Genomic DNA, 70,579 nt, shown 5'->3' with positions numbered 1-70,579 from the left:
GACACACACACACACACACAGAGACACACACACACACACAGAGACACACACACACACACACACACACACAAAGACAGTGACACACACACACACACAGAGAGACACACACACACACACACAGAGACACACACACACACAGAGACACACACACACACAGAGACACACACACACACAGAGACACACACACACAGAGACAGAGATGCACAAAGACAGAAACACACACACACACACACACACAGAGACACACACACACACAGAGACACACACACACACAGAGCCACACACACACACACACAGAGACACACACACACACAGAGACACACACACACACAGAGACACACACACAGAGACACACACACACACAGAGCCACACACACACACAGAGACACACACACACACAGAGCCACACACACACACACAGAGACACACACACAGAGACACACACACACACAGAGCCACACACACACACAGAGACACACACACACACAGAGCCACACACACACACACAGTGACACACACACACACAGTGACACACACACACACAGAGACACACACACACACACAGTGACACACACACACACAGAGACACACACACACACAGTGACAGTGCAGACTGAGCGTTTGTGGTGACAGTGATCACAGCTGACAGGTTCAGATGTGACGGCCTGTTTCTAAATTTATCCCGCTGCTTTTTACACACACACACACACACACACACACATATCTGCAGTATGTGTGTGTGTGTGTGTGTGTGTGTGTGTGGTCCTGACATGACCAGAGTTTGTCAGACAAACATTTTCATGTTATTTTTAAACCACAGTGAGATGATGGTCTGAGGCGGTGGCGCCCCCTGCTGGACTGAAGGTCCTGTTGGCGTTGGCGTTTTTATTATTATTTTATTACTTAATATAATCTTTTATTTTATTATGCATTATATTATTTACTATATTATTTAATTATGAATATTTTATTATCCATTATTTTATTTGATTAATTATTATATTATTTATATAGTTTTAAAGGTCGTTCTCTGTGAAGTCGACCACAGAAACATGTCGAGTCACGAGTTCAAAATAAACGAGTGTTGCTCTAAAATCTGTGAAAACAACAAAATTAAAATCTGAATCAAAGTTATTTATTTTAAAGGTTGAATTAATTATAAATTTATAAACCTCAGCTACGTATTTGTGTTCTGACTTCACCTCAAATATTTATCACACAAATCCCAACTTTTGGAGTCGTAACGGGACGCGTGTTGTCGGTGAGCCTCCATGTTTTTTTGTTGCCGTGGAAACACCGGCTGTCACGTCAAAGAAGACCCGCCCCCCCGCCCCCCTTTAGAGAAAGTCCAAGTCCCAGTGAGGCCAGGACAGAGCGTTAAATGAAACCCTGCAGACTGTCATAGGGAGGAGCGACCAGCAGGGGGCAGCACATCCTCACTCATCCATCCTTCATTTCCCCGCCTGTCACAGGTTCAGGGTCACAGCGGGGCCGTGATGAGAGAGGCGGGGTCATGCCCTGGACCAATCACAGAGACTCACACCTTTAGAGTCAAGCAGGTAATCTGCATGTTTTTACCTCTTGCTGTCGCAGAGATGGCGTCTGACTTTACCGTTAGTTTGTTGATCATTTGATTTGTAAATCTTTATTTAAAAAAATGTAAAAAACAACAGACTGAATTACACACGCAGCTCGCTCTCTCTCTACCTGACTGATGCACCCGTGTTGTTAGGAGACTGAACGTGTGTGTGTGTGTGTGTGTGTGTGAGAGCGTGTGTGTGTGTGTGTGTGTGTGTGTGTGTGTGTGTGTGTGTGTGTGTTCGGCCTGCCTCTGTGTATTTTTGTCCCAAAACGCGGTCTGGCAGGGACGTGTTGTCTCTGCGTCGCCCCAGATGGCGAGGCGTCGCCCTGCTGTGTGTGTGTGTGTGTGTGTGTGTGTGTGTGTGTGTGTGTGTGTGTGTGTGTGTGTGTGTGTGTGTAGGGGGGGAATCAGAGCCTTTTAGTTTTGGCCTCCTTTCTGTATCTGTAGCCTCTCTCTCTCTTCCTACCCACAATCCTTTGTGGTGAGAGGGGAAAAAAACGACCTTCTGTCCACACAGACGCTAATTTCACATTCTGCAGAAAAACACAATATTACTATTCTACGTTGTGTTTGGTCCTCTGGAGGTTAATTAAGTCTTTCTGATTGTGTTGCCATGGTGACGATCAATCAGGCGCTGAGAGTTCAGAGGACGAGCTGACCCGAGAGCGTTTAAGGAGGAAGTGTCTCAGCGAGGGAAGTCACTCAGGACGCCAACGACTTCCTGCCCCGATGATGACCTCACACACACACACACACACACACACACACACACACACACAGAGTCACCTGAGGACAGGAGGATAAGAGGAAGCTGCCGAGGGGACAGCAGGTGGAGGAGAATCATGACCCCTCCCCCTCTCTTTCCTTCTTCTTCTCCCCCTCTTCATTATTTCCTCACTGCTTCCTATTTTACCTTCTTCTCGCCCTCTCTCTCTCTCTCTCGCCCTCTCTCTCTCTCTCTCTATTATTCAGCTGCTGCAGATCTGACAGTTCAGTTTAACAGAAACACAGAGATTCTCCATCAGCATGATGGGGGGGGGGGCCTGAACGATCACACGCCGTTTCCCTCCCCACGTACAAACATGACTACTTCCTGTTACGTCTAAAGTGCCTGCCCACGCCATTCCCAGCATCCTCTCTGTTTGTCCTCTCTAACCTCTCCTTCTGTTCTCCTCACCTCCCTGCAGAGTGAGTGAGTGTGTGTGTGTGTGTGTGTGTGTGTGTGTGTGTGTGTGTGTGTGTGTGTGTGTGTGTTATACATGCATGGGTGCTCCTCTTGGCTTGTGTCTTCCTGCAGGGCATTGGCTTCTTACAACACACACACACACACACACACACACACACACACACACACACCTGAATATGCTAGTAAGGAAAATAATGAACGGGATATAAACGTATGACTTCTCCGGCCCGGCTTCAGCTTTAACCACACGGGCCAGATGTCAACAAAAACAATCGGCAGCTACGGCAACTTTTAAGGGACAAATCAGAAAGCACAACAAACACAAGTGTCTGCTACACCTGCGACATGTCAGTCAAGAACAGTGACCGAAACAGGCAGTCTCACATCATTAGCTAGCCATGTTAGCACACGTCGTTAGCTAGCCCTGTTAGCACACGTCGTTGGCTAGCCATGTTAGCACACGTCGTTGGCTAGCCCTGTTAGCACACGTCGTTGGCTAGCCCTGCTAGCACACGTCGTTGGCTAGCCCTGTTAGCACACGTCGTTGGCTAGCCCTGTTAGCACACGTCATTAGCTAGCCATGTTAGCACACATCATTAGCTAGCCATGTTAGCACACGTCGTTGGCTAGCCCTGTTAGCACACGTCGTTGGCTAGCCCTGTTAGCACACGTCGTTGGCTAGCCCTGTTAGCACACGTCGTTGGCTAGCCCTGTTAGCACACGTCATTAGCTAGCCATGTTAGCACACGTCATTAGCTAGCCCTGTTAGCACACGTCGTTAGCTAGCGCTGTTAGCACACTTCGTTAGCCTGCTAATAACAAAAACAGTAACTGTTGATGTACATTAAGTTTTATAGAAGGAGCTTCGTTTGTCGAGCCGGAGTCCAAGCGACCATCACGGAGAACAACGGGTACGAGGACGCTCTTTCAGAGTTCAGCAACACTCGTTCATCAGGTAATTCGAGTACAGCGGTGACAGTAAATTGCCATCCCTACCACACACACACACACACACACACACTTTGTGGATAATAAAGGTGGGGATTGGCTGAGAGCGGCACACATGAAGGTGAGTGAGAATAAAAACAGATCGAGTTTCTTTCGAGGTGCTGATGATATCGTAACGTGCGATCCGTCACTCGCCACTTTAGAGGATGCTTCTGTTTACACGCCGTGATCTCCAGAGCGAGCCCGAGGCGCCCTCACACTCTGCTACCCTTCAAACACACACATCTGACCCGGCGGGCCGACGCCAAACACAAGTCAGCACGCACGGGCTACGTAGAAACTGCTGAGATGTTCGGACGCGATCTGAATTTTAAAAAAAGCACAACAACACAATGTTTGACTCTTTCCACTGAAGTCAGCAGCTCCCGTCTGAGCCGAGGTCAGAGGTCACAGCTGCATCTGACATATTTACCCAGAGAGGAGGCTGCAGAGAGTCGACTTCATCAGCAATGTTTCATTCTCATTAGGATGTTGAAGACGGCGCTCAGCTGCTGCTCAACTAAATCCATCATATTTCTCAGGTGAACTCGTCTTAATATTCCAGGATGAGCACGATGTGTGGGAGAATAATTTACATCTTTTTTTTTTTTAAAGGCAGGTATGCCAAACTTTTTATGCAAAAAGCTTTTTCCTTGAGTGCTTTAAAATGCCTGAATCATTCACCGCGTGGACGATGATGATGATGATGATGCAGAGCCGAGGCACGAGGTCACCAGGTCAGGACGCCCACACATGGCCTGAAATAATGTGCAAGCAGGTAAAACATAACAACACTGCCACACAAAAGCTTTAAAACAAGAGCGGGAGGATTAAATGTTGATAAGGTGGATGCTGAGCTTTCAACGGTCTCTTTTAAACAACACCAAGAAGCTCTGCACACACACACCTGCAGGAACGTCCCTCCAGCACAGGTGTTTTATACAGTACAGTTAGGATGAAGATCCCCATCAGGAATCAATATAAACTGCAAACTGCAATCAATATCAGTCAACAGTGAAAGCAAACACTTAAAGCTTCTTTTTAACTTTTACGTTTTAACGTTTATTTTATGGTGAAAAAACGTTAAAAAAAAGATGCCTGCGCTCACAGGGGGCTCCACCAAACCCCATTAAGAAACACGTCACTTTAACAAAAACACACTCAAATAAGTTAATCACATCACTTTAATAACACCACTGAGTGTGTAATAATGTGTTGATAATATTTACTTTAATTCGGCGTTTGTATAATCCACAAAACTACACTGTAATGCTTCACAGAGGATAAATTCCAGCCTCCGTTAAACGGCGTCGCGATTTTAAAGGGTGACGGACCGTTAGATTGAGAGGAGAACCGTTTAAAAAAAGTGTTTTTCATATTAAATACGCGCCGTTTGCTGATCAAAAGTACGCCGAATTAAACACGGACTGCTGATTGATCCGTTTCGCCGGTTCTCGTGTTTGTGTAGAGGAGTTATAAAGACATTTATGAAGAGTTACCTTAGTGGTGACAATACAGATGCAGTCCATCGTTCGGAGCCGGGAGTAAAGCCCGGGAACATCTCAGCTCGCGCTCCCTCTGCACGAGCTCCGAGCCGGCCGTTAGCTCAGCTTTTCATGAAGACCGTGATCACACACACTCTCACGCACTCTCACACACACACACACACAGACTAACAACCGGCCAGAGAGTGTGAGCTCACCGGTGAGCCACCTCCGCCCTCCCCCGGTCCTCCTCCATCCCGGTATCAGGAGCTCATCAGCGGACGCGAGACTCACTGAACCCCGCTCCCACATTCAGAGGGTGCGTTTAAGCGCCGTGGGAAATCTCAAAGCTCAGAAACATTTTTGACGTCTTCCAGGGGAAGAGGATGAGGACCGGACAAAAAAAAGAATAGTGATGAGAAAGAATTTATGCAAGAATGCATTTAAAGAAAAATAATGTTAAAATGTTAAATGTAAAAGGTTGAAAAAAATGTTTTAACAATTAAGTTAAAATTTCTCTTTTTTTTTTTATCTACTTCATTCTTTCCTCCTTATTTCGACTTTTATTCAGAAACTGTTTTACAACTATTTTCAACATCTGAATTGTTTTCTTTAACTTTTGAATTTTGTTCTTCTCGACTGTATTTAAGGAGTTTCACCTTTTTTTTCTTGACATTAATGAATTCATCTGTATTTATATTTCATCAATCATATCAATAACTGACAAATTATTCCCACTGTGAATTAAAGTTTGTCCGTGTCCAACTTTACATCAGACCCTGAACTCACCATGAATGCACAGAAGCAATATGTCACCCTCAGAGAGAATCACACGTTTGTTCTACATGCAACAACTTCCAAACACACGGGCTGCTTGTTATTACATGTATGACTCAACGCCAACATGTCCGAGGAGGACGAGGAGGACGAGGAGGAGGAGGACGAGGAGGAGGAGGAGGAGGAGAGTGCGTATTTCATCAGCAGGAGATGAATTAGAGTGGGCAGGTGGGAATCATGAAGCATGAATGTTCCTTGAATGCACCATGTGGCTGAGTCCACCACTCACATGTGTCATCATGCCGTGTCACACCTCGTCATACAAAACATATCCACAGGAAGTGATGTCATTCATATTTAAATATCTGGACATCTCTTAATATTAATAAAAATATTAGAAATATGAAGTTACATACTGCTCCTTTAATTTTTTTAAATTAGATTAACATGCCTCTTCGTGGTGATGCTCGCTCACCTTGTTTCTGAAATAAAACAAACAACCCATCGGAGGAACAAAGACTTGAAAACTTCCCACAGATCGTCTCCCCCAAACATTCACTTATATACAACTTTAACAATCACGGACAGATGTGATGAACGGGCATCTTTTGAACATGAAATCACAGAACAGGAACCTAAAGACTCAAAAAACCTGCACAAAGAGCAGAACTGAAATCCACGAGCCACCACCACCTCGGTCCTGAACGTCAGTACAGCGCCCGTCTTCACAAAAGAAGCCGAAAAACTTCAGCTGAAGCAGAGCGAGCGAGGAGTTCACATACAACACGTGTACGGTTGCTGCCAGAATAGAAAACATTAAAATAAAGTTAGATTCAAATTAGGGAGGCTGGTAAATTAATCTTCAAACATTATTCAGATTTTTATGGAGATTAGTTATGTGACAAATTCTGGTTTTCAATTTGTTCGGTTCAATAACCGCTCATAAATTGTGTTTTTTACACTTTAGCGTACGAAGCTTCTCTCCGTTTGTGCGAACCCGTGAGTTTACGTGCCGGGAAAGAAACCCTCCTCACTGAGTTAATATCCTATCACAATGCGCTAAAGATGACAAGGAATAGAAAACGGGAAATAAAATAGGAAATGTTCTAATGTTAGCAGGCTGTCTTGTTAGCAGGTTGTCTTGTTAGCAGGTTGTTTTTATCGTTAGCAGGCTGTCTTGTTAGCAGGTTGTTTTTAACGTTAGCAGGCTGTCTTGTTAGCAGGTTGTTTTTAACGTTAGCAGGCTGTCTTGTTAGCAGGCTGTCTTGTTAGCAGGTTGTTTTTAACGTTAGCAGGCTGTCTTGTTAGCAGGTTGTTTTTAACGTTAGCAGGCTGTCTTGTTAGCAGGTTGTTTTTAACGTTAGCAGGCTGTCTTGTTAGCAGGTTGTTTTTAACGTTAGCAGGCTGTCTTGTTAGCAGGTTGTTTTTAACATTAGCAGGCTGTCTTGGTAGCAGGCTGTCTTGTTAGCAGGCTGTTTTTAACGTTAGCAGGCTGTCTTGTTAGCAGGCTGTCTTGTTAGCAGGCTGTTTTTAACGTTAGCAGGCTGTCTTGTTAGCAGGTTGTTTTTAACGTTAGCAGGCTGTCTTGTTAGCAGGTTGTTTTTAACGTTAGCAGGCTGTCTTGTTAGCAGGTTGTTTTTAACATTAGCAGGCTGTCTTGTTAGCAGGCTGTCTTGTTAGCAGGCTGTTTTTAACGTTAGCAGGCTGTCTTGTTAGCAGGCTGTCTTGTTAGCAGGTTGTTTTTAACGTTAGCAGGCTGTCTTGTTAGCAGGTTGTTTTTAACGTTAGCAGGCTGTCTTGTTAGCAGGCTGTTTTTAACGTTAGCAGGCTGTCTTGTTAGCAGGCTGTCTTGTTAGCAGGTTGTTTTTCACGTTAGCAGGCTGTCTTGTTAGCAGGTTGTTTTTAACGTTAGCAGGCTGTCTTGTTAGCAGGTTGTTTTTAACGTTAGCAGGCTGTCTTGTTAGCAGGTTGTTTTTAACGTTAGCAGGCTGTCTTGTTAGCAGGTTGTTTTTAACGTTAGCAGGCTGTCTTGTTAGCAGGTTGTTTTTAACGTTAGCAGGCTGTCTTGTTAGCAGGCTGTCTTGTTAGCAGGTTGTTTTTAACGTTAGCAGGCTGTTTTGTTAGCAGGTTGTTTTTAACGTTAGCAGGCTGTCTTGTTAGCAGGTTGTTTTTAACATTAGCAGGCTGTCACATTAACAGGCTGCATGAAGCAGCGTTTGAGACAAAGCTAACGTATACACTGAAACGCTGTATGACCCGTTCCTGTGTGAAAATCCACAAATATTATAACAGACTTAAAAGTGATTTCCTGTTTCTACATTTCTACGTGGCGCTACTTAAACGGCGCCATGATTTCACTGAGACTTTAATCCAGCAGGGGGAGCTCTAAAAGTTTAATCTTCCATTTCAAGGGAAAGTGTTTGCCCACTTATTGGTCCGTTTGGGATCTTTGTTCTCTCCACACGCTCGACTCGTCTGCAGCTGTGAGGACAGGAAGTGTACTGATCAGAGCCGACATGAGCCAAAATGGATGAAGCACGATGAACCATGACCCCTGACCCCAGCACAAACCACCTCAACGTGTCGCTGTGTTCCTCTCCTGCTGCAGCGGGAGCAAACTACAGCGACACCTTGAGGCCATCCGGACCCTGGACCCAGAAGCCCCGACCCCCCCCCCCCCCCCCTCCCCATACGATGGTCCCAAGCACATGTGGACTGGATGGGACATGCGGCGAGAGGTGGAGGACACCGACACCCCCTCCCACCAAACAGCAGGCGGACCAGTTACTTACTTGTCCATCAGAGCTGGGCGGGTGTTGCGCCTGCGCCAACGTATGCAGGATTTCGTTAAGGAGTGGTGAGTCCTACAAGCACGACCACGTTTGTTTAAAATCAAAGAGAGAGAGAGGGAGGAAAGAGAGAGAGGGCGTTCAATGCACACAGGAGAGAGAGAGAGAGTGGGAGGGGGGGGGGGTCATACATGCTGAGGTATGTTTATGTGCCAGACGGGCGGAGTTAGTCACAGCAGGAAAAAACGTACAGATGCAAAATCTCTGTGTTCTAAGATGATCAAATGTTCAATGTTTGGCTTTAAAGAGGAGAAAATGGATTTAATAAGACAGCTGTGTCAGAGGACAGTGAGGTCATCAAAAGATGCATGGGGGGGGGGGGGGGGGGGTTATATTAAAACAGGAAGTAAAGACAGGGTGACTGAACGTAAAGATAAACCTAATAATATAAAAAATATAAATGATCCATATTATGAGTCTGTTTTGATCCTCTTATCAATAATCAGGATTATATTATACGCAGACATGATGAGGGCGCTCAGACGCCAGATGTTTACGGTCAACTCAAATATTCACTTTAAAAAAAATCACATCTGGAGGAAAAACTGATTATATTCCATGAACTGGACCGCATGAGATTACAACAAGAGTTTATCCAATCAGAGAGCTGCTCTCTTCCTGTGTGATCAGTCAGCCAATCAGAGAGCTGCTCTCTTCCTGTGTGATCATGAAGGAAACCTGCTGTGTTGAAGCTTCTCTGACAACAAAGCAGCAGCCAGTATGTCCTCCTTCTAACTTTAGATTCTGCTCCTGAATGCTCTGGATCTGATTGGACCAGAGAAGGTAGGCGGGGCTTTGAAGGCCGTTTTGGACGCCCCTGGGTTTGCCAGATATGAGAGCAGTTATCAGGTGAACAGGTGTTGCAGCGATGGAAGCGTCAACAAGGGGCGCTAGGGGCGCTAGGGGCGCTGGGATCGCCCCCCCCCCCCCCCCCCCCCCTTTGTACGGAGACCGTGGTCGTCCAGGTGGACGGCGCACTTCCTCTCCAACGAAGGCGTTAAAAGCCAACACGATCACATGATCAGACAGGAAACCAAACACAAGAAAGAAAGTGGAAAACGGAGCGTTCATGATGAGACGGGTCACTCGCAGCTTTACGATTTAGCATGTTGACAGAAAAAAAAAAAAAAAAAGTTTCAAAATAAAACAACCTGGCCGCTCACACATGACGATGACTGACGCATCAAACACACGGCAGCTCCGTCAGTCATCGTCCTGCGTTCAGTAAACGGTGTGATCTATTTTTAAACATCGTGTATTTTTAACGTCGACATCAAACAGAGGAAGATAAATTTAGATGGAGGAGAAACTACAAAGAGTTTAAACAACCGAGACACGGTTTACTTCCTGTCAGAGAAATACTCTCCAAAATACCCTCGTCCTCACGTAGGGTCCAAGGTGACCTGGAGGTCATCAGACCACGCCCCCCCCCCCATGAGGACCTCTCATGGTAAAGATTCACTTCCCCTGCAGGTCTTTATAAACGAACCTTTGGATACGGGATGAAGCGTGCACATGAACAGTAGGGGGCAGTGACGAGACCGAGGGGACGAGTCAACGCTGTTAAAGAGGCGGAGCTTAGACGGTGCGTTTAGTCCAGCGCTCAGCGTAACTGGAAGTCTTGACCTCAGTAAATGAAGACAGTCATGTTTTCATAGAGAGAGAGGCAAACAAACAAACCAGTTCATCATCATCCTTTTACAGAAAACAGGAATAATGTAAAGAGGCGGAGACTAAAGTTAGAGGTCGGTCCTGTAGCAGCGAGGAAACGCCTCCAGAAACACAGTTTGTCTTTTATACGGCTGAGACTGATTTTACAGGAAACAATAAAAAGCAAATAAAATCGACAAATCAACTTTGATGAAAACAGCAGGATAACATTTGAGATGAATAAAATGAAAAGCGAGGGTGGAGCCTCAGGGAGCTGAGCTGTGATTGGTCCGTGAGGCGCTCTTACCTCGATGCTGGTGCTAAGGCTGGGCAGAGTATCCGAGGTCACCGTTGTGCTTTGAAGGCTGGAGAAGTCCCACAGGTTGACGGGCGTCATGGGGTCGGTCGCCTTGGAAGACTCCGTCCATCTCTGACTGTCCAATAAGGTCACTTCGTAAAATTCCTGGATATCTGAAAGGACAACAGGAAGGGGACGTGTTTATACGTTATGACAGCCTCACAGCCAGGAGGTTCCTGGTTCAACTCCCGTCCCTGCACTCCACACTTCAGTCCCTCAGAGTGAGGCCGGCGTTTATAAAAAGCCTCCGAGCCCAGCGGTCACATCCAAAATGTGTTTTTTATTTTGGGACGCAGAATCCTGAGGAGGCCTGACGGAGATCTAAAATAAGGCCGGCTCTCTTTGGCTCGGCAGCCGACACAGATGTTTTCTCACAACGCGTCGGATCAGCAGCTGCAGGAGGACGAGCTTGTTCCAACAGTCATCTCCACAGGAAGGTTGAGGGTTCAATCCCCAGCCACATGTCCCGCGTGTCCTTAGGCAAGACACTTAACCCCAAGTTGCTCCCGCTGCTTCATAGGCGGCGTGTGAATGAGTACGAGCACTTTATATAAGAACTCGACCGATATTGGATTTTTGGCGCCGATACCGATACGGAGAAAAAAACCAATACTGATCAATAAGCGAGGAGGTCTGCTGTAATCCAAACAGCGCCCTCTGCTGGTGACAGACGTGTGTGAGACAGACGTTTGACTGGAGAGTGAATCTGGATGAGCCGATACTCTCGACATGCTGATATCGGCTGATCAATCGGTCACACAGCAGCCTCGACCATCAGAACGTGTGAAAGCAATCAGAAATCTACAAGCTCTAAAACCTTCAGTATTTAATCCTTGATGTGTGTCCACTAAAAGTGTAAATGTCCTCACTGCAGGTCGAGTGAAAAATGTAGATTTGATTTGGAGCTTACAGAGGATTTAATCAAAGAATGGAAATATCAAACATAAGTGAACGACCTTAAGTGTTTTTTTTTTTCTATTTGAGATCATTGATTTCCCGATCAGACGACGTGGGGACAAAACTCCGGGGAATAATCACACGTCTGGAAAAAGAGCGCCGGTGGCTTCATCGTTTGTCCGCTGTCCCGCTCAAAGCGTCCACGCAAAGAAGAGCGGAGAGGTCATCCTGAGGGGAACATGTGACGGACACATTTCAGCCTGTTTGGGGAACAAAATCTGAATTAGTTGATTTTTTTTTTAAGAAACTCTGATTGTTGTTTGAAGAGGAGAAACTTTATTTCATCGTTTCTATTCGGAGCTATTTCCAGCCGCCAAAGGCCGTTACGTAACGACATCGACATGATCAGTGAAAATCTTTGTTTGGGTCTTTATCTTCGCTGATTTGATTCCGTCTCTTGAATGATTTCCACACAGCTGGTGCTTTTATTACAGGATGTAGTGAGAAATAATCTTCTCTGTGAAACACAGCAGATCTCAGAATGAGAGTCTGACCTTTGACCGGGTCACCTGTCGGCTGCCTGAGATTACACAGACTTGTTATTACTGAAGGCCTGTCGGGCTTTTATTGTGAAAGAGCAGAGCTGAAGGAAGTCCTCCTCACCGCCGCTCTTTTCCAGATGTTTGATATTCCACCTAGTTTTGTCTCCTACGGTTCGAGTCTTGTACCCACATCGTGGGAGCTCACACTGTTGTCATGGAGACATGACGGAGATGGGTTACGATCGATTCATGTCCGAGTGTTGTTCTATAATGAGTCTGCAGAGGGCGCTATAAACAGTTCGTCCTGTAAAGAAAGCTACACATCTCTGATATGACGCCGACTCTGTTCTCCAAACACATGGAGAGCTTCGTCTTCTTTACATCATCATGTTTAAAGAAAGTCATCCGAGGACAGTTTCCATCAGGAGCAGCTTCAGAAGGTCTACAGAGAGAAAGACTGAACCCTCGGAGTGAGGCCGGCTGAGAGGAGAACAGACGTCTGCTGACAAACAAACAGACAGATTGTTATTGTTGTTTCTGAATATAAAAAAAGTCTCAGAGCATCTGCCAGCTGAGGCGAGGAAGTGGAGGGATTAAAGGAGCTGAAGGTCGGTGAGGGTCAGCCTGAGCCGGGCCCGAGGTTCAGACTGAGAAGGCGTCTGAAAGCGAAGGCCAAGAGGAGAAATAACATCCTGATGACTGATCCTATTAAAACACAAATATGGACGCTGTGAACACAAACCTGAGCTGTTCCCACATCGATCATTTCAGGAGGACTGATCCTGATCTGTCCACACATGCACCTCACAGGAGGGGGGTGATAAAGACACGATACGGGGAGGAGCTGTGCATGAAGCTGCGTAGAGACACAATCCTCCACCCAAAGCTGAGGACGAAGGAGTCCTCGGGCACACGCCGGTTGGACTGACTTAGCTTCCAGATCAGAAGCCGTTAAGAAACTAAACTAACCGGTTTCTCCTGGCAGCTTGAAGAGGCGGTAAGAGGAGAGGACGTTTCTCTGCAGTTAGCGTGAGCGTCCTCAGGAGACGCCGTTAAACACAGCCCCGTATTGATGTCCAATAAAAAGGGACCTCTGTGGAATTGTGGGAGAGCGTTAAAGGGATCATTTTACAGTGAAACCAGCCGACTGTTTCCAGAGGGAGAGGGTCATGTTCGACAGCAGAGCCGTCTGTAGGAACTCGCCACTTCAAGGAGTCCGGAGCTCAAACAGGTTTCACGTCATCAGATGTTTCAGAAAGCAGGTCAGCGAAAGGTCAACCGTGGCTGTTGATATATTTAGAAGGCAATTGCAAACGAGTCAAAAAGACCAGAATATTAGGAAAACAAAACACGTGCTGCTGTCAGCACCTCTGTGCGTTTAGGCCTTTAGTGAGTATTTAAGTTTCTATGCTAATCAGCCTCATTGAAAAGTGATCAGTGAAAAAGTCGTGAGTTGGTGGTAACTGCGCCGCTGTGTTTATAAGAGATGTCTCGCTCAAACTGTCCAGTAAAATCAGGAAAACAATTCCACCTCTGTTTGACATGTAAAAAATAAATGATCCGTCTATAATATAAACTGTTGCCATGACAACAGGCCAACCAAGATGTAAATTATAATTCATGGCAACATCCACATCCAGAGATTTTTTTTTTTAACTAAACCTGAAGGCCGAGGTAGCAACTGGATTTCCATCGTTCATGATACAACCATGCACCTTCTTTACTCAGCAAATACAAATATCAGGGTTGAATCCACAAAGGGTTGTGCATCTGCTGTGACTGTTTAACGAGCGCAAATGAGACGAAAACATTTTTTTTTTTTTACAAAATGCTCCCCTAACTGCGCTGGAGAGCATCAGTGTTGTTTGTACGTATTAAAATGAGTCATTAAGGAAAACTGTCCCGTCTATGCAAACCAGCCTCACTTAAAAAAACATGTAATTCACAAACACTAACAGCCACAGACAGCTGGAGTGAAAAATGAGTGTCTGCTGAGAGTTGGTGGAAACTGCGCCGCTGTATTTATGAGTCGTCTCGCTCAAACCTCCCAGTGTTCAGGAGAACAATCACACCTCTGTATTATCTAAAAGTAAATAATGCTAAACGCTCTAACGCTCGCCTCACTGCGCCGTAGAGCAAACTGCGCCCGTGTGCTGAAGCTGTTTGCATGCATTGAACTGATTCCTTTTGCAGTCGTACAGTGAAAAACTTTCGATGCAAATTAACAAATGCAAAAAAAGTGTGTAATTCACAAACACTGACACTCACACAGAGTAAAAGGAAAAACTGTTTTTTTTGGCGAGTTGGCTGTAACTGCGCTGCAGCATTTATAAGACATTGCACTGGGAAACTTTTTTCAGTGGTCGGGGAAATAATTGCACCTCTGTACGACATGCCAGAACTGTGATGGGGTTTATTTTTAACCTTCAGATATGAAATGAAATTGAAGAGAGATAAAAGGAGAGTCCTTCCTGTGAGAGCAGACTGATCACATTAACGTTAGAGCGCTGCGTCTGACACAACAGCGCCTGTTGTTTAGTCTCATAAAAAAGACCACACCTATTTAAACTGCTGCTATCACAGGAGGAGCACGCATGGAAAGAAAACATTATACAACATGTGTACCACACCCAGAGTGAGTCCAGAGGGAGACAACTACAACTACTAGCTAAACAAACAGAATAACTGAGTGTTTCAGACATTCTGTTGTCTCTGTTCGACTTTAGACAAAGACAAAGTAAATCCAGTGGAGAATATTTGTTCTCCACCAATTTTTCCTGTTTGGTCGCAGCCCTGGGCTGGAGCCCGATCCCAGCTGTCATTGGGCGAGAGGCGGGGTTACACCCTGGACTGTTCACCAGCCAATCACAGAGCTGACATGTAGAGAGACAGCTAGCCTCACTCCCACCTACAGACAGTGTAGAGTCAGCAGGTAAGCTAACTAGCGTGTGATTGGACTGTGGGAGGAAGCCGGAGAGAAACCCACGGCATGCACGGGGAGACAGCACACAGAGAGGCTCCTGTCTGGCAGGGATTCGAACCAGCAACCTCCTCGCTGTGAGGCGACAGGTGTGCAGCCAGTAAAAGCAACAGACAACTGCAAGTCTAACACAATGAAACACAAATGATATTATGCTAGCTGGTGAATAAATCGAGTCATATCGGAGATAAAATGAGCCGATACCGTTAGGCACTTAATATCTGCCAATAATATCGGCTGGCAGATAAATTGGTCGAGCTGTGTACGAGGCTTTTAAAGACAGCTGATCTCGGTTTCTAAGCTAACTGGCTTCAGGTCCTGCAGCATTCAAGCTTTGTTCTGTCCCTCTTGGACAGTCGGGGTAGATCGTCTTCATGTTGGTGCTGTGGAGTTTTTTTCTCCTTATTTTGAATCCACACTGAAGTCTTCACGTGTCCAAACAGGAAGCAGCACCAGGGACGGGATGGGCGGGGTTCTTTGTACCCTGATAGAGATCTCTTTATCAACATAAATTGGTATTGACCTTTAATTTTAATAAATCCTGGCAACTTGTTGGGACACGCTGCAATTAGCAGAGTAACGTCCAAATCTTCTGGGGGCTGAAAGTTGATTTATTAAATTGCAAAAGATTTGATTGATGCCATCTGTTTGTCCGAGAGGAATCAGGCCAGAGCGAGCTGAAAGAACGAGAAGAAGAACTGAAGCTCGCCGCGCTCTCTCTCTCCCCGTCTGTGTAAATCAGCAGTGGCGTGGGGGGATTATAGACCGGGGGTAATCGTCGTGTCCACGGAGGGATTACACTGTGCTCGGCCGGCTGCAGACATCTCTTTTTGGGGGGGTTTGGCAGATTTGAAATGTATTTTTCATCAGTGACACTCGGACACTGGGACGTCAGGGCGAGCGTGGCGAGCACAGAGCGAGGGGACGGCGTCCTGAAAACGCTGTAATAATAATAATATATTAAAAATGAGCTAATTCATGAGCAACATCATTAAACGAGCACGAGTTCAGAGTGAACATACGAGAGATGAAGTCAGACTCCAGGCGAGGTTTAGACCTGTTGTTTGGTTATGTTCTCCCTAAAATGGGCGTGGCTAAGAGTCTGATGGCCTAGCGGTTAGGTCGCGCCCCACGTCTCCAAGCAGGCGGCCCAGAGGTTCAAGTCAGACCCGCCCCCCCCTTTCTCTCTCTCTCCTGCTCTATCTCACTGTCCGGTTACATTAATGGAAAAGCACCAAAACAGAAAGTGTGATGTCATAAATAACCACGGTGATCAGGGCCTACCCACTGCGAGGGCCGGGCCCCCCACGGCGAGGGCCGGGGCCCCCTGAAGTGAACGGGCCTGTGACAGTTCAACGGTGTGGGATCAGAAGCTAACACTCGATTCCTCTGCAGCTTTTGGACTTCACTGAAAAAATCGTTTGCTACTTTTGCGGTCAACACGTCATGGTCGTTTTGACCACGGAGGATTTAATGTACTGGTCTTAGATTTGTCTCACCATCCTGCAGATCCATGGATCTGTGCTCCGTGCAGGAGGAGGAAGCAGGACAGCCAGTTCACAGGAATGACTTGAACTCATCTATAAGTGATGAAGACGCCGAGAGGAGGAGGAGGATGAACGAGCGGTTTGTGGGATGAAGAGGACGTTAAGATGAACATTTCCTCCAAAGCGCACGCCATTTAACGTGACGTGAAGATTCAGATGTTTGTTTTTGAACGTGTATTTGTAGGACAGGAGGTTTGTGCTCCACATCCAGACTCCTGAATATTTCATCACTTCCCTTCATCTTATTACGCAACCAAGACTGAGGACGTCTTCTTGTTCCTGTCCTTCACATGAAATGTCCCTTCAGTCTCTCTGTAGATAGTGGTCCTCAGTGTCTCTGTATTTATTTTGTCCCTTCAGTCTCTCTGTAGATAGTGGTCCTCAGTGTCTCTCTGTATTTATTTTGTCCCTTCAGTCTCTCTGTAGATAGTGGTCCTCAGTGTGTCTCTGTATTTATTTTGTCCCTTCAGTCTCTCTGTAGATAGTGGTCCTCAGTGTGTCTCTGTATTTATTTTGTCCCTTCAGTCTCTCTGTAGATAGTGGTCCTCAGTGTGTCTCTGTATTTATTTTGTCCCTTCAGTCTCTCTGTAGATAGTGGTCCTCAGTGTGTCTCTGTATTTATTTTGTCCCTTCAGTCTCTCTGTAGATAGTGGTCCTCAGTGTGTCTCTGTATTTATTTTGTCCCTTCAGTCTCTCTGTAGATAGTGGTCCTCAGTGTCCACCTGAGGTTCCTTGTCTCATGTCTCACAGACGCTCGAGTCATTCATCCGTCAGCGTTGGGAAACTGGAACAGATCGGACCACATTCCTGAACGCTTGGCGTCCGTTAACCCTGCAGCGGCGTCTCAGATTACTGTGGTCCCGTTAGCAAGGTGAAGACACACCGCTAACATCACAAACAGGGGGGGGGGGCTTCTGATTCACGGGGGGGGGGGGGGGGGGATTAACCAACATGTTGCCCAGTCTGGGACCTCGTTAAGATCCGCTGGCCTCGTTACGCTGCGATCCATCGCACGTTCATCCATCAGCTGTTTCACAACAGGGACTGCGGCGAGCTGACGAGCCACGCCATCGAGCGGGACACTGACCACAGACGCCACATCGATCCCAGGACGCCATCAGACGCACAAAACGCTTCCCTGAACTGTTTTTATTAAACTTATGACAACGTTTAAAACATCAGAAGAGAGACACAACCGCCGCCGCCTGGCGCCCAGCATGGCGCCCCGTTACTCAAAGTGTGTGCGTCTTCCTGTTTGTGCAGGATGAAGGAGCACGCCATGCGTCCCGTCATGAGCTTTCATTTTAAACATAGTGATGTATGTTGAAGCTTCACATGTGATCGTCCAATCACAGAGAGGCTCTCTGTGATCGTCCAATCAGAGAGAGGCTCTCCGTCACGTTTATAATCTACAGAGACAAACTTGCTCCCTCACTCCGTTTGTCCTTGAATTCCTCGTCTCCAGAGCGACGAGAGAACGAAGCGAACGTGTTCATCATCGGAGAGCGGGATGTTTTTTTTGGCAGCTGATGATCAAACAGCCGAGACGGCGGGATAAACATTTTATCTCTGCACAGATTTTCAAACGCTGGCAGAGTCGGCGAGCGCCGGACGGCACTTCACACACCGACATGTGAGACGGTTTAATTAACGCCGTCGTCACTCGGTTTGTGTTACGGGGACAAAAAAGGAGCGAGACGGTGTCAGAACCCAGAGGTTACCTCCGAGCAGCTGGCTGGTGTTTGTCTGTGAGTTTTAAAGCTGGTAAATAAAGTCCAGTTTAGTCCGGTTCAGGGCGGTTCAGGGCGGTTCAGGGCGGTTTAGTCCGGTTCAGTCCGGTTCAGTCCGGTTTAGTCCGTTTCAGGACGCTACACATTTATTTACTGGCGTTTCCACTGTCAACACTTTGAAACGGTACGTCAGACGCAGCCCGACCCAGGATCACAAATATCAAACATGAGCCCGTCTTCTGACCTCAGGAACCATCAAGCAGAACTAGACCACCTTTAGACCACAGGAAGCCGGGTCTAGACTTAGTCCTGGGGTCAAAGACCTACCCCTAATCAAGACGCCATGTTTGATATTTAAGATCCCCCCCCCCCCTCCAGAGACCTACCTGTCTCTCTCTCTCTCTCTGTCTCTCTCTCTCTCTGTCTCTCCCTCTCTCTCTGTCTCTGTCTCTCTCTCTCTCTCTCCCTCCCTCTCTGTCTCTGTCTCTCTCTCTCTTTCTGTCTCTCTCTCTCTCTGATGTCTCTGCCCTCACAGAGACACACGGACTCACTTTACGACCTCTCGCCCCGCTGTGACCGCTCACACGTCACACGCCAAACTAAACAGGACGGCTGCAGCGACCACGGCCGACCCCCTCCGCCTTCTCTTTTGTCCCGTCGTGTGTTTATTCTCATCGGGCGGATTAACGAGGAGAAGCAGCAGCAACACAAAGCGACTCGTTAACTTCTCGAGACGAGCTGTGACTGAAGTTTATTTTTAAAAAAGAGTCTGATTCGGTTTATTGAATAAAAATAGATCTTTCAGAGAGACGACGAAGGTTTAAAAATATCTCTGAGAGTGTTGTGTACAAACGTCCATCTCGCCTGGAAAGCATCACGGACCGCCTCTCTGGGAAAAGGTCATCGTGTTCTCATGAACACTGGGTTTTTTTATCCCGCCAAGATTTAAAAAACACTAATTGCAGGAGTTCCAGGCCTTGAAAGCCGCCTGGTAGAGGCTCCAGGATGTTTCCAGGCTGTGTGGTGCTCGTACCTATGAGGGCCTGGAAGAGGTTACTCTGGAAGATGTCGATGACCCTCTGGATGGAGTGTCGGAGCTGCCGGTCCTCTGCGTGGTGCAGCTTGGCCCGGTACTCCTCCAGCAGCAGGAGGGCTCGCTGTGCATCTGACGCCACAGGAAGAAGAAACACAAGTTCAGTCAGGGACAAATGAAAAGTCATCTGAGACACAGCAAACAGGCTAATGTTGGCTAACCTGCTGTTATAAATCATTATTATTTGCTTATTTTTCGGTGCAGCTCGACTGATAAATCAGCCAGCAATAACATCAGCCGATATTTACATGTTACACCAGCAGTCCTCTGTCACCAGCAGAGGGCGCGCTAGCAAGCATCATGACTCCACACAGCGCCTAGCCTAGCGGTGATTCAACAGTTTACATTTTTGACCCTGCCTTTATTTTGAAATAAATTAAGATTTTCTTGGTCGATCAAATGTTAGGACACTGACTTTATTTCAAAATAAAAGCACAGTTGAAGGAAATTTAATAAATTTCGTTGAACTGGAAAGTAACTCATGTAATAGTTTGACGGTCCAAATATTTAGCGTAACAATTAGCGTTAGCGTAATCATCCAAACTTGATATCAAAGTAATGTTGAGTTTCTGAATTGAAGACAAGTTAACTTTCATTATTTTTACAGTGTATGTTTATAAATCGGACTTTATACTTTAAACTCCGAACATGTGTTGCGTGTCTTCTGCGCATGCGTGTCATTGGAGACTTGTTGCGGCCGTCACTTGTGTCCCCCCCCCCCTCACGAGTCTCCCTTCATTAAACTCTGAATATTAAACATTTGTCCCGGGTTACTGCGTCCTGAAAACACCCCTGTGTGTGTGTTATGTGCCTAGACTTTACCGGAAGTGTGTAAATGTGATATTTTTTTAAGAGTTTATTTTTAGTTGGGCTCCTCTCCAGACAAGGTGCCCCATTTACAACTTGGTTAGCAACTACAGCTAACCGGCTAACCACACTTTAACTCACTTTACCTGAGTGGCACGGCTCGGCTCGGTTCGGGAGACTGAAATAAACCGGGTGGGGAGTCATAGTGTCGAGTTATATCCGTGTGTGTGTGTGTGTGTGTGTGTGTGTGTGTGTAGCCGTGCTAGCCTCAGCTAGTTAATAATGTGAAGTGAGAGGCTTACCTTTCTTCCTCACTGGCATGGTCCGGTCCGGCTCGGCTCGGTTCGGAGCTAGTCGTGTGTTAGCCTCATGCACTGGGGAGGTTTTGTGTTGATTATTCCGCCTGTTAGAGCCCGCTGTCACCGCTCCAGGTCAGGGTTTAAGAAAATCCCTCCACGACGACACCGACACCAAGTTCCCCTCCGAGACCAACAAAGTCCCTGTCAGGGGGGAAACTGACACGTCCAGAGAAGACAACAACAACAAGTCTTCAGGGGTGGACTAGTACGAACCAGGACCAGGCAGAAGTCCCGGGTTCAACTAAGATCACCCGAGGAAGGAGCTCCAGGAGCCGCCGTCCGTTACCGACTCTCCGTGCTGTAGTTCCCCACCGGAGACGCTCCCTGCCCCGGCTTGCTGCGCGCAGGATGACCGCGGTGGCGACACACTGCTGGGTGAAGAAGAAAAAAAAAAGTGCAAATCTATCTTCCTCCAAGTGGGACCATCCGTGAGCCAAACTCCACAAAAACCATGAGTGTGGGTGCATGCATGAGCTGCCCGGCTGCAGGGAAACAACCAGCTCCGGAGCTTTGATGCTTATTCCAGAAATACAAAAAACCCAACTTCAAAGTCCAGCCTGGTGGCACACCTCAACTCGAGCCTGATTTATCCCGCACTGGCACGCGCTCTTCCTGCGTGTTATTCCCAGCACAGCCTGCGTTGTGCATTCGTGTCAAACTTCCCTCAGTGTAAATCCCTCCTCTCTTTTTCTCCTACTTCCTCCTTTTCCTCCTTTTTCTTCTTCTTCCTCTTCTTCTTCTTCTTCTTCTCCCTCCTCCTCCTCCTCCTGCACCTCCCCAGGTCTACAAATCCCAAACTTTCCTCCAAAATGGCGTCTCACAGACCAGCAAACGTGAACCATGTGATTTGTAAAAGACTACCCCTCCAACCTGCCACCCAATCATGCAGCTCACCTACAAGACCGAGGAGGAGGAGGAGGAGGAGGAGGAGGAGGAGGAGGGTCGGGCTGGTGGAGGAGGAAAAGTTTTGAATTCAGAGAAAGGGAAAGTGAGAAAGAAAGAGAGAGAGAGGAAGAGGAAGTGAGATTTTAAAAAACTCAAGGAATGCAAAAAAGCAGATGAAGAAGTGAAAAGACAGAATGTGAAGTGAGAAAATCAGGAGGAGGAAAACAGGGTTGTGAAATCTGTAGAGGAAAAGGTGAAGTAAAAAGAGAGAGAGAGAGAGAGGGGTGTCATTAAGAGAGGAAGAGTGATGGATGAAGAAGTCAAACATTAAAGGAAGAGATCCAGTCTGTGTGTGTGTGTGAGTCCTGACTGAAGCTGGAGTCCTGCTGGCTGTGTTGTTGTCAGAGCTGTGGTCACATGGACGGGACGGCCGGCTCCTCCTCGTGTATATAAGCGTAAAAGTGTGTTTTAACTGGAGTAGGGGGGAGGGGGCTGGAGGCGTGTCTCTGGAGGAGAGCGGAGGCTTAAAGTACGGAGGAGGCGTGGCCTAACAGCAGCTTGTTTTGGTTTTAGGCTGGAGCTCAAGGGCGACACCTACTGGATCAAAAAGTCGCACATTCTTCCTTTAAAGGAGGAACATCATTTTTTTATTTACAAAGTTCATGTTAGAATTATTTTTTAAAGACATAAAGAACTTGATTAAAAACGTCCAAAAGGACAGAAACACAGAATGAGGGAGAAGTTAAGTGATTGTGTCTCCTCCATATTTAAAAGGTCAAACTGTCTGCACGACGCTTATGAAACTTTACAACTGAATTTCATTCTCACTCGATTTAGTTTTAGAATCTCACTAAAATATGTTTGCATCATTTTGTGTTTGTTATAATATCTTTCTTTCTGCACATTGACCTGTTTCCATGAGTGTTTTTATTTTTCTGTAATTTTATACACACATCTTATCGATTGATTTTTGTTGTTTGTGTTGAGAACAAGAACGTTTTCCATTGATGTTTAAAACACACGCTTTAAAAAAAGGAAAGATATTCCAGGATGAAATAGAAAGCTTGATTTGTCATCATTGACGTCGTGGTGTGAAATTGTCAATAAGAAGTAAATTCCAGATATCAGAGATTTGGAGGCAGATCCGACTTCATGCAGAGAGCAGATCCATCCTGTGGTCCTTCTTTGTCTCTCTGCGTCCCTCTCGTCCTCCTCGTCCTCGTCGTCTCTCTCGTGTGCAGATGCAAACCACTCCACACTCTGGCCCAGATTAAAGAGAGAGCAGTTCTGGAGAAGGAGGAGGCCTTTATTTTTAGACGGTCATGTTTAATGAATGACCTCGCCTTCAGTCTCAGGATCGTCGTATTGAGGTGGAGGAGGAGAGGTCTGCTCTGCTCTCACACCGGCCATCACCTCCTGAGAGGGAGGACGACACGACGGGATGGATGTGATGTTTGGAAATGGACAGGAAAACGTTCTCCTGTCGATACGAGAGCTCCGCTCGTCACGCTCTGACGCTCGGTCATAGTCTGTATAAATTATGAACGTCTTGAACTCTGACGTCACCCGCTAGTTTGTGGTCTGCCTTGGAGCGTGTGATTTGGCAGTTTGCGACATTGTTGGTTTCCTGGAGCGAGAAGTGACCATATTTGGGCAAAAGGGGTGGAGCCTGAGAGGAGAGCGGCATTAGCAAGAGTTAAACTGAGAAGTCTGAGCCCATGGCTGATTTGTTAGTGTACAAAATAGACGGTTAAACAACGTCGACCATAGCTCATTTATTTATCAGACACTCTGAGAACATTCAGAACTCACTGCAGGAGACAGACTCTAGTGGACACTGGAGGAACTGCAGCTGTAAAGGTGGACATTTTAACATAGAGCTCTATGGAGACTGACTCACTGCAGGAGACAGACTCTAGTGGACACTGGAGGAACTGCAGCTGTAAAGTTGGACATTTTAACATAGAGCTCTATGGAGACTGACTCACTGCAGGAGACAGACTCTAGTGGACACTGGAGGAACTGCAGCTGTAAACATGTCTATTTTAACATAGAGCTCTATGGAGACTGACTCACTGCAGGAGACAGACTCTAGAGGACACTGGAGGAACTGCAGCTGTAAAGGTGGACATTTTAACATAGAGCTCTATGGAGGCTGACTCACTGCAGGAGACAGACTCTAGAGGACACTGGAGGAACTGCAGCTGTAAAGTTGGACATTTTAACATAGAGCTCTATGGAGACTGACTCACTGCAGGAGACAGACTCTAGTGGACACTGGAGGAACTGCAGCTGTAGAGTTGGACATTTTAACATAGAGCTCTATGGAGACTGACTCCCTGCAGGAGACAGACTCTAGTGGACACTGGAGGAACTGCAGCTGTAAAGTTGGATATTTTAACATAGAGCTCTATGGAGACTGACTCACTGCAGGAGACAGACTCTAGTGGACACTGGAGGAACTGCAGCTGTAAAGTTGGACATTTTAACATAGAGCTCTATGGAGACTGACTCACTGCAGGAGACAGACTCTAGTGGACACTGGAGGAACTGCAGCTGTAAAGTTGTACATTTTAACATAGCGCTCTATGGAGACTGAGTCACTGCAGGAGACAGACTCTAGTGGACACTGGAGGAACTGCAGCTGTAAAGTTGTACATTTTAACATAGAGCTCTATGGAGAGCACATAGAAACGATGCAGCTCCACCATCATGAGCTCTGACCACAGATGATTACTGGTGAGTTGTTCCTGTTTCAGACACCACAAGTGAATAACAACATCTGCTTCTCTCAGTTTACCCTGAAGTGACGTATAACTGGATGAGATGCAGCTAAGACTAAATTCTGAATGACCTATTTTGAAAATACGTACCCACTACTTTACTTCCTTTGGGCGAAATACATTTTCTTTTAAATACACAGAAATATATTATCTTAAAAGACATGAGTTACATCTATGTTGTGTATTTATTTTTAGCACTAAAAGGTTGTAATGTTTTCAGGTAATGTGTAGTGTTGTACAGAGAGGAGCCAGCCCGGGACTTAATGCTTATGACGAGCGTTTGAGCCGTGTGTGTGTGTGTGTGTGTGTGTGTGTGTGTGTGCGTGTGTGTGTGTGTGTGTGTGTGTGTGTGTGTGTGTGTGTGTGTGTGTATTACAACGTGTCACAGGCTCAAGCTGCCAAATTCCCGATTTATGCCAAGATTAATTATGAGCATGTTGTCCAAATGGGGATGAAAACTGACATGACATGTGCAGTAATCACATTACAGAGTCAGACAGCCGCGTCCGCACACTGCAGGTTAGGATGCAGATGGGCGGATAAATCCTGCATGTTTGACACGCAGCGTCAGATCTGCAGCGGCCGCCCTGCAGGCCTGAACGCTCAGACATGTTTACGACGAGGCGTTGAACTTCAAAACACTCACCGCCTCGATTTAAGACATGCAGAACAAACAGGAAGGAGGCACACGCTTCGTACTACTTCATGAAATAAGCAAAACATGATGTCTTTAGCCTAGCTTAGCACGAAGACTGGAAGCAGGGGGAAACTGTTAGCTTAGCATCCTGAGGTAATGTTGGATATTCCAAGAAGTCAGAACTGACATTAGAAAGGAGAGCTTTTTCGTGTAAAATGTCTTGGCTCATTTTAAACTGCAAAAGTTACCCTGAGAGTTTTTTTTATTTTAAATTCAACAAACTTGGCAGAAAAATGACTCGTTCATTTACAATACATGTTCCTGGCCAGCAGCCTGACATTACATCACACACACTGTGGCGTCAGGACACACTGTTGTACCATTGTAGTTCAGCTAAGACAATATATAGGCTTTGTTCCGTGTGTGTGTGTGTGTGTGTGTGTGTGTGTGTGTGTGTGTGTGTGTGTGTGTGCGTGTGTGTGTGTGTTAGATAGATATTTTATTGATCCAGAGAGAAATACAAACCAAGTGTTACCATATTATCTAAGTGTGGACCATGACCTGACACGTCACTGGGCCGATAGCTGGTCCCATTAGGTAAAAGCTTTAAAGAGTTCATATTGTCTCCCCCTTTTCAAACAGCGCCCCCCTGTGGTCTAAATGAAACATCTATGTTTCTGAGTTTTGGTCCAAATGTAACATGAATCAAGCAGCAGAGGATGTGACCCTGTAGAAACCAGCTCTCTCTGAACGCTCCGTTTTTGTGTGTGTGTGTCTCTTTAAATGCAATAAGCTCCGCCCCCTGAGTTTTCCTGATAGACACCACTCCTCTGTGGAGACAATAAAAACGGCGGACCTGTGCAAAATTTCAGCTCTAGGCTGGAGGTGGAGTCCATGGGAGGCGATCCCAGGAGAGGGGAGGGGCTTATTTTTATTGATTTTTTTTTTTTACCAGAATCCAACTTGTGATGTCACAAAATGAGAAAATTAGAAGCAGAGCATTTTTCTCTGCGTGGTGAGACTGAAACAGACCACAAACAAAGGAGTGGATGGATTTATTTTAAATGTTGTGGGTTGATAGACACTCAGGTTACCGCTTGGAAAGATAAGAGTGTCACCTGCATAGACACGGACAAGTTACACGATAGCTTGACAAGGCGTGTCCTACAGGAACTCGCTTTCCACATCAAAAACGTTGGGCTCTGAAATTTGCTTCAACATAAAGGCAGAAGTTTAATGGACAAAGCATCACACTTCCATTTCTCCCCTTTCAAAATAAATGCACTGGACTTCATACTGTTAACAAGTGGAAACGAGGTAAATATTAAACACATGGACTTTTGATGCTGCAGCATTCGATGCAATATTTAAGGCTCACGTGCTGTAAGTCTACAACATGTCACAAGCATTACACTGATACATCCCTCATGACTCACTGGGGTTTGTTTGCTGGCTCTACAGTAATAGAGGACCCAGACCCGAGCAGAGGAGAAAGTGTGTTCTGTTAAACAAGCGTCGCCTCTGTCAGCTGACTCGCTGTCAGTGAATCAGCGTGTTGGAGCTTAAACAACGGAGCTTTGTCGCCTCCGTCAAACCATAATCACACTGAGGTTTTCTCTCCTCTCTCGCCCTGCCTGCAGATCAGCATCGTCCCAGCGTCTGTTTATCCCATTGTCACCTGAATGTAACTAATCAGCATCACGCTGCAGCAGAGAGAAAATGAAACGATGGAGGTCAAATTAACAGATTTGTTCGAAGGTTGTCACCTGGAATCAAACAACACAGAGGATTAACATCTGTATCTCGTTTGTTATCCTCTGATTACTCTAAATGTTATCTCAGTGTGTGTGTGTGTGTGTGTGAGTTTGCATGTGGAGTCAAGGTCAACTAAATTGTCCATCAAACTGTGCCAAGAGATGAAATACTCAAAACCCTTCCCTAAAAACAAACCAATGTCTCCTTTTCAAGAACCAGTCCTCCATCCAAAATCAAGCTTGAATTCAAGCGATGTAGTGAAACCAGTAAAATGAACCTGTGCTGCTCCAACTCCCAGATGGGTAAACTGGAACAAGTATAAATCAACTAACTGATCAGAAAATATACAGTACATGAATAGGAACTAGACAATTTGCATTTCCCTGCGAAAAATGCGTGTGAATAATTCCTGCAGAAAAGTTGCGGAAACACTGCTGAATGAAGAAGAATTAGCAGAAGATGAAGAAAAAGTGGAGGAAGTTGAAGAAGAGGACATAGCAGAAGAAAAGTGGAAGAAGATAAACAGTAGTAAAAGGAGAAAGGAAAGTAGAAGAAAGTGAAAGTATCTGTACAAGAACAAGGAATAGTGATAGAATAAAATGTAGTAAAAGTAGGACTAGTATAAGTAGAACAAGAAGTAGAAGAAAGTAAAAGTGTCTGTACAAGAACAAGAAATAGTGATAGAATCAGAATGTAGTAAAAGAAGAAGTGGAAGCAGAAAAAGAACTAAAAGCAGAAGAACAAGACGTAGAAGAGGAAATAGCAGAAAAAAACAGTAGTAAAATTAGTACAAGAAGTAAAAGTGTCTGTACAAGAACAGAAATAGTGATAGAAGAAAATGTAGTAAAAGTAGGACTAGTAAATGTAGTAAAAGTAGGAATAGTAAAAGTAGAACAAGAAGTAGAAGTGAAAGTATCTGTACAAGAACAAGAAATAGTGATAGAAGAAAATGTAGTAAAAGTAGGACTAGTAAAAGTAGAACAAGAAGTAGAAGAAAGTAAAAGTATCTGTAGGAGAACAAGAAATAGTGACAGAATAAGAAAATGTAGTAAAAGAAGTGGAAGCAGAAAAAAGAAGTAAAAGCAGAAGAACAAGAAGTAGAAGAGGAAATTGCAGAAAATACACAGTAGTAAAAGTAGAACAAGAAGTAGAAGAAAGTAAAAGTATCTATACAAGAACAAGAAATAGTGAAAGAAAATGTAGTAAAAGAAGTGGAAGGAGAAAAATAAGTAAAAGCAGAAGAATAAGTAGAGGAAGAGGAAATAGCAGAAGAAAAGTGGAAGAAGAAAAACAGTAGTAAAGTAGAAGAAGAGAAAATAGCAGAAGAAAAACAGTAAAAGGATAACAAGAAGTAGAAGAAAGTGAAAGTATCTGTAGGAAAACAAGAAATAGTGAAAGAAAGAGAAAATGTAGTAAAAGAAGTGGAAGCAGAAAAATAAGTAAAAGCAGAAGAACAAGTAGAGGAAGAGGAAATAGCAGAAGAAAAGTGGAAGAAGAAAAACAGTAGTAAAGTAGAAGAGAAAATAGCAGAAGAAAAACAGTAGTAAAAGGAGAACAAGAAGTAGAAGAAAGTGAAAGTATCTGTACAAGAAATAGTGGTAGAAGAAAATGTAGTAAAAGAAGTGGAAGCAGGAAAAACAAGTAAAAGCAGAAGAACAAGAAGTAGAAGAAAGTGCAAGTATCTGTACAAGAACAAGCAATAGTGATAGAAGAAAATGTAGTAAAAGTAGGAATAGTAAAAGTAGAACAAGAAGTAGAAAGTAAAAGTGTCTGTACAAGAACAAGAAATAGTGATAGAAGAAAATGTAGTAAAAGAAGTGGAAGCAGGAAAAACAAGTAAAAGCAGAAGAACAAGTAGAAGAAGAGGAAATAGCAGAAAAACCCACAGTAGTAAAAGTAGAAAGAGAAGTAGAAGAAAGTGCAAGTATCTGTACAAGAACAAGCAATAGTGATAGAAGAAAATGTAGTAAAAGAAGTGGAAGCAGAAAAAATAAGTAAAAGCACAAGAACAAGAGGTAGAAGAGGAAATGGCAGAAAAAACAGTAGTAAAATTAGTACAAGTAAAAGTGTCTGTACAAGAACAAGAAATAGTGATAGAAGAAAATGTAGTCAAAGTAGGAATAGTAAAAGTAGAACAAGAAGTAGAAGAAAGAATCTGTACCGTTACAGGACAGATCGGACATATTGCTCGCAGGACCTGAGGATCGATCCCTCAACCTTCTGATTGAGGGGCGAAGACTCTACCAACTGAGCCACAGCCGCCAATCAAGTAGTAAATGAAAAAGTAAAGCATTTACAGTATAATCAAGAGTAACTGCAATCAGCTGGCAGCTGGGGGGAGAAAAGTCTCCCTATTCAGTGCTTATTTTAAGGGGTAAAATGAAGAGTTGGTAGCTGAATGATGATTTTATGAGCAAGAGGAGAAGTAGCTGAACACGTTGATGTAATTTTTATGTCTGGGATCCAAGAAATGTCGGATTTACAGCGATGTAAAAACTGAGAAAACCTTTTTGTCTTGAGACATGTATTGTTTCGTTTTAACATTGTCATGAATGGAGAGATTTTTGGATCACCTGCCGCTTTGAAGCTCAGTGTCCAAACCGTAGCTCCGTTTGTCCTGAAATTTTAATGTGAGCGAGAGGACAAGTTTTCCTACATTTTGAGGGTAAATTTAGTCATGTGGTGTGAAAATTGTGGTCGCTAGAGCAATTTGTTCGAGAGATTTTGAAACCATCTCAGAACTCAGCCGCACTCTAACGATGATGTCACCCACTCTAGCTGTGAGCCTCCCACCACATACACACCCATTCAAAAACGTGGAAGACAGCAAAAAACATCACAAAACATTTGGAGGTATAGTTTAAAAAGTATAAAAGATAGCAAAACAATGTAAATGTAGTAAAAGTAGTGGAAAAACATGTGAACGTTTTAAAGTAAAAATGAAGTCTCTATGTTGAACACAGCAAAAGTTATGAGGCTGAGAAAAAGGTGGAACAGTGGAAAAAAATCCCATTCATTTCAATGGGGAAAAAAATTGTGAAAATTTGTGGAAAAAGTGAAATAACGTAAAAAGTAAAAGTAGTAAAAACGTGAAAAGAGGGGTCGCCGGTAGCGCAGCGGCAGTGCGCGCGATCCCACGTATTGAGGCTCAGTCCTCGCGTGCGTCCGGCCTGTGGCCCATTTCCCGCATGTCTCTCCCCACTCTCTCCCCCTTTCCGACTCTATCCACTGTCCTCCCTCTATAATAAAAGGCATAAAACGCCAAAAATAAATCTTTAAAAAAAAAAAAAACGTGAAAAGATATAGCCATAATGAGCAGAAAAAGCTGAACAGTATGATAGTTGAACGGTGAAAGTAGCACAAACGGTGGAAAAGTAGAAGAGGGCCAAAAAACTTACGGAAGTAGAAGAATCGGTATAATAAAGAAAAGAATAAAGAAGAAAAGAAGAATAAAGAAGAATAGTGTGAATGCTTTGAAGCATTCACACTAATGACCCTGGGCTATCTCCTCCCCTAAGTAACAGTGACCTTACCAAAATCACAATGATGGCTCAGATAAATACGGCACTGTGAAAAAGCAGTCTGAAAAGTCATTGTTCACATATTAAATACTTAGTGGCACATAGATGTACAGTGGGGCAAAAAAGTATTTAGTCAGCCAGCGATTGTGCAAGTTCTTCCACTTAAAATGATGACAGAGGTCTGTATTTTTCATCATAGGTACACTTCAACTGTGAGAGACAGAATGTGGAAAAAAAATCCAGGAAATCACATTGTAGGATTTTTTAAGAATTTATTTGTTAATTATGGTAGAAAATAAGTATTTTCCAACGTAACAGAACTGATTATAATATTTGATATGCTGATGATTACAGAAAGATAAGCTGAAGTAAATCAGATTAATCTCAAATCTGAACTCTTTAGGAAAATGTTTACGGAGGGAGTCTGAAGAAGTAGGACCACGTTATCTCAGACTTCTATACAATCACACTTGTTGAACAGCTAGTTGAGTCTCCCCCTGCTGGACAGTCAAATAAATGCAGGTCCTATAAACAGTCTATAATAGTAAGGTCATGGAGTCGATGGTGAAGAAACACGCTGACTCATCAGAGGGAACCACACAACAGTTTGAACTCAATAACAATTATTAATTATTTAATGATCTTTCAGTTTGTGAGTGGGAGGATTTACTGCCCAACATCTGAATGATTAGATTCAACTTTAACTTTTAACAGCAACTCTCCTTAACTTGGATGCTAGGTGTGTATGAGGTGTGGAGTGAAAGTCAGTAGACGTTTACCGTGGTGTGAAAGGTCAACGCTGACCTCCTGAGGTCCACGCCGCCTCCTTAAGACAGGCTCAAAGCCTTTGTGGTGTGAGGGGCTTTTTACAGAAAAGTTTCCTACCTCAGTGGACAATTAACATCTATTAAAAAAATCTGTCAATTATTTAAGTTTCAAGAACATTTATTGAAAAATCAAAAAGGTAAAAATCTGACAAAGTCTTTTAAAATTCAAACACAAATCAATAAAGTAAAATATAGAAATGAAGGTAAAAATAAAAGATTAAAACTTTGAACCCGAGTTTGTGGACACTTTAGTCCCAAAAAGTGAATTTTAAGAATCAGAGTGACGTGGAGTCTTTTAGTGAGAGTAAAAAAAGCCTCCTGATCATCGTATCAAAGTCTTTTAAAACCAAACTGTCTCTTTGTCCAAAACCTTGAAAAAAACATCAACGATGCAGCTGCATCAACTTCAGAATTTGCAGAACTTATCAAATGACAGGTTTGTATCACCATCGGTTCAGGATTATATAAAAGATGCAAACATGAATAATATGTGAAAGCAATAAAAAGCAGACATGATTATACGATAAACAGATTAAATGGTAATAAATGAAACAAACTCAAATATGGTAAAAACAAATTCAAGAATTACAAATAACTTTATGATCTTTAAACACCCAAAAATAATAATTACGTTAAAATAAGAAGGAAAAATCACAAATTCAATACCAAAGTTTTCTGGGCTTAAAAAGCTGCAGACTTGTTGACACAGGTCAAATGAATCTGACTTCAGGGTCGGTTGTACCAGGATCTGGGCCTGCGTCTCAAATGTGAAGACAACCTAAGTCTTGGTGTTTTGATATGAAGCATCTTGGCCTGAACACGTCAAACTGAATCTATTCTTTTTCTTGTGATATCTGTCAGACATCGTCATGAGTCGTCTTTGAGCAGCTTTGTTGGCCATCCTTTTGCTCTGGTGTTTAAGGAGAATTCAGTTTAGTCTTTGTCTCTTGGTTGTAGTCCCAGTGCTGCATTCTCCGGTTGAGGTTGTCCTTTGTTGGTTGCTTTTGTTGCCTGTTTGACCAAGATCAGAACCAAAGTCAGTATCTAGACTTTTGTGGGGTTTCTCTCCTCTGTTTACTTTAGCCACGATCTCTGCTTGTTCTCTCATCTTCATCAGGGACTGAACTCGTTTCTGCCAGCCTGGATTGGCCTCAGATTTTTCTCCTTCAATGAGCATGTCGATGTAGTCTTGAGTGGAGAGAGGATCTGGCTTCAGTGCAATCTCTTTGAGTCTGTTTAGAGACTTTGCAGATCCAGAAATTAGATCATTCAAAGAATCCTGCACAGTTTCATATTGAATTTTCAGTTCTCCAATCAATGCCTCAACAGGTGACTTGGGCTCTTTAGCTATGTCATACTTCTTTTTCAGTTCTGCAATCGTTTGTTTTTCTTGAACTTCTTTATACTCCCATTTGTATTTCTGATTGAAATGCACACTCCAGACACATTTACCTGGACACACTTTACAGTATCCATCTGGTCCCATTGCACAACATTTAATTTTGTCTTTGTCACCTGCATAGATACAATTATCATGACAGGTGAAATGACACAGCTGACAGTTGGTGATGTGTATTCCAGTATGAGAAATAATTACCTGAAAAGGTTTCATGACAGTGATTTCAAACTCATAGTTCTTATTTCTGCTGATCTCTGCCTCGTGCTCCATCAGATGTTCCTCTGTCTCTTTTATCTGCTCGAGTTTGGCTAACCCAACTTTAATCTGCTCCTGCAACTTTTCAACTAAATTTTCGAGCTGCTGTCTTTCTCTGAGGACTTCCTTTGTCAGTGTCAAACTTTTAGTTTCTATTTGATTCAAAGCATCAAAGAAGCTTTTCATGCTTTTTGTCCCCATGTTCCAGAACATCTCATCAAAGCTTCCCTCTCCATCTTCATTGCTGTCTGCAGCTGATGATTTGTTTTCTGCAAACAAAGCTGAGTTATTGAATTTGAAGTGACTCGGCAGCCCGTCTTTTGTTTTTGGACACGGGACATCTGCAGCCTTGATCGCCTCCAGAACTGGTGGGCGCTGACCATCAGCAAACGTCACCAGAACCCTGATGTTTTCTGCGATGTCTTTGCCAAAGATTGAGAGCACAGAATCAAACACATATTTCTGTGTCGCTGTGAGTCGAGCTAAAGAGGCCTGAGCAACAAAACACACAGCATCAATCTCACTTACACCACGCTGTGAAGAGAAGAGATTCCTCAGCTGTTCTGTGATCGCCCTGTCTCTCTCTATGCCTCTTGTATCTCCAAACCCTGGAGTGTCAACGATGGTCACTGAGTAATCTATTTTAAAGCCTTCCTGGTGGTTGATTTTGTACACAGTGACTTCAGAGGTCTGGCTTTCTGCTTGTGATCTGGACTCATCCTCTTCAATTAATTTAAACCTGAAATCATCGTCCCAGTTCACTCCAACAATGTAGTTGATCATTCCATTGATCAGAGTGGACTTTCCTGATCCAGTTGCTCCCATAAGCATTATTGTTCGGTTCAGTTTCCTGCTTTCTCTTCCAAAGTTAAACCTCCGACATCCATCTATGTTCATGTCTTCTTTTTCCAGACTCAGTTTGTAAACTGAGGGTGAGGCATGGTTTATTCTTTTGCTTTTCTGTTTGAGTAATTCTGCAAGAGGATTGGTCTTTGTTGTGCAGACTTTCACAGTGATGCTCTCCTTGCTTCTGCCAGCTGCACCACAATCACATCTGACCCTGACAACATATTCTGTCTCTGACTGAAGTCCTGAAATGATCGTCTCCTCAGCTCTTGTTGTCATTTGTTTCCACTGCAGATCCTCCTCTTTGTCTGTTTCAGCGTACTCCACAATGTAGCTCAAAATGTGAACACCTTGTCCAAGCTCAGCAGGTTTCTTCCAGCTCACTGATATCTCACTTAAGTTGGTTTGAACTTCAGGTTCTCCAGGAGGGCTGCAGGGTAAGGTTTTAATGGAACCACTGACCTGATTGGCTGGTCCAACACCTACAGAGGTCACTGCTCTGCACCTGATCATATACTCTGTGTTTGGACTCAGATCACCCACTGTGACCTCTCCAGGTTTTGATGCTGTCTGTTGTTTCCATCCTTCCTCTCCACTGACACAGTACTCAACAGAGTAGGAGGTGACGCTCTCTGATCCAAACTTTGGTGGATCAATCTTCAGTGTCACACTGTTGTGGTTTACGTCTCTGACTGTGACTGTTTCAGGCTTTGAAGGCGGCTCAAAGTTCTCATTGTCAAGAAAGCCGTCTTTATAAAGGTAGACGCTCGAACCTTTGTGTGTCTCATTTGTTATTCCGACTGCCATGAACTTAATGTTCTTGTTCTCCTGGTTGGCCTCTGCAAAGTTACTGAAGAGCTTTGCTTTTTCCCTCATTGTTTTGACTACTTCTCTGGAAGCAAACCATTGTTCCTTCTCTACATCCTGAGTCTGTGGATCTTGAGGGTTTTCTGGTTTTTGTCTTAAGTAGTCTGACAAAGCTGAGAGGTACGGTTCATTGATTCCCAGTGAGGTGAAAACAAAACACACAGCATGCTCTGTTCTTAGACTTTCTTTGTAAAGGTCATTCTCAGATGGTACAACCATTGTGTTCTTCATCATCTCTGTTAAAGACAATGTGTCGATCTCTCTCTCTTTACAATCCATCCACTCATTCAGGTTTTCACTGTTGAATGGAGAAGAATGTATTTTCCTCAGGACATCTGCGAGCACAGCCTCCTCTTCTCCTCCTCCTCGGATCGATGGAAGTTTCTTTGCCAGAGTTTGTTGGAATTCCAGTTTGAACTCAGAGCAGCTACTTTTAAAAGTTTTAATCTTTTTGCTGATCTGTGGGAAGTGATGTGCTGTGGTGGTTCTCAGTGCATCGCTACACCTCATTTCCAGCTCACTGAGGTCCTCCAGGACACTCTGTGATTTTTGAACTAAACCTTCACTTATCTGACGTACAAGTTTAGCAGCAGTAGAATCTAACATTGTCAGAGGCAGCAGCCAGACCTTCATTGGTACTGCGTTTTCTCCATTGGCTCCCAGCAGTTTAGGCAGACTTTGGTAGACTTGTACTGCTTCTTGAAATGATGTTGGAGTTTTCTCAAGAGAAAAGTCTCCAATGAAACTGCAGGAGAACTTGTCAACACTAGCTTTGTCCTTTTCCTCCATTTTCAGTGAACCGTCACCCTCGATAGAAAGGCAAGGAATTTTATTGATCGCTAGCTTCAACTTTCCCTCAATGTGTTGTTGATCTTCTTTTTGAGAAACTTCACGGTCAAAGACAAAGAAGGCTTGTGCCCCATAAAGAATCGCTGTGACTACATGCGTCGCTAAACCTTTCTCAAAAACATTCTGGTGTTTCATATTTCCTGTTCCAAGATGATCCATCGACAGTTCCTGGACCTTTGTAGTTGCTTTGTACTTCAGTGTTACTCTGGCTTGGTTTTTGGAAGTCTTACTGTTGTTCAGGTATTTGGCTGATCCACCAACCTTTACGAGTCCCCCCAAGAAACTTGCCTTCAATGATGCTTCAACATCGAGTGCAGAGGATTTATCCTTAATAGATTCAGAGGCAACTATCTTAAATTCATTATATTTCTTTGGCCGTTCTCGAACATCCTTCATCAGGTCACCACTGTCCCACAGGGTGATTCCTGCAACAGAAGAAGCAATAATCAGTACAACATCCATGGGAATGGTATTTGATGAAGTGATTCAATGATTTTAGAGGAAAAGATTAATGAATTTAAATCTCAGTACTACAGTACCAGGCACAAGTTGGTCTTTGCGGCAGTCGTACAACATCCCAAGGCCAAAAGGTCGACCGAGAGCCGCCACCTCCATCGTCTCACCGGCTTCAGAGGCCATTCCTTGGTCTTAACTGCACAAAATGGACAACAGCACGTTAAGATTGTTTGATACATCATTTAAACCTTTAAGCGTTCCATATCATTGACGCTCAGTGTTAACCTGTTGAGATTTGTTTAAGAAAAGCATAGGAAGAAAAAAAAATCTAGATAAAGTTGTAAACATGACACCATTTTTTTTTCCCCATATCGCCCATCACTAATCCAAGGAATGACCACAGTGAGTGAGACAGTCAGTCATATTTATCTAAAAGTCTTTAATAGACCTTTAAAAATAATTTATAAGCTTTATTATTAAGTAAATGCTCCCAAGACTTAGACGATGCAGCAGATCCTCAGCCAGAACTATTGCTCGTTATGGGAAAGTTAAAGCACAAAATTAAAAAATACAAACAAATAATTGAGATCTGAAGCAGCTTCTAGGAGCAAAGCGGCTGCTTGCAATACACAATAAAGGGGGATGAATTTTAAATCACATCAGGTGTGATGGTGACGGCTGCACTTGTGATTATATCAATGCATTAATCTGCCTTTCATACTGTTGCTTTGTTTGCAAGTTTATAGGATGCAGCTCACTTAATGGCATCTAAACCAAACTAGATTTACTTTATTAACAACTATTTATTTTAAAATGAACCACACTGTTTAATGATCTCAGTTTTGTTTTTCATATACAGTGGATATAAAAAGTCTACACACCCCTGTTAAAATGCCAGGTTTTTGTGATGTAAAAATATGAGACCAAGATAAATCATTTCAGAACTTTTTCCCCCTTTAATGTGACCTATAATGTGAACAACACAATTGAAAAACAAACTGAAATCTTTTACGGGGAGGATACAAAAATAAAAAACTAAAATAATGTGGTTGCATAAGTGTGCACACCCTCTTATAACTGGATGTGGCCGTGCACAGAATAAACCAATCGCATCCAAACTCATGTTAAATAGGAGTCAGTACACACCTGCCATCATTTAAAGTGCCTCTGATTAACCCCGAATAAAGTTCAGCTGTTCTAGTAGGCTGTTCCTGACATTTTCTCAATCGCACCTTACTGCAAAAGCCATGGTCCGCAGAGAGCTTCCAAAGCAGCAGAGGGATCTCATTGTTAAAAGGTACCAGTCAGGAGAAGGGTACATTAGATGTACCATGGAACACAGTGAAGACAGTCATCATCAAGTGGAGAAAATATGGCACAACAGTGACATTACCAAGAACTGGACCTCCCTCCGAAATTGATGAAAAGACAAGAAGAAAACTGGTCAGGGAGGCTGCCAAGAGGCCGACAGCAACGATGACAACAATCTCCCGTATTCTTCATACATCTGGGCTATGGGGTCGGGTGGAGAGACGGAAGCCTTTTCTTACAAAGAAAAACATCCGAGCCCGGCTAAACTTTGCAAAAACACATTTGAAGTCTCCCAAAAGCATGTGGAAAAATGTGTTGTGGTCTGATGAAACCAAAGTTCAACTTTTTGGCCAGAATTCCAGGAGGTATGTTTGGCGCAAAAATAACACTGCACATGAACAAAAGAACACCATACCCACAGTGAAGCATGGTGGTGGCAGCATCATGCTTTGGGGCTGTTTTTCTTCAGCTGGACCCGGGGCCTTAGTCAAGGTGGAGGGAATTATGAATAGTTCCAAATACCAGTCAATATTGGCACAAAACCTTCAGGCTTCTGCGAGAAAGTTGAAGATGAAGAGGAACTTCATCTTTCAGCATGACAACGACCCAAAGCATACGTCCAAATCAACAAAAGAATGGCTTCACCAGGAGAAGATTACATTTTTGGAATGGCCAAGCCAGAGCCCAGACCTTAATCCAGTTGAAAATCTGTGGGGTGATCTAAAGAGGGCTGTGCACAGGAGATGCCATCGCAATCTGAACGATTTGGAGCATTTTTGCAAAGAAGAGTGAGCAAATATTGCCAAGTCAAGATGTGCCATGCTGATAGACTCCTACCCAAAAAGATTGAGTGCTGTAATAAAATCAAAAGGTGCTTCAACAAAGTATTAGTTAAGGGTGTGCACACTTATGCAACCACATTATTTTAGTTTTTCATTTTTGTATCCTCCCTGTAAAAGATTTCAGTTTGTTTTTCAATTGTGTTGTACACATTATAGGTCACATTAAAGGTGGAAAAAGTTCTGAAATGATTTATCTTGGTCTCATATTTTTACATCACAAAAACCTGGCATTTTAACAGGGGTGTGTAGACTTTTTATATCCACTGTATTTTTATTTAAAAAAGTATGTACAACAAGGCAAGAACATCTCCCTCTTTCTCTCCCAGCTTTCATATCTTATTACTGCTTGTCTCTATCTTTATATTCTAACCTCTCCTTTTTCTGGGAGCTCCTGAGCTCTCTTAGGTTCCTTGGGACTGTTGGTGAGGATGGCCTGCCCAAACAACCTGCTTTTGTAAAGTGTCTTGAGATAAAGCCTGTTATGAATTGACGCTATATAGATAAAGATTGATTGACTGATTGATTGATTGAAAAGGAACAACAACCTTTTTTTCCTTCGTTTTTTCTCCCTTTTACTTTTTATTGCACCTCCAACAACCCACCCCTGGAGACAGGCAGGAAAAAAACAGACAAACAAACCACAAAGAAACAAAAAGACATAGGTGCGTGTGAGATAGTATACATGTAGCTTTCAGAGATACGCAGTGACAAGTTTACATAATAAAAGGGGTATTCTTACTAACAAGAATTGCAGCCCCCCCGAGACTTGAATTGATAATTAGAGTGATAGAATTGCCCCATCCACCCTTTACGTAATCTGTTATGGTTGGAGGTCACAAGGTGGGTTTCTTGAAAGAATGCGATATTAAAATCAAGCCTTCTCAAAAAGGGATAAAACTGTGCTGTTTTATAATGTTGTTAGTGCTTAGTGTTCCAACTAAGCAAATACACTAACATAATGTAGCCATAATCAGCGACTGCCATTAACGCATTCACTAAATATCACTGACACCACCACGCATATCTATTAATACAAAACAATAAGTTAGACACACAGACAAGAAAAACATTTGAAAAATGACCCCTCCCCAAACGAGAGGTAAAATGCCCCATACACAGTGTTCTTCCAACTCGCCTCCAGACGCAGAGAAAAACAAAAACCACAACAACAAAACCACAACAACACTGCTCCTTCGAGTGTTTAATGTTTCAGTCGTCACAATTGAGGAAAAAACCAAAACTAAAAACCCTGCCTTCAGTATTCAGGTATAGACAGCATAAACATGATGAACCTATGGTGATAATGAAGGAAACTAAATACATGTACAAAAATATAATATTGCAGTCTGCTAGGAACGAGAGTAGGAGCTTGAGAGCTGCATATCAAGGTGAAAAAGACATAATGACATACCCGTTCTGTACCTCAACTAAGCCTAGGACCAGAAGCTCACAGGAAAAATAAAAAAAAATTTAAATAAAAAAAAATAATAATTAAAAAAGGGTTAGGGTTAGTAGTTTTTTTGGAGACGTATATATGTACAAGTGTCCATCCAAATACATCCCAAACCAGAGACAAAGAGAGATATTTGGATGACAATCAACAAGTTGGAGGTAACAAAACTATGGCTACATCATTACGGGCCGCAGTTCTAGTAGGAGACGAAACACATGATACCAGAACCGTATGACTACGTCTTCGGTGAAGGATGGTTCCGTCCGGCAGGGAAATCTTCCACCTCTGCGGGTTCCTTAAAGGTGTCCGAGAAGCCGTCGCAGGTGAGGCGCAGGTTAGCTGGATGCACACTAACATGCCATACTTGATGCCCGCCTGTCGGCGCTTCGCCTTAACCGGGTTAAAAGCTGCTCTGCGGCGGCTAAGCTCGGCGCTCATATCTGGGAATATATGGATCCTTACCTCCCTGAATTTTAGCTCGCCCTTGGCTCTGGATAACTGCAGAATCTTTTCCTTATCTCATTAATAGTGTAGTCGTACTATCATGGGTCTGGGGTGGTCACTGGGTTTAGGTTTTGCAGCCAAAGTTCTGTGAGCGCGGTCGAGCACCAGAGGGCACGTTATCTCCTCACCCTACAGTTCAGCAAAAAATGAGGCCATGAATGCAATGTGTTCGTGATCCCGATAATCCGCAAATTCTGGCGGCGGCTTCTGTTCTCTCAGTCATCATTCCGGTCCTTTAACTTCCCGATCTCCCGTTTAAGCTCCAAAACAACGCTCTCCATGGTGGTGATGCTGGAATCATGGCACTCAAGTGCGCCCTCCATCTCTCGAACAGTAGTTGCCGTCTCGGTTTGTGTGTGGCGCAAAGACGCCATCTCAGCTCTAAACTCAGATTTTATAGAGGCAATGTCAGCCTTACTGTCTTGTCGGAGAGCCTCGAGGTCTTGTTCGATTTTATCACAAAAAGTCACCATCTCTTGTTTGATAATATCGGCCAGTTGTCGATGAGAAAACTCCATCTCAGCTTTAAGTAGCTGAATAAGAGAGTTTTCCTCAGGTAGCTGTGGCGGAGGTGGGAGGTCCGGGTGAGGGGTGGCGGTAGTGCTAGCATTAGCCATGAGCGTTTGCTTATGTGATGGGCTAGCTAAACTTTGCGCTGCCACCTTAGTCGACTTCTTCTGGGTTTTACTTGCCACAAGTGGACCTACAATATATGCTCAGCAGGTTTATGCCACAACAAAGTTAAAACATTGTGTCCTTCTCAAAATAAAAAGTTAACATATATGGAGTGTGTCGGACCTGCGGCTACTAAGTCCTCAAATGACTTCAGTTTTAAAAAATAAAAAATAAGTCAAATTAAATATTTTTTGAGTTCTTCTCGTAATTGTTGACATTCTGAAAACGCCTGTGTAGCACGAGGGCTAAGCTAGTGGTGGGTGATAAAGACAAAATATGTCATGATTTTGGTTATTGCAGGAGCACAGTCACGAATCTATCACAATTTTTATTTATACTGATCTGAAAGACTAATCTGCAAGTTACTGACCAGTTCAACCAAACTCAATTCCCTGTTAATTGTTTTTAAATGCACAAAAACTGAGCTAATGAGTTTAGTCTATTTAATGTTGTCGGGGGTCTGGAGGTCTCCCATCAAAACAATTTTAACACCAGACATGTTTTTCCCTTCATTCTGAGGACAAAGACAATTTCTACCAAAATCTTAAAAAGTGTATCTAGAGGAAATAACCAGCCCTGCCTGTAAAGAAGAAAGTGTGACGTAAATTTAACATCAATCATCCCAAGAGGGCCTGAAGAACTACATCATTCCCCCCTCTCACTCTCTGGTGTTGTTCATACTCTGCTTGAATATTTGATGTTGAGCTCAATTACTTTTAATCATCTTTCTATGTAATTTATTTGCTGTGAAACAAGTTAATTAAATCTGATAGAGTCTAAGTCGAGGTTCAGATGTCAGAGATCGAGGCGTACTCACATTAAACTTGATCGCTGAAGAGTTTCAGATAAACTTTCCTCTGTGAGCTCTGTCACGTACGCTGACCTGTTGTTGTCTGTCAGAGTGAGAAGAAGAAGGAGGAAGAGGAGGCCTCATGTTCAGGATGTGTTACGTTAATGTGCTGAGCTCTGATTGGCTGACTGGTTGAGTCGAGTGAAAACCAGATTGTGGGAAACAATAGTTGAGGAAGTTTAAAAAAACAGTGGAATGTAGAGGAAATAACCAGCCCTGCCTTTAAAATAAGAAAGTACGACATGAATCAAACATCAATCATCCCAAGAGGGCGTAAAGAACTTCATTATTCCCCTCTCTCTCTCTCTCTCTCTCTCTCTCTCTCTCTGTCTCTCTCTCTCTCTCTCTCTGTCTCTCTGTCTCTCTCTCTCTCTCTCTCTCTCTCTCTCTCTCTCTCTCTCTCTCTCTCTAATAAAGGCATAAAAAGCTTGAAAATTCAATCCAAAAAAAGAAGCTGTTTGCACGTATTGTTGTTTCTCCTCCTCTCGTTTCAATTCAGTGTTAATTCAAAGGGCTTCATTGGGATGGAAAACAGACATTGACTTTGCTCATAAAAATACACCAAATTCAGAGATTATAGAAGATTCAATATTTAACAAAAAACTTTTTTTATATTTCTCTCTCCTCTCTGGTGTTGTTCATACTCAGTTTGAATATTTAATGTTGATCTCAAGTACTTTTATTTAATCATCTTTTTATGTAATTTATTTGCTGTGAAACAAGTTAATTAAGTCTGATAGAGTCTAAGTCGAGGTTCAGATGTCAGAGATCGAGGCGTACTCACATTAAACTTGATCGCTGAAGAGTTTCAGATAAACTTTCCTCTCTGAGCTCTGTCACGTACGCTGACCTGCTGTTGTCTGTCAGAGTGAGAGCAAGAAGAAGGAGGAAGAGGAGGAGGCCTCATATTCAGGATGTACTACATTAATGTGCTGAGCTCTGATTGGCTGACTGGTTGTTGAGGAAGTTAAAAGGTCACAGAGACGAGACTGAGTTACACGAGGTTCACAACTGTCTTTACACTCTGCTGGCTAACTTCGACCCAGTTCATATTTTATATGTACAGCCCATTTCATACTCACGAAATGTAGACTCAAATCATACAGAACAAAAAGATAAACACAATAAAAACATTTACATTTGTGAAGGAAGCTCACTTTAAATCCAAAAACATTTAAAAAGGAGCCTGCACCATCCAATACAACTGTTCCTATAGGAAACAATGTTTTCAGACCACTCTTAAAAGAACCTAGTTTCTACAGATCTCAGGTCAACGAGGAGTTTGTTCCACAGATTGTTTGTTGTTCCACAGATTCCACAGATGTTCCTCACAAGATTTTGAACTTTGGGTAAATTCAGCAGACCTGTACCTGCTGATCTCAGGGATCTGATCAGAGCATACATGAGTAGGAATGTTGAGGACAATCCAGGAAGCACACAAAAGGTTTTTGTAGCACTTGTGGGGGGGGCACCTATCATAAGCCCCATTCAGACAGTCATTTGAAGCTGTGATTATTACTGTATGTGGAACTCCCCAACACTAAATCACAGACTCCCAGACCGGGACAAGAATATGACCCTGCTCTGGAATCAATATGAAAGTACAAAGACATGATGACGGCTCAGATAAAGATGGCACCGTTTAGGAAAATGTTTACGGAGGGAGTCTGAAGAAGTAGGACCACGTTATCTCAGACTTCTATACAATCACACTTGTTGAACAGCTAGTTAAGTCTCCCCCTGCTGGACAGTCAAATAAATGCAGGTCCTATAAACAGTCTATAATAGTAAGGTCATGGAGTCAATGGTGAAGAAACATGCTGACTCATCAGAGGGAACCACACAACAGTTTGAACTCAATAACAATTATTAATTATTTAATGATCTTTCAGTTTGTGAGTGGGAGGATTTACTGCCCAACATCTGAATGATTAGATTCAACTTTAACTTTTAACAGCAACTCTCCTTAACTTGGATGCTAGGTGTGTATGAGGTGTGGAGTGAAAGTCAGTAGACGTTTACCGTGGTGTGAAAGGTCAACGCTGACCTCCTGAGGTCCACGCCGCCTCCTTAAGACAGGCTCAAAGCCTTTGTGGTGTGAGGGGCTTTTTACAGAAAAGTTGCCTACCTCAGTGGACAATTAATATCTATTAAAAAAAATCAGTCAATTATATAAGTTTTAAGAACATTTATTGAAAAATCAAAAAGGTAAAAATCTCACAAAGTCTTTTAAAATTCAAGAAAGTAAAATGTAAAAATGAAGGTAAAAATAAAAGATTAAAACTTTGAACCCAAGTTTGTGGACACTTTAGTCCCAAAAAGTGAATTTTAAGAATCAGAGTGACGTGGAGTCTTTTAGTGAGAGTAAAAAAAGCCTCCTGATCATCGTATCAAAGTCTTTTAAAACCAAACTGTCTCTTTGTCCAAAACCTTGAAAAAAACATCAACCCTGCAGCTGCATCAACTTCAGAATTTGCAGAACTTATCAAATGACAGGTTTGTATCACCATCGGTTCAGGATTATATAAAAGATGCAAACATGAATAATATGTGAAAGCAATAAAAAGCAGACATGATTATACGATAAACAGATTAAATGGTAATAAATGAAACAAATATGGTAAAAACAAATTCAACAATTACAAATAACTTTATGATCTTTAAACACAAAAAAATAATAATTACGTTAAAATAAGAAGGAAAAATCACAAATTCAATACCAAAGTTTTCTGAGCTTATAAAGCTGCAGACTTGTTGACACAGGTTTTAACGTTTTTCAGAAATGACATGATGGTTCTAGTGAAGAAAGTGGTCGGACATTTAAATTGGACTCTTGATTTCATACATATTTGTAATTGTCCTTTTTCTTGGTTATAAAGGAAATGTTAACATTCAGCTCGATTGCTCCTCTGTCCCCTGCTGGTCTGTTTTCACAAATCGTTTCCTGCCAGAGCTCGCTTGTATATCTACACTGATGATGCTCGTAGCTGGTTTAAAAAAGCAACCATGGCCTCCACTTGTAGGCAGCGTTTGTTTATGTCTCATGAGGGCAATGGTGTCCATCCTGGTACTGTGGATGTTTTTGTTGTTTCTGAGATGACAACAATGATCCTCTTCCACATCTAATGACTTCTGTTTTGATATTAAGCATCTTTGCCTGAACACGTCAAACTGAATCTATTCTTTTTCTTGTGATATCTGTCAGACATCGTCATGAGTCGTCTTTGAGCAGCTTTGTTGGCCATCCTTTTGCTCTGATGTTATCTGAAGAGCCTGTTTAGTTTTTGTCTAATGGCTGTAGTCACAGTGCTGCATTCTCCGGTTGAGGTTGTCTGTTATTGGTTGCTTTTGTTGCCTGTTTGACCCAGATTAAAACTTAAGACTTCTGTGGAGGGTCTCTACTCTGTTGACTTTAGCCATGATCTCTGCTTGTTCTCTCATCTTCATCAGGGACTGAACTCGTTTCTGCCAGCCTGGTTTGGCCTCAGATTTCTCTCCTTCAATGAGCATGTCGATGTACTCTGGAGTGGAGAGAGGATCTGGCTTCAGTGCGATCTCTTTGAGTCTGTTCAGACACTTTGCAGATCTCTGCATCAGTTCCTGTATCTCATCCTGCACAGTTTTATATTCAGTCTTCAGTTTTCTAATCAATGCCTCAACAGGAAACTTGGCCTTTTTAGCTATGTCATACTTCTTTTTCAGGTCTGTCAGCGTTTGTTTTTCAGTAACTTCTTTATACTCCCATCTGTATTTCATGCTGAAATGCACACTCCAGATACATTTACCTGGACACACTTTACAGAATCCACCTGGTCCCATTGCACCACATCTACGTTTGTCTTTGTCATCTGCATGGTCACAATTATCATGACAGGTGAAATGACACCGCTGACAGTTGGTGACGCACACTCCAGTACCAGAAATATCTACCTTAACAGCTTTTGTTACAGTGACTTCAATCTCATAGTTATTATTTCTGCTGATCTCTGCCTCGTGCTCCTTCAGATGTTCCCCTGTCTCTTTTATCTCCTCGAGTTTGGCTAACCCAACTTTAACCTGCTCCTGCAACTTTTCAACTGAATTTTCGAGCTGCTGTCTTTCTCTGAGGACGTCCTTTGTCAGTGTCAAGCTTTTAGTTTCTATTTGAGTCAAAGCATCAAAGAAGGTCTTCATGCTCTCTGTGCCCATACACCAGAACATCTCATCAAATCTTCCCACCTTATCTCCCCTCATGGTGTCTTGTGCAGATGATTTGTTTTCCGCAAACAAAGCTGAGTTATTGAATTTGAAGTGAATCGGCAGCCCGTCTTTTGTTTTTGGACACGGGACATCTGCAGCCTTGATCGCCTCCAGAACTGGTGGACGCTGACCATCAGCAAACGTCACCAGAACCCTGATGTTTTCTGCGATGTCTTTGCCAAAGATTGAGAGCACAGAATCAAACGCATATTTCTGTGTCGCTGTGAGTCGAGCTAAAAAGGCCTGAGCAACAAAACACACAGCATCAATCTTACTTACACCACGCTGTGAAGAGAAGAGATTCCTCAGCTGTTCTGTGATCGCCCTGTCTTTCTCTATGCCTCTTGTATCTCCAAACCCTGGAGTGTCAACGATGGTCACTGAGTAACCTATTTTAAAGCCTTCCTGGTGGTTGATTTTGTACACAGTGACTTCAGAGGTCTGGCTTTCTGCTTGTGATCTGGACTCATCCTCTTCAATTAATGTAAACCTGAAATCATCATCCCAGTTCACTCCAACAATGTAGTTGATCATTCCATTGATCAGAGTACACTTTCCTGATCCAGTTGCTCCCATAAGCATTATTGTTCGGTTCTGTTTCATGTTTTCACTTCCAAAGTTAAACCTGCGACATCCATCTATGTTCACCTGTTCTTTTTCCAGACTCAGTTTATAAACTGAGGGTGAGGCATGGTTTATTCTTTTGCTTTTCTGTTTCAGCAATTCTGCAAGAGGATTGGTCTTTGTTGTGCAGACGTTCACATCAGGTTCTCCAGGAGGGCTGCAGGGTAAGGTTTTAATGGCTCCGCTGACCTGATTGGCTGGTCCAACACCTACAGAGGTCACTGCTCTGCACCTGATCATATACTCTGTGTTTGGACTCAGATCACCCACTGTGACCTCTCCAGGTTTTGATGCTGTCTGTTGTTTCCATCCTTCCTCTCCACTGACACAGTACTCAACAGAGTAGGAGGTGACGCTCTCTGATCCAAACTTTGGTGGATCAATCTTCAGTGTCACACTGTTGTGGTTTACGTCTCTGACTGTGACTCTTTCAGGCTTTGAAGGCGGCTCAAAGTTCTCATTGTCAAGAAAGCCGTCTTTATAAATGTAGATGCTCGAACCTTTCTGTTTCTCATTTGTTTTTCCAACTGCCATGAACTTAATGTTCTTGTTCTCCTGGTTGGCCTCTGCAAAGTCACTGAAGAGCTTTGCTTTTTTCCTCATTGATTTGGCTACTTCTCTGGAAGCGTACCATTGTTCCTTCTCTACATCCTGAGTCTGTGGATCTTGAGGGTTTTCTGGTTTTTGTCTTAAGTAGTCTGACAAAGCTGAGAGGTACGGTTCATTGATTCCCAGTGAGGTGAAAACAAAACACACAGCATGCTCTGTTCTTAGACTTTCTTTGTAAAGGTCATTCTCAGATGGTACAACCTTTGTGTTCTTCATCATCTCTGTTAAAGACAATAATGTGTCCATCTCTCTCTCTTTACAATCCATCAACTCATTCAGGTTTTCACTGTTGAATGGAGAAGAATGTATTTTCCTCAGGACATCTGCGAGCACAGCCTCCTCTTCTCCTCCTCCTCGGATCGATGGAAGTTTCTTTGCCAGAGTTTGTTGGAATTCCAGTCTGAACTCAGAGCACCTACTTTTAAAAGTTTTAATCTTTTTGCTGATCTGTGGGAACTGCTGTGCTGTGGTGGTTCTCAGTGCATCGTTACACCTCATTTCCAGCTCACTGAGGTCCTCCAGGACACTCTGTGATTCTTGAACTAAACCTTCACTTATCTGACGTACGAGTTTAGCAGCAGAAGAATCTAGAGCTGTCAGAGGCAGCAGCCAGACCTTCATTGGTACTGCGTTTTCTCCATTGGCTCCCAGCAGTTTAGGCAGACTTTGGTAGACTTGTACTGCTTCCTGAAAAGATGTTGGAGTTTTGTCAAGAGAAAAGTCTCCAAAGAAACTGCAGGAGAACTTGTCAACACTAGCTTTGTCCTGTTCATCCATTTTCAGTGAACCTTTACCCTCGATAGAAAGAAAAGGAAGTTTATTGATCGCTAGCTTCAAGTTTCCCTCAACGTCTTGTTGATCTTCTTTTTGAGAAACTTCACGGTCAAAGACAAAGAAGGCTTGTGCCCCATAAAGAATCGCTGTGACTACATGTGTTGCTAAACCTTTCTCAAAAACATTCTGGTGTTTCATATTTCCTGTTCCAAGATGATCCATCGACAGCTGCTGGAACTTTGTAGTTGCTTTGTACTTCAGTGTAACTCTGGCTTGGTTTTTGGAAGTCTTACTGTTGTTCAGGTATTTGGCTGATCCATCTACCTTTACAAGTCCCCCCAAGAAACTTGCCTTCAATGATGCTTCAACATCGAGTGCAGAGGATTTATCCTCAATAGATTCAGAGGCAACTATCTCAAATTCATTATATTTCTTTGGCCGTTCTCGAACATCCTTCATCAGGTCACCACTGTCCCACAGGGTGATTCCTGCAAAAGAAGAAGCAATCATCAGTACAACATCCATGGGAATGGTATTTGAAGAAGTGATTCAATGATTTGAGAGGAAAAGATTATTGAATTTAAATCTCAGTACTACAGTACCAGGCACGAGTTGGTCTTTGCGGCAGTCGTACAACATCCCAATGTCGAAAGGCCGACCGAGAGCCGCCACCTCCATCGTCTCACCGGCTTCAGAGGCCATTCCTTGGTCTTAACTGCACAAAATGGACAACAGCACGTTAAGATTGTTCGGTACATAATTTAAACCTTTAAGCGTTCCATATCATTGACGCTCAGTATTAACCTGTTGAGATTTGTTTAAGGTAAGCATGGGAAGAAAAAATTTTTTAATTAAATTGAAAAAAATCGAGAAAGTTGTAAACATGACACAATTTTTTTTTTCCATATCGCCCATCACTAATCCAAGGAATGACCACAGTGAGTGAGACAGTCAGTCATATTTATCTAAAAGTCTTTAATAGACCTTTAAAAATAATTTATAAGCTTTATTATTAAGTAAATGCTCCCAAGACTTAGACGGTGCAGCAGATCCTCAGCCAGAACTATTGCTCGTTATGGGAAAGTTAAAGTACAAAATTTAAAAATACAAACAAATAATTGAGATCTGAAGCAGCTTCGAGGAGCAAAGCTGCTGTGTCACGTTGTAGCAGGCAGGAAACAGGGAGGAGGACCCAAGTGCAGAATAAAAATTTATTAACAAAAGATAAAAACAAAAACTTACTGAATTAATAAATCCAAAACGTTCTGAAAGGCAATTCGAGCAAAAAAACAAAAATCCAAAAACCAGGAGGAGAAAACAAGTTAGTTAAGTCTGATAGAGTCTAAGTCGAGGTTCAGAGATCGAGGCGTACTCACATTAAACTTGATCGCTGAAGAGTTTTAGATAAACTTTCCTCTGTGAGGTTCTGATAGGCTGACTGGTTTAGTCGAGTTTAAAACCAGGTTGCGGAAAACAGTCGTAGAGGAAGTTAAAAGGTCACAGAGACGAGACTGAGTTACACGAGGTTCACAACTGTCTTTACACTCTGCTGGTTATCGACCCAGTTCATATTTTGTATGTACAGCCCATTTCATACTCACGAAATGTAGACTCAAATCATACAGAACAAAAAGATAAACACAATTTAAACATTTACATTTGTGAAGGAAGCTCACTTTAAATCCAAAAACATTTAAAAAGGAGCCTGCACCATCACATACAGTCTTCGTCTCTTGGTTGTAGTCACAGTAATGTTTTCAGACCACTCTTAAAAGAACCTAGTTTCTACAGATCTCAGGTCAACGAGGAGTTCGTTCCACAGATTGTTTGTTGTTACACAGATTCCACAGATGTTCCTAACAAGATTTTGAACTTTGGGTAAATTCAGCAGACCTGTACCTGCTGATCTCAGGGATCTGATCAGAGCATACATGAGTAGGAATGTTGAGGACAATCCAGGAAGCACACAAAAGGTTTTTGTAGCACTTGTGGGGGGGCACCTATCATAAGCCCCATTCAGACAGTCATTTGAAGCTGTGATTATTACTGTATGTGGAACTCCCCAACACTAAATCACAGACTCCCAGACCGGGACAAGAATATGACCCTGCTCTGGAATCAATATGAAAGTACAAAGACATGATGACGGCTCGGATAAATATGGCACCGTTTAGGAAAATGTTTACGGAGGGAGTCTGAAGAAGTAGGACCACGTTATCTCAGACTTCTGTACAACCACACTTGTTGAACAGCTAGTTAAGTCTCCCCCTGCTGGACAGTCAAATAAATGCAGGTCCTATAAACAGTCTATAATAGTAAGGTCATGGAGTCGATGGTAAAGAAACATGCTGACTCATCAGAGGGAACCACACAACAGTTTGAACTCAATAACAATTATTAATTATTTAATGATCTTGATCATATTTATCTAAAACTCTTCAATAAAACTTTAAAAATGCTTCACAAGCTTTCTTATTATGTAAATCCAAGACTTAGGCGATGTAGTAGATCCTCAGCCAAAAGTAACGGTCGTTATGGGAAAGGAAAAGCACAAAATTAAAACATCTAAAAAGAAAAAATACAAAAAGATGGGCGATGTTTGAATCCACCAGCAGTAAAGGTATTATTTACATCGATGCAACTTTAAAGTGAGGAGATTTATCAGAGTTATAAAGTTGTTTCACTCTGTGTTCAATCAGCCTGTTTAAAGCTTCTGAGATGCAAATGTCTGCCTGCCAGCATAGAGAGAAAAGACAAAAACATTCAAATTAGTTATTGTCAGGCAAATGAGCTCTTTCATGAGTCCATGTCACTGATGTGAGAAACGCACCGCTAACCTGCAGCTGTGTGCTGCTGCCGCCGACACGGCCACATCAGAACTCAGTGTGGCTCTGATTCAAGGCTGCATCTGAAGCAGCTTCTAGGAGCAAAGCGGCTGCTTGCAACACACAAAGAGGGTGAATGTGTGATAGTGTGATGGTGGCGGCTGCACCACATCACATCTGAGAACCTGGGACAAAACCAGTCACAGCCTGCCAAAGAGAAGATCCAAGGCCACAGACCACAAGTAAAGTGCTGGGCAATGATTGATGTAGATCTGGACATGATCCTTGAGGGAGTCCGGAGAACAGTGGAGAAGAAATTGGATAGAATGAGTGACCTGAACTACTTCTATGGCAGGTTCGGAACATAAGAACAAAATGAGGGAAACACCAACTTCTCCCAAGTCCCGAAGGCAACAGGAAGTCATGCACCTCAAAGAGAGAAGGGATTTAAGGATACGATGGAAGAAATCTTCACCAGAAGAGCAAGAAGGCATTGACCTCCTACAAGTAGAGCTGAAGGGTCGCCTGAGACGCTGTGGAGAGCAGAAAATCTCAGAACTCGACGCAGGAAAAAAAAGGAGTAGGCAAGAACATCCTTCTTCAAGGATCCTTTCAGATTTGTTAAAGGCCTCTTTACAAGGGCAAAGAGCGTATCCCTAAAAGGGACATGGAGCATCATATGAACAGCAACTTAAGTTTCCAACTGAGATCTTGAACACTAATCTCAGGCCAGAGCTGAAAAAAATGAAAAAAGCTGAAGTACACTGACTTGGCTTTTGAAGCACAACAACAAGGCCCGGCGTACACAGGTGCTCTTGGTAGAGGTTGAGTGCAGAGGACCTGTGGCCACATCCACAACCAAGCACCTGAAGGGGATGGGAGTTGGGGGACAGTCCCTCAGGAAAGCCATCAGATCATTGTCAGAGGCAGCGGAGCGAAGTAGCAGGTGGATTTAGATATAAAGAAAGGATACCAACTGGGCTACAAAGAACAGTAAAGAGGGGTAAAAGCAGAAGGGAGCTCACCAGGTGTTGCAGTTGAGCCCTCTGGAGGTGTCGTGGGCCTATCAACAAAACACAGGTGAAGGAGTTTCTTCTTTCCCCTACTCCCCTCTTCCCACTCAAATCCAGGAAGTCCTGGATCTCCTACTCCTTACTAGGGATATTACAACAAGTCATATGAGCTGAAACAAATGGGCTGTAAACCAAACTAGATTTACTATATTAACAAATATTTATTTCAAAATGAATAACACTGGTAAATGATGTACATTTTCAAAGACAAATAAGCCAAATTAAATATTGTTTGGGTTCTTCTCTTATTCATGGACATTCTGAATGTGCCTGTGTAGCACGAGGGCTAAGCTAGTGGTGGGTAATACGGAGACATTATGTCACGATTTTTGTTATTGCAGGAGCACATTTCTTTTCATACATACATCTGACAGACTAATCTCCAAGTTAATGACCAGTTCAACCAAAATAATTTCCCTGTATGATGTTTTTAAATACACAAAAATTAGACTAATAACTTTAGTCTAGGGTGACCAAACGTCCTCTTTTTACGTCCTGTCAGGGGCGTCCGTTTTTTTTTTTTTAAAAATCTGTCTTTCATGGAACAATCAAGTTTGTACTTAAATTGACCGGCGCAAAATGCTACGGTAGCTACTTCGTTATGTGACGTAACTCTCGAGGCTGCTTTGTGGGCGGCTCTGCGACCTGCACATTTACAGGGAACAGCAGACAGCAGCAACAGAGCTGACAGCGGAGCAGCAGTGATTTCACACAAAATGCCGAAGCGTAAGTGCAGCTTCATAGATGAACTACAAAAACAGTGTAAAACAGCAGCTACACAGCAACAGCAAAGAGACGTCTTACAAAGACTTTTATGCTTATTCGTTGAGCAACTGGAAACTGCTGGGAAAGATCAGTTCTGCAGAAAATATGGACGAGCAGACAGAAGAACTGCAGGATGAATAAGACAAAAAAAAAAAGATTAAAAGTAGATCATTTCTGTTTGTTAAGTTAGAATTTTTGTGAGCCTTTTTTCTAATTCATTATTTATCTTGTTACCGTGAAAAGGGAGATATTAAAAGCTGGATTTTCTAACACAAAGAGTTCATATTTTCACATTATTTGAAAAGAGAGCTATTATTTTGTAACAGGTAGTTACATATTTCATTTGATTTCATTAGAGAAGTTGCATTTGCACCATTGAGACATAATAAATCATGATCATAGACCTCTGAGAAGAGAATGAATGTGAATTTGTGTCTCATGGCCGTCCCGAGTGTCCTCTTTTTTGGAAATCAAAATATGGTCACCCAACTTTAGTCTATTTAAAAAAGTTGTTGGTCTGGATGTCTCCCACATGAACAATTTTAACACCAGACGTCTTTCCCTTCATTCTGATAAATATTTTTGCACAATTTGAATGTTTTCTGCACAGCTTTGAAATGATGATTTAGTGATGTGTCCTCTCCTCGTGTTCATTGTACATTTTCACACAGTGATGCTTTCATTTGAAAACCACTAAGATAAAACAGAATGTGTTCATTCTGTGACACGTAATCAAAGCACGTTTTACTGAAAGAGTTTTATTCCTAGAGGGGGCGGGACACAGTTGATTGACAGACAGTCGCCATGGTTACTCACTTTCACCTGCCTGCTGCACACTGAATAACAGTTTCTACCAAAATCTTAAAAAGTGGATCTAGAGGAAATAACTACCCCTGTCTTTAAAAGAAGACTGTGCAACATAAATTTAACCTAAATCATCTCAAGAGGGTTTGTGGTACAATGTCATTCCTCTCTCTCTCTCTCTCTCTCTCTGAGTCTCGCCCTCTCTCTCTCTCTCTCTCTCACTGATGTCTGACACTCTCTCTCTCTCTACAATAAAAAGGCACAAAAAGCTAAAAATAAAAAAAAAGTTGTTTGCACGTTTTATTATCTCCTCTTCTCCTTCCTTGGGTTGTTCATACTCAGCTTGAAAATGTTATGTTTATTTCAAGTACTTTTATTTAGTTTAATTATTTTTTCCATTTAATTTGTTTGCTTTTAAACAAGTTAATTAAGTCTGATAGAGTCTAAGTCGAGGTTCAGATGTCAGAGATCGAGGCGTACTCACATTAAACTGGGCCGCTGAAGAGTTTCAGATAAACTTTCATCTTTCGTGTGAGCTCCATCACAGACGCCGACCTGCCATGCAGTCTGTCAGTGTGAGAGCGAGAAGAAGGAGGAAGAGGAAGTGGTCTCGTGTTCAAAATGTGCAAGATTTGTGTGCTGAGCTCTGATTGGCTGACTGTTGTCGAGATAAAACCAGATTGCAAGAAAACAGTCGTTGAGGAATTTCCAAGGTCACAGAGGAAAGACTGTGAGTTACATGAGGGTCACACCCGTCTTTATGCTCTGCTGGTTATCTTCAACCCAGTTCATATTTTATTTGTACAGCACATTTCATACTCACGAAATATCATACATCAATATCATACTCAAATCATACAGAACAAAAAGATAAACAAACACAATTTAAACATTTACATTTGTTTAGACAGCTCACTTTAAATCCAAAAACACATTTTAAAAGGAGCTTGCACCATCATATACAGCACACACTGACATACAACTGTTCCTATAGACACACACACACACACACACACACACACACACACACACACACTCTTAGCAACCAAAGGCTGTGAGAGAAGCAATGTTTTCAGACCACTTTTAAAAGAACTTAGTTTCTACAGACCTCAGGTCAGCGAGGAGTTTGTTCCACAGAACTGTTTGATCCTGTTTGATCTCAGGGATCAGATCAAGGTAGACTTTATTATCCCAGAGGGGAAATTAGCTTTACAGCGACTCTGACATGCACAAAATTAACAATCCATTACAAACACTATGGGGGGCCTTTACATTGTGCTGTTGATGAGTTTCATGGTACAGAGGACAAAGGACTTTTTCAGTCTGTGAGTCCTGCACCTAGGCCGAGTAGTCCTGCACCTAGGCCGAGTAGACCTGCGCCTAGGCAGAGTAGACCTGCACCTAGGCAGAGTAGACCTGCGCCTAGGCAGAGTAGACCTGCGCCTAGGCAGAGCAGACCTGCACCTAGGCCGAGTAGACCTGCGCCTAGGCAGAGTAGACCTGCACCTAGGCAGAGTATACCTGCGCCCAGATGGCAGCAGCTTGTACTCTGTGTAAAGGGGGTGAGCGCAGTCCCAGAGGACTCGATATAAGAGGACGAGTTCACCAAAGCTCGAGCTAAACATTCACACAGCCTCTTCCTACTGATTGGACTGTAGTCAGCGAACAGGTCACAAACATTTTGAAATGTTTTGCAAACCTGAAGTCATATTGTGAATTTGATTCTGTACTGAACTGGAAGCCAAACAAAGATTTTTTCGGTGTAATGTGTTCTATCTTCTCTGTCCCAGTAAGTGCTCTGGCTGCAACGTTTTGGATGAGTTGGACTTTGTTTATTTATTTTTATTTGGAAGTCCAGCATAGAGGGCATGACAGTTATCTAGTCTGTTGGATGTACATGCATGGACCAGTTCCTCAGAGTCAGGTTAAGTCCTAATCAAAGTCTTGCTGGTCAACTCTCCTCAGCATGGTTAAACCTGCACAATGCTGCCCTCTAGTGGCTGATTCCACTCATTGCTTCTAATTCAGATAGTCTTCTCTAGTGTTCAGAGCCTTCTTACAACACCAACAAACAGAAGTAGAGCTCATATAAATGTATGTGATGAGAAAAGAACCGGTCTTACCTTGGAGATATCATCATGGTGGTCTAGCAGCTCGTCACTCCGCTTTGTTTTTGATGATGCGACGCACTTAAATCACGTCACGTCTCTCAAACCGGAGAGCGCGGTTGTGTCAAAGAAAAAGATGGCGATCGCTTAGAGCTGCGCCCTGCGGCAAAGACCGAAAAGTCGAGGTAGTTCTCCACGCTAACGTCTCAAATGCTGACAACCGGTTGGTTCCAGGACCGCCGACGCTGCTCCTTGGCGTGACATTAGAATTTGAGTAGTTTTGTTTTTTACCGAACCGAACAGACTTTTATTTCCATCCTTCCATTTTCCACCGCTTATCTGAGGCCGGGTCACGGGGCCAGCAGTCTGTGCAGAGACGCCCAGACTTCCCTCGCCCCACTTCCTCCAGCTCTTGGTGGGACCCCGAGGCGTTCCCAGGTCTCTTCAGCGAGTCCTCGGTCTACCCCGAGGCCTCCGGGTAGAACAATCATTTTATTTATTTTGTTTTTATTTGAGTTTCACCCAGAAATATTATTTTGAACTGAAAATTAATGAATGCTGAAATTTAAAAAATAAAAAAAGGTATTTTTGGGGTAAATTAATGTTAAAATAAAAGATTGAGTCGAGTCAGCATCCGGAGAACAACACGGTGAAAATGACTGATCACTTTGATGCTCAGTTTAATATGGTGAAGTTATGAAGGTGTGTGTGAAGGGGCGATGACACTGGTCAAACTAAGTGGACTTTAGAGGGGAAGCGTTCTTAGGCATGGTAACGATGACCCGTGTGACCACAAGTCTTCACCGTAGTTTACATTAAATGTTTGTGAGTTTTTATGTAGCGTAGAGATCAGGCCACATGGCGCCTTTAACACACTCCCTAAAGATTTGTAAAGTGTGTGTGTGTGTGTTTGATGGTGGGGGGAGGAGGGGGGGGGGGGGGGGGTGCTTCAGAAGCTCATTAACACACCAGCTGTTGCTAGGTCTGTTTGTTAGGGCGATGTAAAGACCCTGATGGTCGCCTGTGTGTGTGGTTGGTATTTCTATAGGGATTGGGTGTGAAAGCAACACAATGAAAGTGGGCGTGGAGGAGACTGGGCGTGTGTGTGTGTGGGGGGGAGAGGGGGGGTTGTGTCTCCATCTGCATGCTATTATCATTGTTATTGATATTATTTTTTTCATAGATGAATTTACCCAGATAGATAGATAGACAGACAGATAGATAGATAGATAGAAGTTTATAAAGACTCTTACCTCTGTGACTGTAAAACATGTTAAAAGCGTTTCCAGCGCTCCGTGTTTGAGACCTCGTGGGGCGGCGTTTGTAAAGTCAAATGAGACGTCACACCTGTTAAAGACACCAGAACACCGAGTCATAACAACATTAAGCATTATGTAGAAAACAGATGTTTTTAAAACCAACACACATCTTTTATACAAACAGCAGATTTCTCACTCATCGTCTTTTATTCCAGTTTGACCTCATGATGGAGGAAACATGTTAAAAGGTGCTGCTTCCATCCTCATCTCAATTTAACTAATCAATGTTTACTATAGCTGCTCTGTTGTTCATTTACTGCTCTGTGTGCCTTTGAATTGCCCCACAGGGACAAATAAAGTTTTTTGAATTTGAATGAATAATCTGTCCCAGCTTGCAGACTTTGGTGTGCCGGGATCAATCACAGCGGGATTAAAGTACACGGCTAACTTTCTACAGGAAACTGGACACACTGGATTATATGTTCAATATAGTAAAGATATTAGCTCCTAAGGATATTAGTTACCATGGAAACAACAACAAAAAAAAGACGCCCCAAGCACCTAATAGTGGATAGGTTCTCAGGAATCGCAGGCTAACTGCAGGCATGGTTTCAAACTTTACTGATCAGCATTAAAACACACAAAGGGACTCGACTGAAAGGTGTGGCAGCATCTCACCTGTTTCCTCTTCAGCACCTGCAGGATCCCATGTGGGCGGAGTCTGTGGTCGTCAAAGAGGAGTCCTGCTTCTGGGGTCGCCGGGGTCGCCGCCGGCGCAGCGGCAGTGCGCGCGACCCCACGTATTGAGGCTCAGTCCTCGCGCGTGGGCGGCCCGGGTTCGCGTCCGGCCTGTGGCCCATTTCCCGCATGTCTCTCCCCACTCTCTCTCCCCTTTCCGACTCTATTCACTGTCCTCCCTCTATCATTAAAGGCCAAAAAAAAGGCCAAAAACAAAACTTAAAAAAAAAAAGAGGAGTCCTGCTTCAAATCCAGAGGACATGTGATCCACCTTCTCCTCATGTTCAAGCTGGAGGAGGAGGTTTGAGACCCTGTAGAATCCAGCTCTCTCTGAACGCTCCGTTTTGGTGTGTGTGTCTCTTTAAATGCGATGACCCCCCCCCCCCCCCCAAAAACACCAAATTAAATCCAGAATGAATCGACATGAAAGTCTTCAGAATCAATGCTAATGCCAATCATTAATGTAGTGACCGATTTTAAGAAACAACAAGCTCTCTGTGATGTTTAGAATTTAGACTGCAGTGCCGATTTTAACCACTAGGTGTCAGAGTTACATCCTGCTCCTTTCATTGCAGTAACTCAGTGGTTTTCTAACCCTTGCAGGTATTAGTTGCAGTAATTGAAGCAGATTTGTATTTTAGTAACTATAAAATATAATGTAGACTCCATTAGTCACATTAACAACAGTCATAAAGCTTTTATGTATCAAACCGGTCGGTCCTGCTCGGGCATGCAGCGGGTGGAGTCTTTAATAAAGTTACAGTAGCTCTGTGAGAATGAGCAGCACAATGACTAACACTACAGGCATCAGTTTGTATCAGTGCTGATGGGAGCAGCAGAGCATGTACATGAAGTATTTCACATGTACAGCAGTTAAACAAAGAGTTAAAATACTTTAGAAATATTAAATATTTTAATACAATCAGGAAAATGCTTTTCAAGTTTTTGAGGTCTGTGTTTCCTGCACATAGGAAATACCTGGTAGACCCATGTACCCGTGTGTGTGTTCAAGCATGATTCCCGACCTTTTATTGGTTTATTCATAAAAGAGAGCGAGAGAGAGCGAGAGAGCAAGAGAGAGAGAGAGACGCACAAGACCACAAGAAAGAGACGCACGGCAGAGCGAGGAAGAGACGGGAGACGACAAGATCCTGCGGGACTTTTAAGAGAATAACTTACAAACGCGTTGCCTCTTCTTTCGGAGGTCGCTCGCCTTGTGGGCAGTGACACTGCTGCGAGAGAGACGTTAAGAAAAAGGAAATTATTTTACAAGAAAATGTCAGACATCGGTCAAACAGCGTGCAATTAATGGACGTGTGTTTTCAGCTGTTTTTGTTGCGATGGTGAGCGGGTTCATTTACATGAAATTATTATATTTATATTAAAACACTTTGTGCTTTCTGTCTAACAAAGTGGATTTATTAAATAATTAAAGTTGTCACATAAACACAGCTTTAAAACTACTTTAAATTATTGCATTGTGTGAGTAAAAGGTCATCGGCGAATTCAAAGAATCAAAAGTATTGATTCTGCTCTCTGATTGGTCCAGAAGCAGCGCTGCCTCAAACGAACTCTAACTGAGGTGAACCTGCAGGTTCAAACTCCACATGCAGACCCCGATTGGACGAGATGTTTTCCCGCTCCAGTGCAGACGGCCAATCAGCACGGAGCTGAATGATACATGTTTTTAATAAAGAGCAGCGGGACTGTCTTCGTGTGGTTCAGCCCGCGGCTCTGAGCTGATGTCATGTCAGGACCCATCTCTGAAAGTGTGTCAGGAAAAACCTCTCTGAGGACTTCACGACATCTACGGAGAAACATTCATCTATGTGGAGGACTATCATTTAAACTTCCATTAGACCCAGTGACTTCAGCTCATCGATGGAACGATATACTCACCTCACGAGACGAAACAGGAAGTTGACTTCTCGAGACAAGAAATAAGAGGCTCTGAAATCCATTTAAAAAAACCGGCTGCACTCAGAGCAAACAGGTGTGCGCGGCGTCTGGCGTTCCAGGGTGCGTCCGTGTTTTTTGGTGTGTCAGCGCGACGCTCAGATAAACCGCCGGCTTAGGAAGAGGAGAATACTCAGTGTTCATCAGATTGGTACCTCGTGACGTTTTTAGAGCCTTAAAAACTGAAGATGACGGATTTTCTTTGGTTCTTTTTCAGAGAACCTGAGTTATTAATTTCTGTCAAGACCTAAAGACAATTTCAACCAACATCTTAAAAAGTGCATCTAAAGGAAATTACCAACCCCGCCTTTACGCTTCTTTAGCACAGTTTAACGCTATTATAAGCTTATTACAATACACAGTGTTCTAATTTGCATTTTGACATTTTTGTAAATTTAAAAACATTAAGTCATCCAGTATTTTTAATAGTTTTCGTGGTATAAAAAGGTATCGATAAAGTCTGAATTAACGTTAGCGATAACCTTAATATGAGCTACCAAAATGTGTAAAAAAAAAAGGTATGACAATATGATAATAAAAAATATTATTTTTTAAAACATAGCAGCACAAAAAACGTTGTGTGGATTTACTTAACACAAAAAACGATCTCAATAAAGCTAATTTATTTTAACTGCAAGTCATGCTAGCTAGCGGCTACCTTTAGCTAACAGTTGCTAACGTTAGCCGACAGCATATTAGAGAAGTAGCTAACATTCAGCTAACGATGCTAACTTACACTTTTCCCATAGCTCAGGCAGATGGTCTTTATTATCATTATTCTTTATTTCCTTTTTTTTATACTCACGTCCTCCGTATAAAGCTGGTTTCCCGCCATGACGTCAGCAGTTATCATCCTCATTGCTGGAATTAACAGTCAAAGATCGTCTATGCAGACACAACTCCTCTCTCCGCAGTTTCCGGTCATGACCGAAGCAGCGCGGTTTGCGCGTTGGGACACTGGTTCTACCCGCTCCAGCTTTAAAGAGCAACCTGTGTGTTTATTATTTCACAGGTAAAGGTAACACCTCACGAGCACAGACTCTGAGCTCTCAAACTTTAAGAAGCAGCGGTTAAAAAAAAAAGAAAAAAACTTCAACTGTCAGAAAAAGACAGAAAAAAGCAGAGGAGTTGACAGCACGTCATCATGATACGTCATCACGTATCTATAGATAGATAGATAGATAGATAGATAGATAGATAGATAGATACTTTATTGGTCCCAAGGGAAATTCAAGATGCCGTTTGGGTCTTTAAAATATAAATGAATACAAGACAGATCAATATTGGCATAAATTTATAAAACAAAAAATAAAATATATAAATATTTGACATGTTTTTAATATACACATTTATATATATATATATATATATATATATATATATATATATATATATATATATATATATATATATGCCTATGTGTCAGTATTGTTATTAATTTAGTTGTTGGCAAAGTTTCATCCTGTGTGTGTGTGTGTGTGTGTGTGTGTGTGTGTAATGAAATGTTTTGAACATTCCTGTGTGAGCTGTGTTTTAGGCCCTGCAGGCTGCGACTGACATGACCAAACAGATCTGACTCTCCTCCTCCCTTCCTTCCCTCCTCCTCCTCCTTCCTTTCCTCCTTAAGTACTTTCTGTTACCATGATAACAGGTTATTGATCACAGGTGGCCCCGCCCTGACTCCTCCCCCTCTGTCTTGTCTCTGTGACTCTGAACGGGGATCATGATGAACTAAAAGGAACAGCACGCTGTGTTGAGACCTGAGACTACAGATGGAGAAACTGAGGGACTAAATCAGCTGCAGAGTGGGAACATCACATCAGAGACTTCAGACCTGTCGCCCCCTGCTGGTAGCAATGAAGAGTGCACGTTAGAGCGCGTCTCATTGGCTTCACTTTCCAACCTGTTCTATGTGTTTTAAACAGTCTGTGTGCACAAAACATTTAAACATAAAAACAACGAGATCTGGACTGAAGAGTGTTTTTTAACATCTCAGGGGGAAAGTGTTGGAGGTTTATTCTTCTCCTTTGTTTTCACTTCTCTTTTCCCCCCTCGCTGTGTAAACTCTGCTCGGAGATAAACTCTGTATCAATAAACTTTCACCACCCGCTTTACGAGACGACTGTTAACCCACATTTTATCAGTCAGAGGAGGCCGGGCAGCCGTCCAACAGTCTGCTCAGGTGAGAGAAAACTCCTGCAGGTCGACCACACTGGGATAATGCAGTAACAGTCCAACTGGAACCAGTCAGGACCAGCCCAGGTTCTGATATGTGAGCCCATCAGAGGAACATTTGATCTGATTTTTTACGTTTTTCTTTTTCCTGCATGTTTCCGTTTTTTTTTGACGAGACAAACAATCATGAGAGAGAGAGAAAAGCTGCAGAGTTCAGAGCACGTGATCAAACGATGTGAAATGAGTCTGGGAGTAAATTTAAAAATCCATCTGTCCGTTTCTTTCTGCTTATCTGAGTGCTGGAGGCAACAGGTGACTTAAGTCCACCCAGACTTCCCTCTCTCCAGCTCCTCCTGGGGGATTCGGACCAGATGGGAGCTATAATCCCTCCAGCCAGATCTGGGTCTGCCCTGAAGTCTCCTCCCAGCGGGGAGTGACCCGAAAACCCCCCAAAGGGAGGCGACCAGGAGGCATCTTAATCTGCCTGGAGCACCTCACCCGGCTCCTCCTGACTCCACCTGTCAGCTCGGCGAACTTTTTAACCTTTTGTTTTTTTAATAAGACGGATAAAGAGGGAGTGAATGAAGACATGCAGAGAAGGGCCGAGGCCACTGTGACGAGGTTAATGACCTCTGCTCATGTGGGGGGGGGGGGGGGGGGGGGTAATAAATATCTACCCTAATGTTCATTTTAGCAGGAGAAAATTGATGTGTGACCCGTTTCTGGGTCCTGAAGCTTGAAACACTGTTTTCTGTGTTAAAGTCACAGGACGTTCTCATGAAGCATGTCAGTGATGGATGTACTTTCTATTCATGCTGATTATTAAAAACCTTTAACCTGAGGTCTGATGTCTGATCAGGACCAGGACCGAGCGGCTCAGAACCAGCAGGTACAGATCTGGACTCGTGAACACTTCCCTCTTTGATTGTTGGTGTTCAGACTCAGTGTAACTTACTCAAACCTTCACCTGAGGAACATTTCTGACGCTACAGTTCAATGAGCTGCAGAGCGCTTTAAGTTTCACTGAACAGAAACTCAGAGCAGCACAGAGCTCGTTCGCCCTCTCTCTCTCTCTCTCTCTCTCTCTGGAGCCACTACAGGTTTGAAAAACGTCTTCATGCAAACCTTCACCTGAGGCAGGTGTGGGATTCAAGCTGCAGGACTAGCAGGACCTCTCAGGGTCCTGAACCTCTCAGGGTCCCGAACCTCTCAGGGTCCTGAACCTCTCAGGGTCCCGAACCTCTCAGAGTCCTGAACCTCTCAGGGTCCTGAACCTCTCAGAGTCCTGAACCTCTCAGAGTCCTGAACCTCTCAGAGTCCTGAACCTCTCAGGGTCCTGAACCTTTCAGAGTCCTGAACCTCTCAGGGTCCTGAACCTCTCAGAGTCCTGAACCTCTCAGAGTCCTGAACACTCCTCACCTGCAGCTCCTGGGAGGGAAGAAAAAGAAACGAGCAGAGATCGGAGGTACAACTCACAAAATAAAGTCCGGTTTATTGTCAAACAACAAACTTCGCACATACATCAAAACAGGCCGTCATAAAACAAAAAGTCGCTGACAAAAAAACAAAGAAAAAAAAGAAACCAGGAAAAAGAAAAGAGGCTCTTTTCTTTGGCCTTCCCCTCCCATACAAACAAACGAGTTATGGTACAGCTAAAGTACATACATTAAATTTACTGGAATGCTCTGAGTTCAACGGCTTAACAGGTTTTTGTCTTTCATGTTTGATTCTTTTTGAGCTGTTTTTACACGTCGGTTTTCGTAACATGGTCAACCAAGTAAAATCTTTCGTTAAAGAAGCACCGATTTGGTCTGACAAGATCGCTGCAGAGAGAGAGAGAGAGAGAGAGAGACTGACCCCCCCCCCCCCTCCTCCTCCTCCTCTCTCTCTCGTCCTCGTCCTCTTAACAATATGTACAAAAATATAAAATGTAAATAAAAATACAAACAAATTCTCCTTTCGTGTTGTTGAAGAGAAGCCGGATTTCTGCGTCGTGTGTTGGCGTCGTTTCCTCTAGAAAATTGGGTTTTGAGGGGAGATCTGGTGTGTGTGTGTGTGTGTGTGTGTGTGTGTGTGGTAGATGTTTTGTTGAACTCTACTTGCTAATGACCATGTTGGATTTTTTTTTTTTATTCATTATTTTTTTTCCTTTTTTTAAATCAGTCCTCCAGCCCCCCCACCTGTGACGTGAAAACAGTCAGAGGTGAAGAATCAGGAAGTTGTTCAGCAGGATGGCGCGGGGGGAGAAACGCATCAATCGTCTTCGTCGGTTTTCTGCTTCTTGGTTTCGACGTCGTCCTGAAGAAAGACGAGAAGAAGAAGAAGAAGGAGGTGAGTTAGTGAGGAAGCGGGCGATCGAGCTCCCTCTAAACCTCGGGTTGATCTCGGCGCCTCACCTCGTCGTCGTCGTCGTCATCGTCAGCTGCCCGTTTTGTGCCGCCCTCGATCTCGTCGTCGTCGTCCTCCTCGTCTTCCTCGTCGCCTGCAGAGCGAAGGAGGGAGAGATCGTGAGACGTTTGAACGTCATCGGAAAAAAAAAACGATTAAAGACAAAATCAAACTGAGAACATGGACGCTCACCTTCTCCCTCGTCTTCCTCGTCCTCCTCGTCCACCTCATCGTCGTCTTCATCGTCTACCTCGGGCTCACCGTTCTCCTCGTTCTCCTGGAAAAGAAAGTTTAGAAAGTTAATAAAAGAAAAGTTTAGAAAGTTAAAAGAGAAGTGTGTAAAGAGCAGGAGTGGCGTGCGGCGGCGGCGTGCGGCGGAGGCGTTTACCTTTCCGTTGGTGGCAGCATCTTTGCCGTTCTCCTTCTCCTCCTGGAGCTTCTTCTCTTTCAGTTCCTGGAACACAAACACATTTAAAAGCCAATTAAAAAAACATGCAGCTGATTTATTACAGCGTGCTGCTGCTAACTGATGGCCTGTTTATTGAGCCCCAGTGCATGCTGGGAGCTCAGTCAGATTGAAGCCTTCCTATTTAAACTTCATGCTGCTCTCTGCAGATCCTCCCCCTCCATCCCCTCTAATGTGTTGTAATCTGATACTTTGATGTGCTCCCAGGAGCACTCTGGGTATTGTAGTCTTCTGCTGGCTGCCGTCACCGCCATATGTCACGAGACACGCCCGGGAGAGGCACTGCAATACCCAGGATGCACCGCGCCATTTAAAATAACACAGGACGGCGCAGAAGCAGGGGAGGGCGGGAGGAGGAGGAGAAGGAGGGGGGCGATGGAGGGGGAGGAGGAGGAGGAGGGAGGGGAAGGGGGAGGCGGCGGTGAGCGCGATGCACGCTGCTGGCCGCTCGTTGTAACGGAGGACAATAGAAGGCGACACATGGCAGGCGAGAAAAGCGGCCAGAAAAAGCGACAAGAAGCCGCGTGACGCACCGGAGCACGCGCGCACACACCGTAACACACACCTTCGGGGGGTTTCTGCGCCCCGCTCACACCGGAAAAGCGTCCGCCGAGGAGCCTATTAATAGCGCCCGGTTTCCTCGTTGAGTCGACATCGTCCGTCCGCGCGCGCGCAGCCGACACATCGATTCATTGCTTTACATAATCTTATTGGTTAAAAGCCATTAAGCCGTTTAGGAGCATCGCAGGCTCCTTGGCAGGAGACAAATGAGGTTGAGTTGAGCTCGAGGCTGCTCGCTCGCGCTCACTCTTCCACTGTGCGTAAAAATGCTCCACAAACAGTGAGTGAGCAGGATTACCAGGCCCAACTTCTCCCTCTACACACTCTCCATATGTTCAGTCCTTACACTCACTCTGAATTATTCAGCCCCGCGGTGCGATCTAAAGACTGGCTCCGTGTGCCCCCCCCCCCCGACCCGACCCCCCCGCGGGGCGTTTAAAGTTTACCCGATCACATCCAAAGTCCGAGCGGACTCAAATGAACATTTACTGAAGCACAGAGGTGCTCAGAGAGTCCGGACCCGGTGACGGACCACAAAGAGGGGAAAACCAGCCCCGTCACATCACACCTCCACAGCCCGGCCACACACACACACACACACACACACACACTCTCTCTCTCTCTCACACACACACACACACACACTCACGCGAGAGAAGTGGGCTGCTTTACTGAAAAAATAGAGAAAAGTTTTCCCCTGAGACGTAAACGCGCCCTGCAAGCGTGCTCCAAAAATACAGAAGAAGAAGAAGCGGAAGCCGCGGCTCGCTGTGACAGACTCTCCGCTAAACTGAGGCGGAATCAACAGCGCGCGTGCAGCAGCTGCTGCTGCTGCTGCCGACCTCCCCGAGTCGGTAAACAAACCGGGTCAGTCGGTGCAGCCGCTCAGGCCCGACGGTCCCACATCAGAGCCGAGAAACAAAAACACAACACGACCTGAAGCCCTGAAAGTTGACAGGAGGGAGAATTACGCACCGCCTGCCTGCCGCTCTGCGCTCCATTCAAACGGACCAACTTCAGATCCAGACCCAGCTGGAGAGCCGGAGAAAATCCCCTCCAGCCCCAGCAGCTACTTATCACTTGATCAATTAAACAGATCAGCTGCTGGCGCGTCCCTTCAGCATGAAGCCCTGCTGCCTTCCATTTTCATCCAAAGATGTATTTCACCAAAATCATAATAATAATAATAATAATGTGCGCGTCAGTTCAGCGCGGAGCGCGGCGGGTGAAGCGCCGGAGGAGCCCGGGGGGAGAGTGAGCGGGAGCGGCTGGAGGAGGTCCGCTGTTTGGGTCCGGAGCTGCTGTTCCGTGTTTGGGGGGGGAGAGGAGAACCGAGCCGCTTGGATAAACAAAGAACCCGCGCAGGCAGGCAGGCAGGCAGGCAGGCAGGCTCTCCCTCTCCGGACAATGCGCGCAGCCTGTCTCCATGATGCGGAGCTCGGAGCTTCTCTTTCTGGTTCTGACACGTTTTACATCACAGGTCACATTTAAAACACGAAATACGAGAAGAAGAAAAAAAAAAAAAAAAGAGTTGAAGACGGGCTTTTCCTCCCGCTGAGTCCGACTGAGCGCGAAGCGACGACGGAGGGTTTTAAAAAGAATGTAGGTTAGAGGCTGGAGAGTGAGGGGCTGAGTGCAGGTGTGAGGAGGCTTACCTTTGCTGAGATATCCTTTCCGGAGTCAACTTTTGTGTCTGCCATTGTTTTAGAGGAATAAAATAAAGGACGGCTGAACTGAAAGCTTGGATAAAGTAAATCCCCTTCTCTTGGTGAGTGGATCTAACAGGGTTATATTGTGCCAGTGGCCAGCGCTGCTCACGGCCGGGGCTTTAATATAGCCTAGTGGGCGGAGTCATGAGCAAGTCGGTGGCGCCTGATTGGCTGAGAGCGCCACAGAGGTGTTCTCTCCAAGCGTTGGAGTGGAACAATGGCTAGAATTTCTCAAACCACAAGCCACGCCCCCTCCCTCCTTCATCCTCCGCTGCTACAGTCTCTCCCCCCCCCCCCCACCCGCCCCTCCAGCCCCCCCCCCTCTCCTCACACCGCCACAAAAACAAGAACTTCACCGATTAAACTCGACGGTAAACGGACCGGAGAGTCACCTGGACTCCGTTAAACCGGGAGAACCCGCGTCACGTCGATGTGCGCACTTTAACGTGTGGCAGGAGCGACGCGGTGTCACTTTCTGATTGATTGATGTTCGTCTGGTCGAGTCAAGCGCGAGGATGGGGAGATTTTCCCGCCCACCTTCCCCACGCAACGAGGGAATAAGAGGCTTTCACGGAGGAGGAGGAGGAGAAGGGGGGGGGGGGGGGGTGAAGGAGGCAAAAAATGTCGACGGTGTTGAGATGAAATGTGTGAATAAAACACGGACTCTTCTCCGGTTTCAGTTTAAAGCCTGTAAAATGTGTAACACGCCGCCATGTCTCATCAGAGCGCTTCATGGATGAGAGAAGAAGCCCCGCCCCCTTCCTCCCTCGGCTCTGGATGTGCGCACTTTACGCGCTTCAGCCTTTTTTTTTTTTTTTTTTTTTTTTTATATAACGAGACATAAATTGGTGCGCCAAGGTCGACACACGAATAAACATTCATAAGACAGACAGAGTGTGGTGATCAGTGAGCTGCTGCAGTGACACGGTGCTGGCCTCATTTCCTCATCTCCATTGTTAGAAGAAGAAGAAGAGGAGGAGGGAGGAAGAAGAAGAAGAAGAGCAGTGCGACATTAACAGACATGCGATGAGACAAGTGCGAGAAGTGTCCGTGTGGATGTGCTCATGAGGTGACACGCATTCTTATGAATCACGCATTCTGGTCCTTACCGAGTTTAGCACTTTAACGAGCTGAGCATGAGGAGGACAAAGCGCCACAAAAAAGCAGCCGCCATTGCTCGCTCGGGATGGGGGGATGGGAGCGGACTGGTCCGCTGACAGGCAGCCCACATTCACATTTCACTCTGGTGACGCACTCGGCCGCCGAGCTCGCCTCTGATTGGTCGGCTAAGTGGAATAAGCGCAGCTTTTGGCGCACGGCAGATGCTGATTGGCTCGCGGGGACGTCGGTCAGTTCAAACGGTGTTTCTGCGTGCGCGCGGTAAAGTCCGGATCCGGATCGTGGATCAGGACGGCGGTGTGTCGGTGTCGTGTTACACTTCAGGCTTTCACATGTTGGCTTTCACCTTCTGTGCTGACAGGAAGGAATGACCTGTGAGAGCATCCTCCTCATCCTCTCACCTGGGTTTGAAACATATCACACATGTAGGTTTGTGTGAGAGCCGAGCACAGAGGAAGTGATCCCTCTTCTTCTCTCACCGTGTTTTCACTCACATATATTTCAATCAGCAGCGAGCACATTAAGACTGTGTGCTCACAGGAAACACATCTAAACCGCTCAAAACATCCACATGATGAGCGAGCTCCTGAAGTCCCACAAACAGAGGAACACATCAAACAATATCATAATAATAATAATAATAATAATACAATATAATAATAATAATAATACAATATAATAATAATAATACAATAGAATAATAATAATAATAATACAATATAATAATAATAATACAATATAATAATAATAATACAATATAATAATAATAATAATACAGTATAATAATAATAATACAATATAATAATAATAATAATACAGTATAATAATAATAATACAATATAATAATAATAATAATACAATATAATAATAATAATAATAATAATACAATATAATAATAATAATACAGTATAATAATAATAATACGGTATAATAATAATAATAATACGATATAATAATAATACAATATAATAATAATAATAATACAATATAATAATAACAATAATACAATATAATAATAATAATACAATATAATAATAATAATAATAATACAATATAATAAGGCTGACAGCTGAGATGGTAACTTAATAATGTTGTATTTTAGATTTTATCGGACTTCAGGGGCTCAAAGTGTAAAATATGAGAGTTCACCTGTTCACACTTTGAGGAGACTTTTTCCAGCGTCATAAAGAATATTAGAAAACCAAATGATGAATGAACTTTAACACAGAGAGAATCAGCTGCTCTTTCATGTCAGATCATACAGAGAAGAAGAAGAAGAAGATTCACTTTATTGATCCTGAAGGGAAATTAGGTTCAAATTAATAAAACTTTATTTATCAATTCAAGAAGGTTTTTACACTCTGTGGAATCATCGACTCACAGACGGTTCAGTTCTGGGACGGTTGGTGGTGGAAATGTGAACTGGATCCGGACCGTACTGATCCGGACCGGACCACTGGCTTTATGCACACATGCACAAACAGGATGTTTGGACCTGCACTAATGGAGAGACGTCAGAGTGAGGGAGCGCCCCCCTCCCCCCCAGGCGCTCCTGAGCTGGTTGGAGGGGAGGGGGGGATTTCAGTGCCCTGCTCAAGGGCACCTTGGCAGGGCGCAGGAAGTGGTCTGGCCTCTCTCCAGCTAGCAGGTCTGCACCGGGACTCGAACCGGATACTTATAATAACTTCTAATATATTTATATAATTCAACAAAAATAAACATGTAAATTAAAGATCCATTTTGACGTTACACTGATCGTTGCTTTGAGGTCGTATGGTGGCCTGTAGAGACCATAAAGCCATAAATGAGTCTGTGGACTGATTCCTGACATGTGGTCTTCCTTCTTTTTTGGGTCTTATTAAAATATATTTTAATATTTTGAGCGACGCACACACACACTCTGAAAGGTGCGTTTGTCTATTTCTATTGTCTATTAAAGGAAGTTGAGCTCCTGCAGTGGAAACAGACTCAGACCAGTTACAACCCAGTTCACGCCTGAGAGGCCGGGCCGAGCGTTCAGCTGTGGTGGGGCCCCAAACCCCCGAGGAGCCCCCTAAAGCCTCAGGTTCAATGTGTGTCAATTGGTTGTGCATAATTTGATTAACTGCAGATTTGTTTAGGAATTTGCACCATTGAAGTACAATATCAACTGAGACAGGTCCGGGATCACTCCTTAATCTTCTGGCCCCGTCCTGTAGAGGGGCCCTGTGTCAGTTCACAGCTTTCAGGCCGCACTTATTTAAGTTATAATTGGGGCCAAAAGATAACATTTTCACTGCGGGGCCCCTTTAACCCGTTAATGTGACCACACTGTGAGGGGGTTTGGATCCCCCCACCACAAGAACACACATGTCCAGAGCTTATTTATTGTGAAGTCCAGAAACAGCAAAACTGCATGAACTGATTCATCACTTTTTTCACTGTTTGTCTTATTTTGAAAGGGTGCAATTTAACTACATTTGTTCTGTATTTGTTGGCTGCGAGCGAGAAGTGCAAAATCCTGCAGTTCATCGAGTGTCCACTAGAGGCGAGACAGCATTTACAGCTTGGAGACCGCCGTCGATGGGACTCCAAAGCCTCCTTCAGGGACTGACGGGGGGGGGGGGGGGGTCTCGGAGCTGTTTTCAGACGGTCGCCTGGAAGACAAACGTTGACTAAAAGTCTTTGAAGACTTTTGTTTTACAGTCGAGGTCGTTTGTTTCTTTGTTCTGCCGTCTCTTTGTATCTGAGGTCCAAAGTTCAACATTCCCAATGAAATCAATCAGATCGACTGCAGAGCGGGAGAACTTGAGGGTTTGGGTTGGTGGAGCCTCGATAACATGAGATCCACGAGCATGGACCTGG

The 70,579-nt window shown here is 43.7% G+C and overlaps 4 protein-coding genes across 9 annotated transcripts; all 4 read right to left on the bottom strand.

The window, feature by feature from the left end:
• Positions 1-4,213: 4,213 nt before the first annotated feature.
• Positions 4,214-21,741, bottom strand: dlg1b (discs large MAGUK scaffold protein 1b). Of its 3 annotated transcripts, XM_079349073.1 has the most exons (5): positions 20,772-21,738; positions 19,603-19,734; positions 10,823-10,986; positions 8,809-8,880; positions 6,177-6,498 (listed from the first exon to the last, which is right to left on the bottom strand). In XM_079349073.1, the coding sequence occupies exons 1-5, from the start codon at positions 20,788-20,790 to the stop codon at positions 6,454-6,456; spliced, it is 432 nt and encodes a 143-aa protein (XP_079205199.1). In that variant the 5' UTR covers positions 20,791-21,738; the 3' UTR covers positions 6,177-6,453. The 3 variants fall into 3 exon arrangements, with proteins under 3 accessions (XP_079205200.1, XP_079205199.1, XP_079205198.1); XM_079349074.1 differs by lacking the exons at positions 6,177-6,498; positions 8,809-8,880 and adding an exon at positions 4,214-4,513 and having other exon boundaries at positions 20,772-21,737; XM_079349072.1 differs by lacking the exon at positions 6,177-6,498 and having other exon boundaries at positions 8,148-8,880; positions 20,772-21,741.
• A 9,592-nt stretch (positions 21,742-31,333) lies between these two features.
• LOC306827316 (uncharacterized protein) lies at positions 31,334-42,422 on the bottom strand. Of its 4 annotated transcripts, none has more exons than XM_079349027.1 (4): positions 42,328-42,422; positions 41,511-41,586; positions 35,992-36,104; positions 31,334-35,877 (listed from the first exon to the last, which is right to left on the bottom strand). In XM_079349027.1, the coding sequence occupies exons 3-4, from the start codon at positions 36,089-36,091 to the stop codon at positions 32,165-32,167; spliced, it is 3,813 nt and encodes a 1,270-aa protein (XP_079205153.1). In that variant the 5' UTR covers positions 36,092-36,104; positions 41,511-41,586; positions 42,328-42,422; the 3' UTR covers positions 31,334-32,164. The 4 variants fall into 4 exon arrangements, with proteins under 4 accessions (XP_079205153.1, XP_079205156.1, XP_079205155.1 ...); XM_079349030.1 differs by having other exon boundaries at positions 41,511-41,576; positions 42,394-42,412; XM_079349029.1 differs by lacking the exon at positions 41,511-41,586 and having other exon boundaries at positions 42,328-42,403.
• On the bottom strand, positions 31,334-57,738 carry LOC306827319 (uncharacterized protein). The gene is made up of 4 exons (XM_079349035.1): positions 56,618-57,738; positions 48,392-48,504; positions 43,765-48,277; positions 31,334-31,381 (listed from the first exon to the last, which is right to left on the bottom strand). The coding sequence occupies exons 2-3, from the start codon at positions 48,489-48,491 to the stop codon at positions 44,913-44,915; spliced, it is 3,465 nt and encodes a 1,154-aa protein (XP_079205161.1). The 5' UTR covers positions 48,492-48,504; positions 56,618-57,738; the 3' UTR covers positions 31,334-31,381; positions 43,765-44,912.
• A 5,220-nt stretch (positions 57,739-62,958) lies between these two features.
• ptmab (prothymosin alpha b) lies at positions 62,959-66,863 on the bottom strand. Its single transcript, XM_079349079.1, has 5 exons — positions 66,563-66,863; positions 64,269-64,334; positions 64,073-64,157; positions 63,889-63,974; positions 62,959-63,790 (listed from the first exon to the last, which is right to left on the bottom strand). Exons 1-5 carry the CDS (start codon positions 66,605-66,607, stop codon positions 63,746-63,748), a joined length of 327 nt encoding a protein of 108 aa, XP_079205205.1. The 5' UTR covers positions 66,608-66,863; the 3' UTR covers positions 62,959-63,745.
• Positions 66,864-70,579: the final 3,716 nt, after the last annotated feature.

This window comes from Symphodus melops (genome assembly GCF_947650265.1).
Source record: "Symphodus melops genome assembly, chromosome: 7".
Lineage (NCBI taxonomy): Eukaryota > Metazoa > Chordata > Actinopteri > Labriformes > Labridae > Symphodus > Symphodus melops.
Note: the sequence above shows the minus strand (reverse complement) of the source record. Positions and strands in the feature narration are given on the sequence as shown.

Bases quoted from the DNA above. Each gene is read 5' to 3' on its own strand.
- dlg1b (XM_079349072.1), bottom strand. The intron at 10,987-19,602 runs GTACGAGCACCA...TTGTCCTTTCAG, and splicing joins CCTCTTCCAGGCCCTCATAG to ATATCCAGGAATTTTACGAA. The intron at 8,881-10,822 runs GTAAGAGCGCCT...TCGTGCTTGTAG, and splicing joins GCCTTAGCACCAGCATCGAG to GACTCACCACTCCTTAACGA.
- LOC306827316 (XM_079349027.1), bottom strand. From the start codon at position 36,091: ATGGCCTCTGAAGCCGGTGAGACGATGGAGGTGGCGGCTCTCGGTCGA. The intron at 35,878-35,991 runs GTACTGTAGTAC...CTTCTGTTGCAG, and splicing joins CAAAGACCAACTTGTGCCTG to GAATCACCCTGTGGGACAGT.
- LOC306827319 (XM_079349035.1), bottom strand. From the start codon at position 48,491: ATGGCCTCTGAAGCCGGTGAGACGATGGAGGTGGCGGCTCTCGGTCGG. The intron at 48,278-48,391 runs GTACTGTAGTAC...CTTCTTTTGCAG, and splicing joins CAAAGACCAACTCGTGCCTG to GAATCACCCTGTGGGACAGT.
- ptmab (XM_079349079.1), bottom strand. From the start codon at position 66,607: ATGGCAGACACAAAAGTTGACTCCGGAAAGGATATCTCAGCAAAG. The intron at 64,335-66,562 runs GTAAGCCTCCTC...TTTGTGTTCCAG, and splicing joins GAAAGGATATCTCAGCAAAG to GAACTGAAAGAGAAGAAGCT. The intron at 63,975-64,072 runs GTGAGCGTCCAT...TTCGCTCTGCAG, and splicing joins CGAGGAAGACGAGGGAGAAG to GCGACGAGGAAGACGAGGAG.